The 71,005-nt window shown below is 37.1% G+C and overlaps 7 protein-coding genes across 7 annotated transcripts; 3 read left to right on the plus strand and 4 right to left on the minus strand.

Moving 5' to 3' along the window:
* Positions 1–6,023: 6,023 nt before the first annotated feature.
* LOC109215775 (pollen-specific leucine-rich repeat extensin-like protein 3) lies at positions 6,024–8,963 on the minus strand. Its single transcript, XM_019379885.1, has one exon. It carries the CDS (start codon positions 8,114–8,116, stop codon positions 6,383–6,385), a length of 1,734 nt encoding a protein of 577 aa, XP_019235430.1. The 5' UTR covers positions 8,117–8,963; the 3' UTR covers positions 6,024–6,382.
* Positions 8,964–9,053: 90 nt separating this feature from the next.
* LOC109215777 (transmembrane protein 147) lies at positions 9,054–15,963 on the minus strand. Its single transcript, XM_019379886.1, has 7 exons — positions 15,708–15,963; positions 14,404–14,473; positions 14,093–14,152; positions 12,951–13,065; positions 11,848–11,963; positions 11,499–11,623; positions 9,054–9,522 (listed from the first exon to the last, which is right to left on the minus strand). The coding sequence occupies exons 1-7, from the start codon at positions 15,782–15,784 to the stop codon at positions 9,399–9,401; spliced, it is 687 nt and encodes a 228-aa protein (XP_019235431.1). The 5' UTR covers positions 15,785–15,963; the 3' UTR covers positions 9,054–9,398.
* A 1,354-nt stretch (positions 15,964–17,317) lies between these two features.
* Positions 17,318–20,586, plus strand: LOC109215771 (cytochrome P450 82C4-like). Its single transcript, XM_019379881.1, has 3 exons — positions 17,318–17,835; positions 18,773–19,199; positions 19,834–20,586. The coding sequence occupies exons 1-3, from the start codon at positions 17,318–17,320 to the stop codon at positions 20,461–20,463; spliced, it is 1,575 nt and encodes a 524-aa protein (XP_019235426.1). The 3' UTR covers positions 20,464–20,586.
* Positions 20,587–21,270: 684 nt separating this feature from the next.
* LOC109215778 (myosin heavy chain kinase B-like) lies at positions 21,271–23,674 on the minus strand. Its single transcript, XM_019379887.1, has 2 exons — positions 23,130–23,674; positions 21,271–22,296 (listed from the first exon to the last, which is right to left on the minus strand). The coding sequence occupies exons 1-2, from the start codon at positions 23,529–23,531 to the stop codon at positions 21,472–21,474; spliced, it is 1,227 nt and encodes a 408-aa protein (XP_019235432.1). The 5' UTR covers positions 23,532–23,674; the 3' UTR covers positions 21,271–21,471.
* Positions 23,675–32,977: 9,303 nt separating this feature from the next.
* On the plus strand, positions 32,978–33,898 carry LOC109215772. The gene is made up of 2 exons (XM_019379882.1): positions 32,978–33,148; positions 33,275–33,898. Exons 1-2 carry the CDS (start codon positions 32,978–32,980, stop codon positions 33,896–33,898), a joined length of 795 nt encoding a protein of 264 aa, XP_019235427.1.
* A 556-nt stretch (positions 33,899–34,454) lies between these two features.
* LOC109215773 lies at positions 34,455–36,444 on the plus strand. The gene is made up of 7 exons (XM_019379883.1): positions 34,455–34,669; positions 34,882–35,006; positions 35,070–35,221; positions 35,334–35,409; positions 35,502–35,995; positions 36,106–36,182; positions 36,267–36,444. Exons 1-7 carry the CDS (start codon positions 34,455–34,457, stop codon positions 36,442–36,444), a joined length of 1,317 nt encoding a protein of 438 aa, XP_019235428.1.
* An 11,028-nt stretch (positions 36,445–47,472) lies between these two features.
* On the minus strand, positions 47,473–69,499 carry LOC109215774 (exocyst complex component SEC3A). Its single transcript, XM_019379884.1, has 25 exons — positions 69,174–69,499; positions 67,603–67,673; positions 66,617–66,697; positions 66,467–66,534; positions 66,271–66,373; positions 65,212–65,360; positions 64,143–64,260; positions 63,667–63,771; positions 60,291–60,392; positions 60,065–60,202; positions 58,631–58,759; positions 58,459–58,539; positions 58,297–58,371; positions 55,446–55,619; positions 55,189–55,342; positions 55,046–55,110; positions 53,470–53,640; positions 53,299–53,378; positions 52,378–52,459; positions 51,913–52,010; positions 51,717–51,825; positions 51,522–51,590; positions 48,611–48,676; positions 48,411–48,500; positions 47,473–47,887 (listed from the first exon to the last, which is right to left on the minus strand). The coding sequence occupies exons 1-25, from the start codon at positions 69,349–69,351 to the stop codon at positions 47,777–47,779; spliced, it is 2,667 nt and encodes an 888-aa protein (XP_019235429.1). The 5' UTR covers positions 69,352–69,499; the 3' UTR covers positions 47,473–47,776.
* Positions 69,500–71,005: the final 1,506 nt, after the last annotated feature.

Below are 71,005 nucleotides of genomic sequence, written 5' to 3' on the forward strand. Positions count from 1 at the left end.
AAAAAGTGTAAGAGATTCTGAAAAAGAAATATTCATTCCATTCGAAGGAATGCTTTTATCCTGTATATACCATGATTGAGCTATAATGGCTTCACTTGACTACGGAAGATGAAAAGCTTGACAGAAGGAATACGGAAGATGAAAAGCGTGAAATAACAGATGTGGGTGTTTAAAGATACGGCGTTTTACTAATCCCTTAAAAGGTGGGATATAATTACTAATCCCTTAAAAGGTGGGATATTTTTAATGGCATATAATGATATTAAAGATTTAAGAAGTAAATAATATTTTATAAAGTAGGTATACAAAGTAAAATAAATAATTTAAAAGTATATGGAGTTAAGTGGTATTTTTAATGGGTAGACCACGTAGATTTCCCTTTTCTTTTGTCTTGAATAGTTGAACTGCTGGGCTTCTTTCCTCTCTAGAGCCGTCCTGCCATAAAGGGAAAAATAGCATGGGCTAGTAAGTTTTCGGACTGATTATTCAAAAATAGTCAGCGTTTGTAAAGTTATTAAAAAATAGCCATCATTTTACTGCAACACAAAAAGTTCCAGCATAATATACTGGAAATCAGTGCACCTGTGCATAAACTTCCAGCATATTATGCCGGAACTCCAACACGCGGAAAGTTCCAGTATAATATACTGGAGTATTATACAAGAACTCCAGTATATTATACTGGAGTGTTTTTCCGGATTTTGAATAGTTTTTTCGTTCAGAGTTATCTTTACATGAAAAGTGGTTAAATTTCGATTACTTTTGAAATTGTGGCTATTTTTGAATGACCACTTATAAATCTGACTATTTTTTAATTTCTCCCGCCATAAAGGGCGTACGTTGTATACTTAAAACTTTACTTCTTATTTCACATTAATATTCATTTCGTACTATCTTCAAGTCATATCAACCTATTAAATATAGGTGTATACACCCAAAGACGGATTTATGTGAAGGGGGTGGGGTACATGCACCCATGCTCCCCTCCCTAGGTTATATATAAAATATTATTTTTTCAATTATGCGGTTAAATATATTTGTTGCCATCCATGCTCAAATAATTGGTTTGGTGCATTGGTGGCTAAGTGCTCCTCTTATCTCCTTTTTGTCCTTAAGATCAGGGGTCCGATCCCCATACAATTCTTTTTGATTAATTACAATAATTAATATATAAATTCTCAATTTCTCACACCCTTTTCAATTACCAACATATCCCTATGCCCTTTCTTTCTTTTCAATTAACAAGCAAATACATTTTTTTTTACATTTTTACAAAAATTCCCTTTTCCCTAGTTCTTTTTTATTTTCTTCTCTTAATCATTCTTTTGAGTACAAAAACTTTGAAATCCCTAAAAGCAAAGTACTCATGACTCGTCTCTCTCGGCTCTGAGGCTCTCAGTGGATTCAAAGCAGGAAAACCCCTGCTCAATATTAAGCGCGCTTTTAAAAACTTTTCTGAATAATTGTTTAGTTTGCTATATAGAGCGTGATATATTTAAAAATATAACTAATGATGTTATTATTGACCGTTTTCAATAAAAACTCGTCGAGGACAATTTTAAAGTGAATGATATTTTTTGCGAATATAGTATTAATATAGTTTGCTCGTCAACTTGCCGTTATCACAAAATTTTATATAATGGAACCAAATATCTATTTTAAAGATAATAGTGCACCCATGGTATTAAAATCCTGGATACGCCTCTGTATACACCCGCACACACCTTGTGTTTAGGAGAATATATTTACGCAGTTAAAAGGAATTTTTCTTTTTCTTTTTGCAAAATTGTGTTGCCAACAGAATCTACTTCTATTACCCTACATCTTGGGAACATCGTATATCGTTGTTGTATAACATCTCAAGGTCATGATGGCATGGTCATGGAAGCAGATCCAGGATTTATAATTGATAAGTCTGTTCATTAAACTTCTTAGCACTCAATTTATATACTGTACGTTTATAATCACGAGTTCAAATATATTATTTGCTGAGATTTTAATGAATTTTAATTTCAAAGACATAATCAGTTTCCGTTGAACCTGTTTCCTAAAGGGCACATCCGCCACTGCATGGAAGGCACTGTAAAGAATAGCAAAAGAAGAGTATTTTTCAGAGATCTTCTGCTAGCACAAGATCGTTAACTAAGACTGAAGGATTCAACTAAAGAAGAGGAAGCTTGAAAAGAGAAGAGAGATTTTTGAAAGTAGAACTTTGTTATTGAAGAATACTTTCTTGAATTTGACTTCATTACAAATCAACAACACACCTCCTATTTATACTTGTCTATGGATGATTCTAGTTAAGATTCTAGATAATGTACAAGGAAGATTCTAGTTAACCTTATCTTCTAACAACACTCTAGAATATCTAGATGTGTCTACTAGATAACCTTATCTTCCCACAATATTCTAGAACATCTAGATGTGTCTATTAAATACATATCAAGGATACTACACTAGGACATTATAGAGAAATCTATGTTTTTCCAAAAAAATCAACTTTACTTTATTTTTCACACTCCCCCTTAAAGTGATTTTTTGGAAGCTATCCCACGCTTGTCGCGGAAGAACTCAACCGATTCTTTAGGACGTGTCTTGATGAAGATCTCAACACTATTTTTCTTGCTCCTCTTTCTTCCCTAATGACTCGAGGTTCTTCAATTGGTCCTACAAAGAAACATGAGTATGTGTTGACGAAATTTTCATCTCTGAAGCGAGTTGGATTGAGAATAGTTCTTTTAGGCCTTCCTAAAACACTTGAATCATCTCCTTGTTGAGTTTCATATCGTTGAGTTCTCGGGCGCCCCCTTTATCTTAGCTCCTCGACAATTGTATTATCTAAATAAGTACTCGTGATGGGCAGATTTGATGCTTCAGGGTTCAAGGGTTTATAACCTGCCCTTCTTTTTCAACTCCATAATACAAAGAGACTTCATCGAATATGACATCTCTTGAAACAACAAAGAGATTAGTTTTAGGATCCATGTACTTCCATCCTTTTTTTCTTTCGTCATATCCGATAAAGATGCATTTTCTTTCCTTGGCATCCAACTTGCTTTGTTGAGAATCTGGAATGCGAACATAACTAATAGAGCCAAAAACCCTGAGGTGTTTCACGCTAGACTTTTCTCCAAACATTAATTCATAGGGAGACTTCATATTGTTTGGAGAAAGCGGCATCATGTTAATCACGTACGCTGCATATTTCATTCCTTCAGCCCACAAGGCTCTAGGTAAATTCTTGGCATGAAGCCATCTCTTACATGTCTCAGTTAAGTGTCGGATCTTCCTTTCAGCCACTCCATTTTGTTGTGCGGTATCAGCGCATGTCAGCTCTCTTTTAATGCCATGCTGACGATAAAAGGAAAGGAACTCATTTGACGTGAACTCACCGTCATTATCAGTTCGCAGTCGCCTTATTCTGGAATCGAGTTCACCTTCAACTGTTTCTTTGAACTCCACAAACTTACTGAAAACTTCTGACTTGTGCTTCACAAAATAAACCCAAGTGAATCTAGTAAAATCATCAATGAAAATTAGCATATAATAATAGCCTGAGGATGAAAGAGTTCTCGTTGGCCCCATCAAGTCACTGTGAATAAGGTCTAGTGGGGCACCTTGACAAGGATCTGTTAAATGGAAGACGATGTGCCTTTCCATATTGACATCATTCACAAACCTCTCCTCCGCCAAAAATTTTTGAGTTAGGCAATTCTTTTACTAGATTCAATTTTACCATGACTTTTAATTTATCCATGCTAAGATTTCCAAGTCTAGCATGCCAAAGATGTGTCTTATCATTGCTACTCATCTTCTCAATATATGAATTAGAGACAGATAAAACATATAAATTGTTAACTCTCTTACCGGAGTAAATAATATCTGCCTCGAGCACCTTAATATTTCGGAGAAACTTCACATCATGTGGGCCAAATAGCAAATAATTTTCAGCATCTACAGGATTTGCAACTGAAAATAAATTTTTCTTCATACCTGGAACATGATAGACACTGTTAAGAGTGATAGAGTCTTCTTGCTTCTCGTTGACTACAACAATTCCTTCCTTCTCCACTTGATGGACTGTATTATCTGTTGTCACAATGACATCATGTCCATTGTATTCGCAAAAGGTAGAGAATTTGGATTGATCTCCAGTGAGATGTTTCCCACATCCTGTATCCATGATCCATTCTCTTTCAAAATTTTTGGAAGCCATGGCATTTATTGCACGAGTCTCCGTTGCGAAGCACTTTTCCTAGTCTTCTTCTTTTTCTTTTTCTTTTTCTTCAGCAGCTTTCTTGGTTTGAGCCATATTGCTTTGGCTCAACAATATCTTTTTATGTGCCCGACTTTTCCACAACAATAACATTTTAAAAGTTTTTTACCGTTACTGGAAGACTCTCCCTTCTTTCCTGGCGAGCTTGAACCACTTGAGGATCAAAAGTGCATGATATCTCTTGATTTCCCTTTAAAGTTCCTCTTATCAGCGACAAGAGCATTTCCTTACCCTTCTTTGATAGATACACCAGCCATCTGTTTGGCTAGTAGCTCTTGTGACGACAACAAATTCTCAAATTCTTCCAAAGATGGTTGTTGAACCCATCCTTGTATCGTTGTAACAAATGAAATATATTCTGGCTTTAAACCACGAATAATAATTCTTCTTATTCGTGCTTCAAAGATAGCCTCGTCCGGATTCAATAGAGAAATTTCGGAACATAGATTTTTAACCTTCAAAAAATACTCGGCGATAGAGAGATTACCTTGAGTGGTGTTAGCTTACTCATTTTTCAAAATCTGTAGTCGAGCTTCATCCTTCTTGTTGAACAACCGAGCGAATGTCCTCCATATTTCATGAGCTGATTTATACCTTATAATATGATCAAATAAATTAGGAGAGATAGACCTCTTTAGGTTAAACTCCGTCTTAGCATTAATCTGCTTCCACTTCTTACGTGCATTGCTATTTCCCGGTGTGTCAGCAGGAGGACTTGTGTTACTCTCATTGACAACTTCCCACAAATCCTCACCAACAAGATATGACTTCATACAAGTCTTCCATACCTTGTAGTTGGACTGGTTCAATAACTCCATCCCCAGTCCATTATCACGACCACACAAATCCATTTAGAGAAACTAGTTGACTCAACCACTAACCCGACCTTGCAAATATATCTAGAAGCCAATATGGCTCTGATACCATGTAAAGAATAGCAGAAGAAGAGTACTTTCCAGAGACCTTCTGCCAGCCCAAGATCGTTAACTGAGACTGGAGGATTCAACTAAAGAAGGGGAAGCTTGAAAAGAGAAGAGAGACTTATGAAAGTAGAACTTTGTTATTTGAAGAAGACTTTCTTGAAGTTGGCTTCATTACAAATCAACAAGACACCTCCTATTTATACTTGTCTATGGATGATTCTAGATAAGATTCTAGATAATGTACAAGGAAGATTCTAGCTAACCTTATCTTCTAACAGCACTCTAGAATATCTAGATGTGTCTACTAGATAACCTTATCTTCCCACAACATTCTAGAACATCTAGATGTGTCTACTAAATACATATCAAGGATACTACACTAGGACATTTTAGAGAAATCTATATTTTTCCAAAAAAAAAAAAATCAACTTTACTTTATTTTTCTCACAGGCACAATTAATCATTTTGAATATGATAGAAAAAGTGATCGATACATCAAGTTTATACTGCATTTTCTTATAAACATGTGATTTCCACGGCCATATTTTCTTTTCATCGCAAAGTACCATGCATGTTTGTGTTAGCTTCCACTATTCTTTAGGTAAGTATTTGTTACTTTTGCCTATAAGGTTATGAGCTGACTGCATGAAAAGTACACCATATATATGAAGTATATAATTTAATTTGTCATAGAAAATTCATTATCTTTTAGATTTTAGTACCCGATAGTAGAGAAATTCTTTACACAGTCAATCAGTCATTTAAATGTAATCTGACACAGATCAATAATATTTCGCCAAAAATATTTAAAAAGAAAAATGAACTTCATGCTCAATTCATTGTTATTTTATATTTTTCTGAAGGGTCTCGACTATGCACTTTACACTTACCAGTGCTATTTATTCTTAAATTCTTGAGAAAACATGACTGTTTGTTTGCGTTTTTGTTATAGAAACAATAGACAAAACTGTCAAACATACAAAACTAACTCTTACAACAATTCCATATACACTCCTTCGAAAATGATATCCAATCAGTTAAAAGGAAAAAAGACAAAACATCATTGTATACTTGATAGCTGATACTCTTAACAACAAGAAATATATACGATGATGCAGTTCTACGTGTACTAAACACGCTACTAATTAATTACAGAGGTGAAAAGAGACAGAGTTTCCACTGTTTAATATCCAGGGAAGATAGGAGGAGGTGGTGATGCATAAATTGAACCAATGTTTGGTGGAAGGACAACATTTTCAAAAGGTGGAGGTGAAGACAACCTAGGAGGAGGTGGTGGTGGAGAGCGGACGGGTGGTGGTGGAGGAGGAGAATGAACCGGTGGTGGTGGTGGAGAGTGGACGGGTGGTGGTGTAGAATGAATTGGTGGCGGCGGTGGGGAGTGGACTAGCGGTGGTGGTGGGGAGTGCACAGGTGGCGGTGGAGAGCGAACAGGTGGAGGAGGAGAGTGAACAGGTGGTGGTGACGAATGTACCGGAGGCGGTGGTGAAAAGACTTGTGGTGATGGAGAGGAAGCAAGAGGAGGAGGAGGAGGAGAAGGAACAGGTGGCGGCGGAGACGATTTCAAAGGTGGTGGAGGAGGAGAAGCCTTCTTTTGGGTTGGTGGTGGAGTATAAACTTGAGGCTTTGGAGATGTTTTAGGGGTAGGTGGAGGATGATTAGGCTTTGGTTTTGGTGGCAATGGCTTCTTTTCCTTTTCCTTATGAGGAGGAGATTTTGATGATGATGCTCCACATTTAGCTTTACTACAATCAATAGGTTTGCTCACAATAGGTTGACATTGTTTTTGAGACTTTTGTTTTGGTCTATCAGGAAAACAATTATTAGTATCATCAAAAAACACATCTTTCCTCACATTTGGTTCACAACCTTTAGCCTCACCATTGAAGTAATTGAACGAAAACGTGAAATTCTTCAAATTTGGAAGACGACACAGATTCTCAGGTACGAATCCAGTTAAGGTATTGTGTGAAAGATCCAATTGTTCAACATGTGAAAGATCATTAAGAGTCTTTGGTAAGATCCCAGAAAATGAATTCCCAGCAACATCAAACACTGTTACATTCTTTAACAACCCTACTTCAACAGGCAAACATCCACCTAAATCATTGTTCATGAATACAATTTCGTCCAAGTTTGACATTTTTCCAATGCTATTTGGAATACAACCATGGAATTTGTTATTAGCAAATACAATAACAGAAGCTGAAGAATTTCCAATAGTCCCAGGTATGGTGGAGACGAATCGATTGTCATTCAAGAATAAAGCATCAAGATCTTTGTCAAACAATTGTGGAGGTAACTCTCCCTCAAAGTTATTAAACCTTAAATCCAAGTATTTAAGGTTAGGCATGTTTAGAACAACCTTAGGAAAAGGTCCAACAAGACGATTATTACTGAGATCTAACTCATGCATCAATCTAAGCCTGGAGAAACTCTCTGGAATAATTCCACAAAATCTATTGGAATTGAGATGGAACAGAGCTGCATCTGTCAATAATCCTAATTCTACAGGTAGATAGCCTGCTATATCTGCATGATTCAGATCAATGCCAGCAACAACAGTGACATTAGGGTCATCTAAAGCTGGCGAACAAAACACGCCCTTGTACTTACAAACATCTGGACCTTTCCAATTGTTGGTGAATTTATAAGGGTCAGAATATACAGCTTCTTTCCATGCCTTTAATGCAATGTAGGCACGTCTAAGCCTGGAATTCGGGAATGTGTACTTTACATGGACCTCAAATTCATAGTTATCAGGTAATACACCACTTTCAGGAAGTGTTGAGAGTTGTCGTCGTGCAAGAAGTGATACTTCATGGTCAGAGAGTCCAGCAGAGAATGAAAACAGAATAGAAGAGAACAACAAAATGAAAAAACGTCGATAGACCTGCATTTTTGGAGGAGAATTTTAGAGTGACAAGCTGCCTCGGATGAACCCCAAGGCTGCCCTATGGAAGATGGTTTGCAAAAAAGGACAGCTTCTAAAACAAGAAGAAAATTATGAAAGATAAAAAATCTTCATCATATGAGAAATGACGATTGATTGTTTTTTTTTTTTTTTGGGTGGGAGATGGGGTTGCAGATTATGGTCAAATTATGTCAATGCAGTGTTTTGAATTGAGTCATTAAAACACTTACTTGCATGAAGAAAAGGAGTGTATTTAGGGAACAAATGAGAGGCCAATGGTGATGAAGACTACAATGCATTTGACCAGAAAATAATAGACTAAGCAAAGATAAACCTTAAATTGCTCTAGACCGTTGGTTGACACCTCAAAGTAATAACAACAAAAACTGAATGGATTATTTTACCAAGAAGTTTGGATGTTTACTTTAGATTAACATGATTTTCTTGGGCTATTAGTACTAATTAATGTAAATGTATATTATGGAATAAGAATGTACGATCAAATATTAATACTCCTAACATTTTTATACCCTGCGTCTACAATGATTAATGTAAGATAATACATTTGGTATTGAAATTTTACTATTTTTTTGGTCTCTGAGGAGTTAAGCTTTGTAATTTGTTTATAATGCCTATATCTTTAAATGTATTTGGTATTAACATAATAATTTTTTGGTTACCAATGGAATTTTTAATTTCTTTCTTTTTCCTGTAATTAATGAGTCCTAAAGTTTTCATATAACGTTGTCTATTAACCATCTACTTCACCTTTGTAGCTATCACTAACCAAGTTATTAGTCAGTAGCATGGTGCTAAAATCTAATTAACAGCAGCAGATTGCCGTAGCACATAGCTTTGCATGCCACAAAATACTACAAACAAACATTTAGATGAATTGATAATTCTATCCAAACAAGAGCACTTTTGTGCAGGAACAGTCGTGGATTACTAGTGGAGCTCAGAAATGTATTAAACATTCAGACATGTAAATGTCAAAGATTCAGTATACTCTAATCTTCATAACCAATACATGTCAAAATTGCTAACCAACGAATTTCCTCCGTGTCATTTTTTCCCGCAAGACATTCTAATGTCAAGAAGCTTGACTTGCAGAGTAAATGGTAAAGGGCATAAAGTTATTCAACGAAAAGCTTTAGTCCAAATACCCACAAAATTTCTTGAAAAAGAATGTTATCTGGATAGAACATACTCATCACTGAAGAAACCGCATGCCAACTTCGACGAGGAAAAGCCATTTAGTAATCCCTCAGTTAGACGGTCTCTGGCATGCAACAAACAACTGCCAACTGATAAAAGCAATCAGCAATGAGCTGAATAGTTCAAAGCCTACCACTTTTGGAAGGTGCCAACCCAAGCCTCGCCTCAGATAACTGCAAACGCCACAGCAGTAGCTTAGCAGGTCTATTTTTTGAATCAGAAATGAAAAAGATGACTATAACACAAGCAGTCATTTTATCCGAAAAGAGGTTATTGCTTCCAGATCAGGTTCTTGTCTTACAAATTAATGCTGGATAAATTATTGCTAATTTTAGCAATGCAACTGCACTCCCTGTCCAACCCATTTAATGTCATTTGGCTTCTTGAGCATAAAAAATTATTTTCACAAACGGAAAAGGCCTAAAAATGCCACTCAACTTTCAGAAATGGTCCATCCATGCCATCCGTTAAAAAATTGCTATTTTCATGCCACTGCCGTTACAGAAATGGCCCATCTATGCCATTACTTGACTAACGGCTGAATTTTTTTTTTTTAAATATTTATAAGACCCACATTTCCACGTGTCCTGTCATTATTGGTCCGATTTAACCCATGCCCTACATAATTTTAACCTTGGTTAGGCCTATCTACTCAAACCTAACCCGGTTAAAACATACCCAAATCATTAACCCGGTTAAAACATAACCAATTTTCTGAAAGGGAGAAGAAACGCGTGTAAATGGAAGTGCCCGCTTTATAAGCTAATTGTTGATAGAGAATACTCTTGCAAAGTGCTAGAAATGGAAGTTGGTGTAAATCAAATGCAGGTAAAGGAAGGGTATCTATTAAGGAGCAAAGAAGTGGGTCCGCTAAGAGCAGATGGCAAAGGGCATTTTTGATTTCTCCATTAGATAATGGTTTGATTTGATTACTTGAGGCAAAACCCTTGTTAATTGTGATGCGCTCCTCCGACGATTTTTGGTGATTGTCCCTTTGCCGTTTGATGTGACTACGGTTCAAGATTTAGGCAGAGTTTTGGTTATGTCTATCTTATCCACCATATATTGCGAGGAATCAATGGGTTTTTGATTGGTGGATTGGGGGGAGGAGTGGAAGAGAGTTTACGGATTTTCTGGGGGCGAATGGGGACTTTAGAAAGGTTTGAGGGATTTGGGGGAATATCGACGGGAGGGTTTGTTGATAAAGCGGTGGAATTAGAATTGGGTTGAGATAGGGATGGAATTTGGGTTTCGGTTATTGATTGTGGTTGGGTATGTTGTAACCGGGTTGGGTTCGGGTAGATAGGCCTAACCAAGGTTAAAATTATGTAGGGCATGGGTTAAATCGGACCAATAATGACAGGACAAGTGGAAATGTGGGTCTTATAAATATTTAAAAAAAAAAAAAAATTCAGTCGTTAGTCAAGTAATGGCATAGATGGGCCATTTCTGTAACGGCAGTGGCATGGAAATAGCAATTTTGTAACGGATGGCATGGATAGACCATTTCTGAAAGTTGAATGGCAGTTTTAGGCCTTTTCCGTTTCACAAATAACTTCGGCATTTTCTGATGTGTACTAAAATTAAAATGGCCTCAATTTTACAATTTATGTGCAAAGGGCCCCATAGAGAGAAGGACTATCCGAATTGCAAGCAACTCAATACGATGGTGGGACATCCATATGTAAAAGAGAGAAAAAAAGAGTTAACAAGCCGTTCATTTCAGAAATTGGCCCATTTGGACTGTTAAATCAATTAAGTGGGATGCAAAGACTGATGTTCTTAGCACGATATAAATTTTGAAAAAGGTTCTGCTAGAGCACTTACTAGATACTGGAGAATATTAAAGTTTATACGGCCCAAAAAGAAAACATGAAATTTGCCAAACTAGAGTTGGTTCGTATTATTAGACAGAGACAACTTAAGTAGATATAAAAGGTCTTTTTTGTAGTAAAAAGGTCTATGCACTTTGCTAACTGATATGCCCCTTATTTCCAGCCATAGCCACTATCATTGTACATAAGAAAATATTTTAGAACTAATGCATCTTTCCAAGCAGTAGAAGCATTTGTACTGCTTCATTCATCTGAAGCAGCTACTTAAGATTTGGATTCATTCTGAATAAATGTACTTTAATAAGAAAACTGACCTGGTTATGGATGGCATTGTTGCCACAATCCCAGCACATGCATATATGATGGGGATCAATGTCTTGGGTTTGTTTTTCCGAAGCCACATTAGAGAACCCAATGCAGCTAGTGATATACTGAAAACCTGAAGTAAGAAGTAAGACCAAAAGTTAAAGTCGAAAAGAAGAAACGATAGGAAGGACGTGATAAACTTCATTATGACTCCCATATTATCTAATGATATATGAAGACAAAATTCTCTCTTCTCTCTTCCTTCTTTCATTTGTTTTTTTTTTTTTTTTTTTTGTGTGTGTGTGTGGGAGAAGGAGGGGCTGCACTGCAAAGGCTAATCAGTTAACGAGAAAGTACCAAATTCGCATTTGCTTCAAGGCCTTGCAAGATGTAGTCCCATGTGAACTCCAATCCTCTAGCACCCACCCAAAGAGGAGCCAATCTATGCAGAACAGAATCAGCAAAAGCCCACCCTGTGAACAAAAACAAAACAATAACGCTAAGTGAGAAAATTACAGCAATTTCAAAAGCACATATATTCGTTCTTTTTTCTTTTAGATACATAAATTTGTTTCAATTGCTACTCCTTGGTTTAATCTAACCAAAAATAAATAAGAATTAAAAATTAAAGGGTCAGAATGGAGGTAGATCCTAAGCCTCTCATTCAGCATTTTCTTTTAATCAAAACCAGTGTACCACAATAAGATCACCATGATGGGACTAAGACAATTATGTCCAACAAACAAGAAAAATACTATTGCCACGCTTCCCCTTCTTAAGTTGCCATACTGTTGATTGGAGCTCCCATTCTCAGTTATAGGACTCCTTTGACCACTTACGTCATCAATTTTAGTAAAATTTGAAATGATGAAATATGACTTTACCTCTTCAAGTTTGTGTTTTGACACGTTCGCCACAAGTAATGATCTGTCAATGATTAAAGAAACTAGTCCAATTTCTATTCATACTCAGATACTTTGTGTAGCAACCCACTTCAAATTCACAATCCACAACCTTGCTGAACACTCATGACATGGTTTTCTGACTCACTGGCAAAACATGTAAGGAAGCTGTTCGGGTGGACACTGTTAATCCTTACAAGACAAGATACCCATCTCCCCAAGGTCTCAGGCTAAAGAACTTGTGTCTTGGAACAAAATCTTCTCATGTAGCTCATTCAACCACAAAGCTTCAAGCACCCAAACCATTACAGAAGAAGTTAACATAGATAAGGTGGTAAATTCAGCCGATGAAACCTATTATCATTTATGTGCCTTCCATTTTATAAATACTCTTTTACCTTCTGAAGAATCCAGTGAACCAATTTAAAAAGATATTCACCAAATCGCATAGACCAGCATTTTGACATAAAGCTGACTTGTCAGACTAAATAGGTGTAATCACCCAGTAATCAAAATCTGACTGTTATTTCAATTCAGGCAAAAGTAAATCATACGCACCAAGTCCAACAGCTTGAAACTTATGATTCTGCGAAATATTTCTGTGCGTCAACTGTGTCAAAGCAAAATATAGGCCCGCAACATCTATAAACCCGAATACAGCCTTCAACAATTCCTACAAAAGGGAAAGGAGTGTTTCGAGATCAGCTATTAGAAAATGTTTTCTGAATAAAATACTAACAGAAAACCATCACTACTTTGACCATCAGCTATAAAAACCCGAATATTTAACTTTTTTGGTAGACATCAGCTATTCTTGCCAGGAAAAAGAAATGACACCAAAGATCAGCCTCCATAGAAAAGCTTTTAGTGTGTGGAACACATACTTTGACCATTTGATTCATCATTTATCCAAGTTTCTCTAACACAGTAAAAGATTAAATTTTCCTTTCATTAGTTTCAACTGAACCAGCCATAATGCATTGATTTCCCCATTTATTTCGGTTATTCCTTGTGCTCAGCACGAATCCAAATTCCTAGGGAGAGAAACCAAAAGAAACATTCCTCCTACCATGTTGAAACAATGAAAAGAGAAAATTGGAAGGGGTGGCGTTGTGGGTTCTAATTGTGTGTTTCTAACCAAGTTCCAATTTCTCAGGTCGTCCAACTTTGCTAGATGGATAAATCAAATGGTTGGGAAAAAGGATGGTTGAAGAAAAAGAAGACTCAGAAGTACTTCAAGCCCAGTCTATAAGCAAACCTACACTTAAACAAGTCTTGAAATATGGGTCGTCTATAGACAGTTAAATTCAATTGTGTTTAACCCAAACAAAAAGATCTATATTTATTAGTAGCTGTTGAAGAACCAAACCAAAAGCCATGGGTTCCTATTAATCATAATCAAAATGGAAAAATAGACGCGATCAGATAGTTTATAAGCTGCAGGTTTCTCATTCAGACAGGAAGCTTTCGCCACGCCCTGCTGCCAAGATGAGTTTAAGGGAAAAATAAAAAAAACAATAAAAGGGGACTGGGGTGTGATAAAGGCCAGCAATCCTATTTTAATGAAGCTATGACTATCTATTATAGAAGAAACATTAAATATACAAATTGATCCTGACAGCAATACGAGTAAAACGGCCAAAATAAGATGATACCCGTTATGATAATGGAAACATATTAAAAGGGGGATAATACATTACCTGATATGGATCAAAACTGTCGCTGTCGGATACATTAAGAAATGTTGCTAGACAAACTAGCTGAAAAGAAAAGAAGCAAAATGAGCTCAATGGGGATACCAAAAGGAATAAAATAAACAAAAATAGCTTGATCCAGCAAACTAAGTTCATATTCTTTGACATTGTTTCTGGTAAAATTGGTACTTAGAGCTTAAAACTCAATTCATCTCTCAGTTTCTCATTTCATGTTCTTGATGGAGAGAGCTAATTCCATTTAGTAAAAATAGGTAATGAATCCATAGTCAAGGCATAATTGAGCAGTAGTTATTGACCTTTACTAGTGCGGTAACAAGGTAAACAACAGCAGCTCTTATTGAAGTCCACAGCGTGTCATACTCGGACCTGCATAGAAACACCTTAGTTTCAACCTCTGTTTAAAATTTCCTTTTCAAAAAAAAATGTTCTGTTCAAAATCATGGTATTGGTTTAAAGAGGCCTCCCTTCCATGTCATGGAATGTGTCACAATTGAAAATCAAGGTGAGAAGATGATGACCTAATTCTAAAATTATAGAATCAATAGATAAAGGAACATAGCAACTCACCCAAGAAGGACAGATTAATATCATACGTAACAACAGTACAATTTGATTAATTTTGAAAGTAGACCATGAAAGTGATGGAGTAGAAAGAATACTATTAAGTATCACATTTAAATATCAAAGTCTAAACACCGCCACACCAGCAAACAAGAAACAAAAAATTATGGATACCCTGATGCAATTGCCATCACTCTTGCACATCTTTAGAAAAATAAGAGAAAGGAAAGGAACAAATGCCCAAAAGAAAGGCCATGATCCCCTGCTTTGGTTCTTACTTCTTATTAGCAAAAGATGGTAGTAAGATTAAACAGAAAAAGATCTAAAAAGGCCTAGCTGCATAAGTAAAGTGTATCTAGATATATATGCTCGATCCAACATTAGTCAGATAAACAGAAAATATCAATCTTAAGAGACAAAATAACCCAAAGCACCTCCCTAGTCCTTTTTTGATAACCATGGTGTTCGGGTCAGCTTGCGCGCATCTGGACTAATTCCACGGGATACCTGACACCTCCCTAGTCCTTTATCCCACATAGTATGAAAATTTTCTTATCTAGTGTATGCATCAAACTAATAAATGCATCAATTTTGCATCAACGTTTGCCACTTGACCATGGTTAAAATACACTTAAAACTTCAAATACTATTAAAAAACACTTAATCATTGATAACAAGGACTCATGAAGAAAAAGAACGAATGTTAAGCCATAACCAATAACAATGTTTAATCATATAACCTGTAAAAATAACATTTTTTTAATAATTTAAATAAAAAATACCCATAAACGTAACTTTTTAAACTGTTTAACATTAACTCCTAGAATTAAAAATACTAAATTCAGTGCATATCAAGCTGCCAGTAAATCATATACAGTTTAGTAAATTGCATATAATAACACTAAACATGAGACCCCAAAAGAAATTACTCAACCAAAAACATAAGAAATCCCAACCGAATTTTCATATACGCAGATCGAAATCATTCTTGAAAAAATAACTAAGTTTAGGCTATTTAAGAAGAAGAAGAAGAACGTACAAAGGGGTAGCAGAGTAATAGACAGCATGAGGTCCGAAAGTTAGGATTGCACAGTTGAAGAAGTGGAACATCGTCATCTTCTTCTTTCTTCTGACAAGTAGAGTAGAGTAGAGGAGATCTCAATTCTCAAACCAAGTTGCTCTTCTTTTATGACAAGTCTTCCAGCTTCAGATGAATCTGCTTAACTGGCCTTTTCGATCCACCTTGTTGGGCCACTTCTCTTTGGATATGGGCCTTGCACGGATTACGTCGGCTTTGAAATCAAATTAGAAGAAAGAGATCCAAATAGCCATCAACCCCACAGCTTAAGCTGAAAATAATCGGTGGAGAGGTATAATGTATCCACATGTATTATATATGTATAATTATACATAATTAATATATAAATTATGTATATGACTAGAAAAAGTAAATAATGATAATGACGGGCAATTTGTGTAAAAATCTCAAGTTTCATAACTAGCAGTCTAGAAAGAAGTGCTTGCGCCCAGCACTTTCTGATATTACATCCCGTTAGGCGTTAGCCAAACTAATTTACAACAGCTAGGCAAATATGTCTTAAACAATACGACAAAATCACACTTAAACACTTTTGAGAAAAATAATTTTTAAAATAAATTTATTTAAAAGCTCGATCAAACAAACCGATAGTTTATTAAATATTTAACACAGATAAACAGTACTCAGTACTCACTTTTGATATTTAAAGGATCAAAAGTACTCAATAATATATTTAAGAGATTATTTTGAACCTACACCAAACATAAGGGACTATTTTTATCATTTTCACTTCTTTTAGGAGTACGTAAATTTGCACCAAAAGTTAGTTGTTTAAGGGTGTGTTTGGTACGACGGAAAATCTTTTTTAAATAATATTTTTTAATTTTTTCATATTTGCTTGGCTTAAATATTTTGAAAAAATATTTTTCTCATGAATTTTTTTTTTTTCTCGTGAACTCATTTTCCTCCAAATAGATGAAAAAGACTTCCCAACCAAAAAGAGGGAAAATATTTTTCTAAATGTTTTTCAGCCTTCCCACCTTATTCCCCACCCCACCCTCCACCTCCCCACACCAACCCCGGCCCCCCACCCTACACCCGCCACCCCCACCCCTGCCCCCACCACCCCTGCCCTCGCCACCGTCACCCCCATCTCTAGACCTCGACCTACTGCCTTCCCCGCCCTTATCCATTTCGTCTCCCATAGTGTTTGCTATATTTTCCAAAAAAAAAAATAAAGAAATTGCTACCTAACCAAACACCAAAAAATAAGAAAATTATTTATTTTTCAAGAAAATATTTTTTAGAAAAATATTTTTCGAGGAGAACATTTTTCTTCATATCAAACGCGCCCTAAAAATGGTTAAGTTCAGTGTGCATTTATACATATATATATACTCCATAATAATTCTATAGAAAGTCAATGAACCTGAAGTCAATGTAGCAGACAAACATGTAGCATGCCGTTAATGTGTAGAGAATGCTCCATGCAATATAACTCATCCAAAGTTGTTGAAACAAACCTATAAATTCATTTGAAAGTTCCCTCACAACTTAACACATATCCTTTCTTTCATTCCCCAATTAGTCTTTCACAAAGATATCAATACATGGACACCTATTTCTTGTTACCACTCCTTGGAGTATTCATTTTCTTATATTTTGTTTTCAAAAATAAAAACTCTACATGTAAAAAACATGCTCCTGAACCAGCTGGTGCATGGCCAATTATAGGCCATCTTCACTTACTAGGCGGCGCAGAACAACTTCTGTATCGGACACTCGGAGCCATGGCTGACAATTATGGTCCAGCATTTAACCTAAGATTAGGCAGTCGTCGAGCTTTTGTGGTGAGCAGTTGGGAAATGGCAAAAGAATGTTTTACTTTAAATGACAAAGCTTTGGCTAGCCGTCCTACAACTGTTGCTGCTAAACACATGGGTTATGGTTATGCAGTATTTGGGTTTGCACCTTATAGCACTTTCTGGCGTGAGATGAGAAAAATTGCTATGTATGAACTTCTTTCGAATCGGAGACTTGATACTCTTAAGCATGTTCAAGTATCAGAAGTGGAGATGGGGATCCAAGAGCTGTACAAATTGTGGGTCAACAACAACTCTGGCCACAGGTAAAATTTGAATCATGCTACAATTTATCTACAATTTCTGCAATATGTCTTCTTCTTCTTCGAGTTTCAATCTGAATTTCAGTCAAAATCAAGTCTAATTTTCACCAAAACCCCTCAAAATTGAGATATAAACTCCAAAACATATTCCCAATTATTTTCAACAACACCCAATCAAAATAAATAATAATTTTTGAAAACCCAAATTTGAATTCAAAGCTTCAAAGCTTTTTAATGGCTGTCAATAGTGGAATTGGTGCTTTCTTGTCTCTTTGAAGGTTTGTTCTTCTTCATTGAGAAAATTTAAAGCTGAAGGTAAATGTGTGTATGAACTTTGAAGATTTGACTTCAATTTTGATGAACTTTGTTGTTCTTCATTGATGAACTTCAACTGGAGTAAAATGGGGAACCAACTTTGTTGAAGGGTTTCTTCAATTTTCTGTGAATTTAGAGGGAGAATTTGGTTTCAGAAGATGGAAAATGGTAAAAAAAAAAAAACGTGGGTATGGGTAAAACGTGGGTGGGACTGAGGGGTTAGGAGAGAGAAACGTGCAGATTCCTTTAATTAAGGAGTAAAAAATGTACAATTAATTATACCCGTAATTAATTATGGTATAGAATTGGTAATTTGATATACTAAGTGTAATTAAGTCAAACCTTAAACATTAAGGGTAATAAGGTTTCTTATGTGGCATAGGAATGTAAAAATCTCAATATTTTATTCACAATTCAACGTAGAAATCAATATATTGACACAATATTCTTTGCGTTATATGGCCTTTTTGACGAAAACTGATAAAAATAATACAGGAAATTAGTAAATTAACATAAAAGATGTTTATATACAATTTTCTTCTATTCAATTGCTCCTAGGATAATTTCCTCTAATTCAACTTTACATTTATGTTAATAAAATAATTGACATGACCTCTAACTGCAGGCCGGTGCTTGTGGAACTCAAAAGGTGGTTTGAGGATTTAACTTTGAACGTAATTGTTAGAATGGTTGCTGGAAAGCGTTATTTTGGTGCAGGAGCAACATGTGATGATAATGAAGCTAGACGTTGTCAAAAGGCAATAAATCAATTCTTTCATTTGATTGGAATTTTTGTACCATCTGATGCTTTTCCAATTCTTGGGTGGTTTGATATAAAAGGGCATGAAAAGGCTATGAAAAGAACAGCTAAAGAGCTTGATTCTATACTTGAAGGCTGGCTACAAGAACACCGTGACAAGACAAAATTTAGTCATGAGGCTAAGAATGAAGGTGCACAAGATTTCATTGATGTTATGTTATCACTTCAAGAAGAAGGGAGACTCTCTAATTTTCAATATGATGCTGATACAAGTATCAAGTCCACTTGCTTGGTATGCTCTTAAATCTTCTGTGTCATTTTTGTTTCCGCCTGCTTAAAGTTGGTTCTTCGAGAAGCAGATATATATAGTGTAATAACCTCATCTAAAAGTTTAGATTATACTTTCTCCATTTTATTTTATGCTTCATAATTGATTAGACATGAAATTTAAGAATATAAAGAGAACTTTTGAATCTTGTCTTAAACTACAAGTGTTTATAGTATATCAAAAATTACTTTTTGAATCTTGTACATCTCAAACATGCCATGTCAATTAATATAAGGGAGAATGTCATTAGGAATAAAATGAGAGTGTTGAATTAAAAACTTATTAAATATAGAAAAATAACTTTTTTTTTCCTGATGAAACAAACTAAAAAAGAAAATAAAACACATGAATTGAAATAGATGGAGTGTCAAATATGAACTTTTTTAAGTCTTTATATTAATAAATAAATTTTTGCATAAAATTTGTTAACTTATTAATTTTTCAAGTTATTTGGTTTTACTGATATAGGCAAATACCCTTAATTAAATTTGAAATATGATGTGATTTGATAGTATAAATATTTTTAAGATAATGTCATTTTTTTAAAAGTCAAAACCATTTACAATTTGTTGTATACTTAATATTCTTTTTGGTCTAGGCGCTTATTCTTGGAGGCAGCGACACAACAGCAGGAACACTAACATGGGCAATTTCATTACTCCTAAACAATCCTGAAATATTGAGAAAAGCACAAGAAGAAATAGATCTTCATGTTGGTAAAGACAGACAAATTGACGAATCCGACATACAAAACTTAGCCTATATTCAAGCCATTATTAAAGAAACATTACGTTTATACCCTGCTGGTCCTCTATTAGGACCTAGAGAAGCCATGGATGAATGTGAAGTTGGTGGCTATAAAATTACCCCTGGAACTCGTTTAATAGTAAATGTATGGAAAATACAAAGAGATCCAAGAATTTGGGAAGATCCTGATTCTTTTAAACCAGACAGATTTTTTATGAGTAATTCAAATGTTGATGTAAAAGGCCAAGATTTTGAGCTCATTCCGTTTGGTTCTGGTAGACGATCTTGTCCTGGTGTATCTTTGGCGCTACAAGTTCTTCATTTGACATTGGCACGTTTTCTTCAGGCTTTCGAGTTTTCTAAGCCTGTAGACGATCAACTTATTGACTTGACGGAGAGCCCTGGTTTAACTATACCTAAAGCAACACCATTGGATGTTCTCATTATTCCGCGCCTCAGTGCCAATCTTTATGGCTGTTGATGCATCCATCGTATTTGCCTAATTTCCTTCATTAACAACAGATACAAGCAGAAAAATTTTATTTTGTTGCCTCACGCAACTGACACTAGTTGTATGAGAATCTTTTTTTGTCTCACAATTGTGTGGGTCCCAGAATTTTGTGGACCAGATTTGTAAGATATGGGTCCACAAATATGTGAGATAAAAAGAGGTCTCACACATCTAGTGTAACTTGTGTGAGACACAAAATAAAATCACTATGGATCTGTTCCAGTTGGCTCATTAGTTCATCCTTTTTACTTAATAAAATACAACTTTGTGCTTCTTTTTACATGAATAAAATATTGGAGATGTCATTTCTCAACATTGTTGTCGCCTATGACTCTTGGATAATGTTTGCAATTTCTTTATTTTTTCAACTTTATTCTGGATCATTTAGACAATTTATCATTAAAATATGTTAAGCTGTCAAACTAGTGCAACTCTCTTCCTTAATTCGAACTTGAAACAGAGTTCAATTAGAGGCCGTTTGGACATAAGAAATTTTCTTTCTATTTTCCAAAAGATTTTCACCTTTTTCCGAAATCAGCGTTTGTTCATACAATTTCCAATTTTCACTTGAAGATGCATTTTGGAAAATTTGAAAAACTCCGAAAACCTATTTTTCAAAATTCACTCACAAAACTTCAAAAGCAACCCAAAATTACATTCATGTCTAAACATAACTCAAAATTTCAAATACTATTTTCACTTGAAATTTTTTTTTTTACCCTTTTTTGGAATTTTACAATTCCTATGTCCAAACGCCCACTTAGTGTGCAACATATGAAAGGAAAAGTAAGCGCTTTATTCATCCATTATTAACCAAAATTAATTTTATATAGAAATCAATGGCCAACAAATTTACAAACCATTTAATTATATATCTCTTACCATTACATAATAACCCCCATCTTTAGTATTCTTCTCTCTTTGCAAGGAGTGTAACAGAAAACATAACAACACTTAAAAAGAATTAGGAATTAAATCCTATTGGACATGATCCTCATGTCCATTATGCATAATAGGTGCCATTTCTGAAACACTCCAAACCTTCACAGATTTATCAAGACTCCCACTATAAAGCACCCATTTTTGGTCATTTCTTGTTGACTCTTTATCCTCTTCCACTGCCAAACATTTCACTGGTCCATTATGACCTGTCAACACAGACAAACATGTATGAACTGACCCTTCTTTTCTCCAAACACATATTGTTTTATCTGCTGATCCACTAAAAACAAGATTTCCTGCTGATTCAAGACACAAAACAGCCAACTTATGACCTTTGAGTACACCCCCATGTGTCAATTTCTTCTCTTTTTCCCAAAAATTCACAACTCCATCTGATGATCCACAGTATACAACTGTACCAGACTTGTTAACTGTTAGTGCAGTCACAGCACATTCTTGATTCAAAAGGGTATTTACCAAAACATGTTTTATAATTTTTCCTGAAAATTCCCTTTGCCAAACTTTGACAGTTCCATCAGCTGACCCTGTGTAAACTATGCCATCAACACTAGCAACTACAGAATTCACTGCATCTTCATGTGCTTTGACAGATTCAAGACATTTTGAATTGTCAGCTTTCCAAACCTTAAATGTTCTGTCCCATGAAGCAGAGTAAAGAAGGCCATGGTTATGGTCCATGCTTAAACAAGAAATGGCATCCCAATGCTTTATCCAAATGGAAGCTCTGTTATGTTTGGCTGACATGAAGTAGTTGCTTGGCCTAATTGAAGCCTTGAAAATGTCAAAGAATGTTGGCAATGTTCCAGCAGGTTTATAACTGCTAGGATTGTTAGGTTGTACCTGTTGAGATGTAACACAATTAAGTAAATGATCATTTTAACTTGATGTAAGATAACATATCTCATTATCCAGGTTACTAATTCCACTTATTATAAGCGGTTAGTTAAAGTTATCTTTTAAATGGTCCTCATAATGTAAATAATCTTCTAAATTGTTAACGTGTAGAAATTAAACTCCTTAAGTAGACAAAAATGTGTCCTCTTCAAATACTTAAGCTTTTTAGATGAGGTGGTTACGTTCCTGTTCAATTCTCAACACCACCACCACCAACAACAATAACATACACAATATAGAGCCCGTTTGGATTGGCTTGTTTTAAGTGTTTTTAAGCTAAAATAGCTTTTAATCTATTTTGTAGTGTTTGGATAAAGTAAAAAAGTGCTTTTAAGCACTCGTTTTTAAGCTAAAATGACGAAAACAAGCCAAAAGCAAAAAGTTAGAATTCCTAACTTATGACTTAAAAGCTATTTTGACTTAAAAGTCACTTAAAACAAGCCCATCCAAACAGGCTCATAGTCCCACAAGTAGGTTCTGGGAAAAGTAGTTTGTAAGTAGACATTACCCCTACCTTATGTTGATAGAGAGGCCGTTTCCGACAAACCCTCGATTCAAAAAAATATGTAAATAGAAGAAACCACTAAAAAGAAGTCGTAACCACAACCAAAAAATAAGATAACCGGATCAAAATCTTTTTTTTACGTGCTTGGACCGTTAAAAAAATCAGGTGAAGGGGCCTGTTAAAATATTCTAACACAATTAAATAGATAAAAATTTATTCTCTCTAATAGCTAAAACTTTTAGATAAGAGGTGGTCATACAATTCAATATTTTACCTTCCAAACTCGAACTTTTCCATCTTGATGACCAGTGAAAATCTTATCACCTGAAATAATAATGGCTTTAACAAGACCACTATTGGATTTGAAAGCCGAGAATTCCTTCATATCCTTCCATACACGTATATTTTTGCTGTCGGAACCCGTGTAAAGAAGACCATTTTTAGTAGCCAAAGAATATATATGGCCTTCTTCACGAACAAGTGAACCAATAAGGCAAATTTTGGAGTTATTGTTGGAAACATCCTCGTCAAATTTGTCCAAATTGGGATTGTTAAGATGACAACTTTGGTTCCAAGGGGACATTTTCATAGGAGAACCTTCACAACTGAGACGATCATAAGCAGAGAACTTTTTTTTCCGTACGCTGAAATCTTCATCATTTATAGCAGAAGACATGTTAGGATCAAACTGTTTTTTTTTTTTTGACGAATTTAAAAAGCAAAAGTCTAGTCTTAATTATTAGAGAATATAATTATGGTGGATGGCCTTTTTTGGTTGTAGCTAGTATATCATTCTAGTTCTTCCACCATAAAGAAAAATGAATAAAATTTTCAAGTTAAAATGAGAAGAAAGAAGGAAAAAAGAGAAGATGATCGAGCAAAGCGGAGAAGAAAAGAAAATGATCGAAAGCAAATGAAGCAATGGAGAGAATGGAAGGGAGTTTTTGTAGGGAATATGAAACGATGGGAGGCGGGAGAGGAGAGAATGGTTTTCACTTGTATAATATCGGAATGGGAAAGTAGGGACAGATAATACCATACTATAAAAAATAAAAATTAGTAAATATATTCACACACAATGCTATATTAACAAACAATAGTATATTTTTCCGTATCATAGTATATAATTTTTATTTTCTATATAGTATGATAGTGAAAAAATATTTACACACAATAGTATATTTTTATTCTGCCACGGTGTAAAAATTTGTCTAGGGTAATTATATGAATGAAAAAATAATGAGCAATTACATTTTGACACATATAGATGTTTAACCAAAAAATGAATTTTTAGTCAAAGCTAAAATTTAGAAGAACTCGGGTTACTGATAATCAAGAAAATGAATAAAAAGAAGTAATTCTGGATAGCAAAATGGTAATCAAGAGAAACAAATAAATCAATGTCTATTTCAATAGTCTTTCGTGTCCTTACAACTGATCATATATCTCCTTTTTATAGGTACCTTTGAGAATATACGTTTTGCTCGAATCATAATGAGGCTATTATGAGTAATTAAAGATATTGAATGCTACGTTACACAATCATTACATTCAAAATATATTCTCTAACGTATTCAGCATTTAATGCTCATAAATGCCGTATCTGCACTCTTTTCTATTGTCAGATTCATTCCTTCTGATTTTCGGATATAAATGACTTACATAGGTACGGGCGCCGTGTTACTTGTCTGATGTCCCGTGCCTTTTCCTCTTTCTTTGCTCATATCTGTTGTAACTCCTGACTCGTGGCTAATTGCGATTCTTTGACCATTTGACTAATCCACGTGTCTTGACACGTCACCTTTATATATAAATATAATTTTCCCCAATACATATAGTCCCCCCCCCCCCCACTTTCCATTTATTCATCAGTTGAATATTTGGGAAGTGGATTTCAAAAAGAGAATTTTTGTCACCATTAATGCTCTGACAAAATTGACGCTTCAATTGTCACTTCCATTTAATACGTTACACACATGTCACCCTCTTATTGGTTTTACAATTTTGCAGCACTTTCTTAGGCTTTCTTTTCGGCTTTCCTGTTCACGAAGTGTCAGTTATCATTATTATGGCCCTTCCTTCATTGTACTTTTTCCTTTTGCCGGTTACCCATCAGTATAAATATAACTTCTTTACTTGTCTTTTACCACATAAAGCGTATCGAACACTTTAATTCTTCAAATCTCTATTCATTTCTTCTTCACTTCAGTCTTCTTCGTCATGACTTCACCAAACCCTAACCCTAGGAGAACCCCTATTTTAGATAACTTCCCCAACGCCCCCATTAGGCATAGAAGAGGGGGCAGACTCCGTAGCTTGGGATCTGCTCGCGGTGGTAGCTCATCCACGCCTTCTCCTAGTTCTGGTCCCTCTTCGAGAACTAGAGGTTCCCTTTCTCAAAGGTCTTCTTCTAGGAACAAAGAACCTTCTGAGCCCTTACGAGAGCCTCTAGTTGAAGAGATAGCTCCAACAAAACTATTTTTTCACCATGATAGGGAATCTCTTAGGAACCAAGTCGCTACTTTAGATCATGCCGATGCTTTCCCTACTCAGATTACAGAAATATTAGCTCATATAGTTCGTAAGGACTGTCACTGGAGTAGTGATTTTCCAATTATCATTCCCAATCCAAATCAGAGGATCACTTCCTACATGATTGGATTCTCCTTTGTTTATACATACCCTTTCACTTTAGGGTTTAGACCAGCCATTGACCTAGTCATTCTAGATTTTTGCCCTTTTTTCAAGGTTTGTTTGGGTCAAATTGGTCCAATTGTTTGGAGGGCTGTCGCCTGCTTGAGGCACCTCGCCAACATGGCAGATGTTGGCTTTACTTTCCCCCACCTAATTCACCTCTACTCCCCTAGGCTTTTCCGCAATGGCATTTTTACCCCTAGCAGCCAGGAGCAAGAGGGTTTTAGTGAGCCCCGAAGATGATAAAGACCATGGATGGTATGCTCGGTTTGTTGCTGCCCCCACTGCTGGTTTAGTGGGTGAAGATAACGTTCCCTTCCCTGAGAAGTGGAACTTTGCACGTAAGTGTTATATCTTTCTCGTGCCTTTTTCTTTCAAGCTTATTAGTTTCTCTAATGACGCTTCTTTTCTTTTCTCAGCAACCATGGGTGTTGTGGAGAATGTGCCCAACTTCCATGGTTGGGTAGAAAAATTATTGAGGACCGCTCCAATGGAGGGTAGGTCATGGAAAAACCTTTCCAACCGTTACGGTTGGAAAGTAAAGACTCATGGTAAGAGTTTCTATTTTATCTTTCACGTATATAAATATTTTCTCTTATTGTTATAACTTTTATCCTTCTTTTTATCAGGATTTGCTATTCGAGGGGTTACTGCTGAGGCAGTTGCGGCCTCTCGTGACTCTTTGGGTACTCGTACCTCTTCAGCCCGAGAAATAGTCTTGGGTTCTTCTTCTGCAAAAAGAAAAGCTACTGAAGAAGAAGACTCAGAAAAAGAGGATGAAGGAGGCTCCCTAGTGACGAGACCACGAGCTAGAAGACGTGTCGTATCTGACGACGAAGCTGAAATCTCACCTCGTCTTCCTCTCTCCGAGCCTGATGATACCCGCGTTATTATTCCTGATGATGACGTCACTTCACATCATACTCGTGAGTCCATTAACCAGCTTTTTATCAGTGGTTTTGATAGTGGCAACTTAGGGCCTGTTTTAGATGAACTTCCTTTATCTTCCTTTTCAACTCCTGCACCTGTGATTCTTTCTTTACCTGCCTCAACTATCTCTGTTCCTCTCTCTACTATTTTTACTCCTTCCATCGCTCCTCCCTTAACAATTCCCCCACCTATCGTTCACCATACGGAGGTGGGTTCTTCGAGTAGAAGTACTGCTATGAGGAGCGTTACTATTGAAGTCCCTGCTGATAGTAGCCTCTTGAGAAAGTCAGGTCAAGCTGACGTTTGGCTCGAGCCTTTAATTGGCCCAATCGAGAAAGCAAAACAAGAGAGCCATAGCAGCTTGACTTTAGAGAATGACATAGTGCATGCCTCTTTGAAGGTATTTTCTTTTTTTCTCTTCTTTACTTTGTAAAAATTTTTACCCTCAAGATTCTTATTTCCCTTCCTTTTTCCTTAGGCCAATCTTATTGGCACTGAGCTGATGAATAGAATCTCCCTCTTGGAGAAGGTAGCACGTGATTCTCAGTTGGAAGCAAACAATTGGAAGGAACAGTTTGACAGTGCTCAAATTAACATGGAGGATTTACAAGAGAGCAGGAGTACCTTGGAACAGCAAGTGCGAGCATTAACTTCGGAGCAAGCGGTGATCAAGGCTTCCTTGAGCCAAGCTGAGAAAAGAAAAAGAACGCCTTGAATCCTCCTTTTCGGAACAGCTATCTAAGGGTAGCGAGGAGAATAGGGCGTTGAAGGCTCTGTTGAATCAAAAAGAAGTTTATGCTGAGGAGCTTGTGCAAAACTTAACCCAANACGATATACCATTGATGTCTTCACCCCACTTATAACGTTGACAGTTACGTTTTGGGGGAAGGGGGTTTTGGAGGCTCCTGTCTGTTCTTCATATAAGCTTGTTTGCCTTTCTCACTGAACAACTCAGTAAGATACCCTTTTTTTAATAAGTGATCAACTTCGCTCTGTAAAAATCTGCAATCTGCCGTTTTATGTTCGTGGTCGTTATGAAACTCGCACCAATGATCAGGATTGCGCCTATTTGGATTCGATCTCATCTCCTTTGGCCATCGAACCTTATCTCCCATGCTTCTCAATACAGCTACGAGCTCGGAGGTGCTGACATTGAAGTTGTAACCACTGAACCTTGCTTTTAAATTTCGATCATCATCTCGCGACTCATGGTTATTTCTCTCGTTTCTAAATCTTGATGAAGAACCTGATTCTCTATTTCTAGATTTATGATCGTACCTTTGGTGATCTTGCTTTGACCGCGAGTCCTTTCCCACGGGTCCCATATAAGGCTCGTACCTGTTTTTACCGGATCTTTTTTCGTACTCTGAACGTCTCGAACTTACCTTTTCTTCTTTTTGAAATCGTGGAACGGTATCTTCCTCAATCCTCAGCTTCGTGCTATACCTGTTATAAACATCATTCCACGTTGTAGCGGGGAATTCTCGAAGGCTTTCCTTGAGTTTCCTCGTAGCTTCCGANCCTTTTCAACTCCCGCACCTGTGATTCTTTCTTTACCTGCCTCAACTGTCTCTGTTCCTCCCTCTACTATTTTTACTCCTTCCACCACTCCTCCCTTAACAATTCCCCCACCTATCGTTCACCATACGGAGGTGGGTTCTTCGAGTAGAAGTACTGCTATGAGGAGCGTTACTATTGAAGTCCCTGCTGATAGTAGCCTCTTGAGAAAGTCAGGTCAAGCTGACGTTTGGCTCGAGCCTTTAATTGGCCCAATCGAGAAAGCAAAACTAAAGAGCCATAGCAGCCTGACTTTAATGAATGACATAGTGCATGCCACTTTGAAGGTATTTTCTTTCTTTCTCTTCTTTACTTTGTAAAAAATTTTACCCTCAAGATTCTTATTTCCCTTCCTTTTTCCTTAGGCCAATCTTATTGGCACTGAGCTGATGAACAGAATCTCCATCTTGGAGAAGGTAGCACGTGATTCTCAGTTGGAAGCAAACAATTGGAAGGAACAGTTTGACAGTGCTCAAATTAACATGGAGGATTTACAAGAGAGCAGGAGTACCTTGGAACAGCAAGTGCGAGCATTAACTTCGGAGCAAGCGGTGATCAAGGCTTCCTTGAGCCAAGCTGAGAAAGAAAAAGAACGCCTTGAATCCTCCTTTTCAGAGCAGCTATCTAAGGCTAGCGAGGAGAACAGGGCGTTGAAGGCTCTGTTGAATCAAAAAGAAGTTTATGCTGAGGAGCTTGTGCAAAACTTAACCCAAGCACAAGAAGACCTTAGAGTCTCTGCTGATAAGATACGTGCTTTAGAGAGCTCTCATGCTTCCCTTCAAGCTTCTTGTAATTCCGCCTTGGCCGAAAATGAAGAGCTCAAGAATGAAGTTGCTGCTTGGGAAAAGGATTATGAGATCCTTGAAGAAAAATTTGATGTTGAGATAAGTTGGGCTTTTTTGAATTCACGTCGTGATACCCTAATTGAAGCTGGGCAAGAAAACTTCGACCTGGAGTCAGAATTAGCTAAGGTTAATGAGACCATTGAACAAGCTCAGCAAACAAAGGACTTTCCTTCTCCCGTGATTGAAGCTCCCGTGGTTGAAGCTCATACGGGTATCACATCTTCTTCAATCCCAATCGAACCTACTGCCACAAGCCAAGTTGAAACCATATCTGCCGATGCTCTTGCTCAACTTCAGTTCCCACATCTTCTTAGAAATATTTATCTTGAATTCCTTTTTTTTTGCAGGTACCACTTTGGAAAGTTGTGCTAGAAACCCTTGGCTTCATTTGAGGGTTTATTTTAGAAAAATTGTAATCAAACCCTTAGCTTCATTTGAGGGTTGGTTTTTGGAACGCAAGTCCCCAACTTTATGGGGCAGTTTGTATAAACAATTTCATAGTTTTATGACTAAGTTCGTACTTAGTCTTAAGTATTTAAGAAGTTTTTTGTGTTATTACCTTAGACTTCTGTTTATTCTATTCCTGCCTTTACTCTTAAGGACTTATAGAATGATTTGCATTTTTGTTTTTTGAAAATGCTTTTGTTAATCTCATGACTAAATAATTTAAACATGAGTTTTATAAAAGAGGGCCCTTTTATATTTCAAAACTTAATGAAGAAGAAGTCTCAACTTCATGATGGTGTTATCATACGATAAAAGAAATAGGAACACACATGTTTCTTTGTAATAACTTTGACAAGTTTTTATTTTTGAACCTTGACAAGCTTTTGAATAATACTTTACATGTATTTAAAGTACATCTATAACTTTCTCGTAACTGTTTTTCTTGTAACAGATTTTTAGGAAAAAATAATAAACACGAGGTTTTTCTGTATAACCCGTTTTAGTACATAGCTTTTACCCTAACTACAATAAGGTTTTCTTTAGCCTTGGCTCNAAATAGATTATCAGATTCCCGGTAACGGAACCAATTTGTTTAACCAAAAAATGGATTTTTAGTCAAAGCTAAAATTTAGAAGAACTCGGGTTACTGATAATCAAGAAAATGAATAAAAAGAAGTAATTCTGGATAGCAAGATGGTAATCAAGAGAAACAAATAAATCAATGTCTATTTCAATAGTCTTTCATGTCCTTACAACTGATCATATATCTCCTTTTTATAGGTACCTTTGAGAATATACGTTTTGCTCAAATCATAATGAGGCTATTATGAGTAATTAAGACATTGAATGCTACGTTACACAATCATTACATTCAAAATATATTCTCTAACGTATTCAGCATTTAATGCTCATTAAATGCCGTATCTGCACTCTTTTCTATTGTCAGATTCATTCCTTCTGATTCTCGGATATAAATGACTTAAATAGGTACGGGCGCCGTGTTACTTGTCTGATGTCCCGTGCCTCTTCCTCTTTCTTTGCTCGTATATGTTGTAACTCCTGACTCGTGGCTAATTGCGATTCTTTGACCATTTGACTAATCCACGTGTCTTGACACGTCACCTTTATATATAAATATAATTTTCCCCAATACAATAGATAGATGGCCGTCATTACTACGAGGCCAAAGAGATATTTAATTTGGATGGTAAGACCGTAGGGGTGTCAATGAATATTTAAAAATCGACCATACTGATCGAATTATACCGTATCGAACCGATTTTTAGGTTTCTTTTAATAAAATTGTAGAGTTTTACAAAATTTATAATCGTACTAATAATTAGGGTAGATTTTTTATTTTCTGAAAATAAACCAAAAAAATACCGAACCGTACCGAATAAATTTACATGTAGAAAATATATTTATATATTAAGTTTAAAAATAATAAAGCATTAATTTTTTTTGGCATTGGAATTATAAAAGTGGTTAAAAGCCAGCGAGTAATTAAACTCAAAATCCTAATTCCCAAAACTATTATGCTACTCCTATTGAAACTAAATTTGGATTATCATCTTGTGGTTGTTTCTTTAATTCTAGTAGAAACTTGTGAATTGTTGTAGCTACCAATTCACCCTACTATCTTTGCGATGCTTGGGAAATCCATGTTTAGATTAGAGTAGAATTAAAGAGAGCTTGTTTTTGAACCCGTGGCTCGGGAAAAGATTTCGCGGTTAGCATAGGAATATACCTAACAATCTTGCTTAGTTGAATGACGTATTATATTCGTTCATGATAGATTCAATATCATAGGAATATAGGGTTGATATATTATGGATAGACGGATAGTATTGTGGGAACATGCTATTTATATAAATGATCCGGTCAACTAGCAACCATAGATAATTCGGATTAACGAGTGTGATTATTGAACTTAATAGGATTGTTAAACCAACCACAACCCTAGAATTTGCATCTCCTCTAAATTAAAGTCTCATCATATCCATTCGCATTCTTGTCAAATTAGTTGTTACTTGTTTAATTTTCGCAATAGTAGATTAATAGAAAAACATCACTCTTGATTATATTGGACAATTAATTGATTTTAGTTTGCTTAGTTAACGATTAATCTAAGTCTCTGTGGGTTCGACATCCGACTTTCGAGTCACTTTATTACTTAACAACCACGTATACTTGCGTGCGTGTTTGGTCCCAATAAGTTTTTGGTGCCCTTGGCGGGGACTTATTTATTGATTGTTTATTTTTAAGTTTTTATTCATTATTCGTTCAAGTTTTAATTTTTAGTTTGCTTTATTTGTGATAACGCGGGCTCTTCTCTTGAATGCGGAGGAGTAGCAGTGCAAACAATCTCCTTCCCCTTGATCCTGAAATCAAATGAACACTTCACAGATTGGGGAGGGAAGTCGAAGCTAGAACTAGAATCGAAAGAGAGTTGGACATCGTTGTTCAACCACAGCCAATAGAGATGGCAGGTAATGAAGAGCGTCCGGTGATAGAAGCTGCAAGGCCCAATCTTGATAATTTGACTCAGGCTATTGTGTAGCCTGATATCACGGGTCACTTTGAACTCAAACAGTACATGGTACAGCTGATTCAGTCCATAGGGCAGTACGTGGGTCTATCTCATGAAGATACGCAGAGGCACATTCAGAACTTCCTAGAAATTACAGACACTTACAATTATCCGAACGTTTCCAAGGACTATGTCAGGCTGACATTGTTTCCCTTTTCATTGCTGGGAAGCTAAGGAATGGTTGCAAAAGGAACTCGCGAACTCAATGCATAATTGGGATGATCTAGCAAGGAAATTCTTAATCAAGTTTTTTCCCACTAAAAAGACAAAGTCCCTAGGAGTCAGATTCTTAGTTTTCAACAACGAGATGGCGAGACACTTCGACAATCTTGGGAAAGATACAAGAAGCTACTCAGAGACTGCCCACATCATTGTCAAACTGATGAGGTGTTGGATCACACTTTCGTTGATGGGTTGGACGAGGCATCAAAGATAAATCTTGACTCAGTATGTGGGGTAAGTTGCATGGCAAGACCGTATAGTGAGTTCCAGATCCTGCTAAACAATTTTACTGCTAATGATAATAATTTGCAAAGAGATGGGGAACGACGAAGAGCACTTAAACAAAAGGCAACAAGTGTAATTAAGCTTGATGATCTCTCAGCCATGAGGGCAGATATAGCGAGATTAGCAAACCAGATGAATAAAATGACAATGCACTAAGCACAACAGATGCAGCATGTGCAACAGATGTCTACTTACTGCGAGTTATGTGGTGAAGGTACACGATTGACATATGCCCCGTGAATCCTGAATCCATCTACTTTGTGGGGCAATAAGCTAGAGGGCCGACGAATCAAAATGCTCAATATGGTAACACATACAATCCGAACTGGAGGAATCATCATAACCTCTTTGGGGTGGAAATCAGAATATCAGACCTCAAGCTAATTACAATCAACCACCTAAACCTCCACAGCAAGCAGAAGAGAGTTTGACTGACATGATGAAAAAGCTCTTGATAGAAAATCTGAAGGTTATAACTGAGAATCAACAAGCTAGGCTGATAATCAACAATTGCGCACAGAGTTCAGAAATCTAGAGAGGCGGTTTGGGAAAATGGCTAACAATCAGAATACTAGACGTGCTAGAGCTCTCGCAAGTGATACAGAGAAAAATCCTCAAGTCAATGTAGTGACGTTGAGAAATGGGAAAGGGTTGGTAAAAGTGTCTAAGAAGAAAAATGAGCAGTCTGGGCTTGAAGAACAAAAAGTGCCAAAACCTGTAGAGGTAGATGAGAGAAACAAAACAGAGTCTGAGTATATATCAGAGAGGGTGCCGCCCCCTTTCGCTCAAATATTGAGAAAGGATAATGATGACCACTTGTTTCACAAATTTGTAGATATGCTAAATTAGATGCACTTGAACATCCCTTTGGTGGACATGCTCCGAGAGGTACCAAAAGATGCAAAATATATTAAGGATATAGTGGAAAATAAGAGGAGGTTAACTGAGTTTGAGACCGTCGCACTTACTAAGGAGTGCACTTCCAGGTTTCAACATAAGCTTCCACAAAAGCTTAAGGATCCGAGTAGTTTTACCATCCTCGTGAGGATTGATGAAATTGATGTGGGTAGAGCCTTGTGTGATTTGGGTGCAAGTTTCAATCTGATGCCGTTGTCAGTGTTCAAACAATTAGGCTTAGGATCTTCGAGACCCACCACGGTGATGCTACAGTTAGCTGATAGATCTTATGGTTATCTTGAGGGGGTAATTCAGGACGTCTTGTTGCAGATTGGGAAGTTTATTTTCCTTGTAGATCTTATCATCCTTGACTATGAGGATGATGAGTTAGTTCATATCATCTTAGGACGACCTCTTTTGGCCACTGGAGATGCAATTATCAAAGTCCAAGAAGGTGAGATGATCTTGAGGGTGGACAATGAAGAAGCAGACTGCAATGTATGTCGATCTATTCAGTTGCCTCGTCATTGTGAGGACCTGGCCATGATTTCTGTGGTGGAGATAAATGAACCATAAAGCCAAGTGTATTTAAAGAAGATGCACTAGAAAAGGCATTGATGTTGTTCAATCATGTGGAACTTGAAGAAGAGGTTGAGTAGATGTTGCAAATTCTTGATGCATCTTGTGAATAGATAAGGGAAGGATCCCAGTTTGAGCTTCATTATGCATATTTGGGAAGTTCTAACACTTTACCTATGATTGTTTCTTCTCATTTGTCTAAATTGCTGGAAGAAAAGCTCTTAAGGGTGCTGAGGGAGCACAAGCATGCCATTGGTTAGACAATGTCTGACATAAAGGGTATTAGACCTGCTTCTGCATGCACAAAATACTCATGGAAAAGGGACACAAGCCTAGCATGGAACATCAACACCGCCTAAATCCAATCATGAAAGAGTCGGTAAGAAAAGAAGTGATTAAGTGGCTCGACGCAGGTATAGTATTTCCTATCTCTGACAGTAAGTGGGTAACCCCTGTTCAATGTGTACAAAAGGGGGGAGGGGTATGACTGTTGTAGTGAATGAAACAAAATGAATTAATCCCAACTAGGACTGTGACCGGTTGGCGAATATGCATGGATTATGGGAAGTTGACTAATGCTACACGAAAAGATCACTTCCCTTTCCTATTCATTGATCAAATGCTTGACACGTTAGCCGGACAGGAATACTATTGTTTCCTTGACGGCTATTTAGGGTATAATCAGATTGCTATTGCCCCTGAAGATCAAGAAAAGACCACTTTTACATGCCCTTATGGAATTTATGCCTTTAAGAGAATGCCATTCGGGTTGTGTAACGCACCTGCGACTTTTCAAAGGTGTATGATGGTTATTTTCACCAATATGGTGAAACGGTTTGTGGAGGTCTTTATGGATGATTTTTTTTGTGTTTGGTTCTTTTTTTGATGAATTCTTAATCAATCTTCCTAAAGTTCTTGCTAGGTGTGAGGAGACAAATCTGGTACTGAATTGGGAAAAATGCCATTTATGGCACGTGAAGGTATATGCTGGGGCACAAGGTGTCCAAAGAAGGACTGGAAGTTGACAAAGCTAAGGTGGAAGCAAATGAAAAGTTTCCACCACCAATCTCAGTGAAAGGATTTAGGAGTTTTCTGAGACATGCAGGTTTTTATCGTTGATTTATAAAGGATTTCTCAAAAATTTCCTCTCCTTTATGCATGGTGTTAGAGAAGGATTTGCCGTTCAAGTTTGACGATGCTTGTCTGAAAGCATTCGAGGAGCTGAAAAAGAAGTTAGTGAGTGCACTAACCATAGTGGCTCCTGACTGGAACAAACCATTTGAGCAGATGTGCGGCGCTAGTGATGGTGCAATTGGGGCCGTATTAGGCCAAAGGAGGAGCAAAATATTTCACTCCATTTACTACGCAAGCAAGACTCTCACTCCTGCTCAAATAAATTATACTGTGACATAAAAGGAGTTGATTGCTGTAGTGTGGGCGTTCGATAAATATTGGGCCTATTTGGTTGGCAGCAAAGTCATCGTCTACACAGACCATGCAGCCATCAGGTATTTGTTTGAAAAGAAAGATGCTAAACCAAGGCTAATTCGTTGGGTTTTACTCTTGCAGGAATTTGACTTGGAGATCTGAGACCGTAAAGGAACAGAGAATCAAGTGGCTGATCACTTGTCCAGGTTAGAAACTCGAAATCATGTAGTTGAGGTAGATGTCATCAAGGAAACCTTCCCAGATGAGCAATTGTTGGCCGTTACTACTAGGGAGGTGCCATGGTATGCATATTTTGTAAACTATCTAGCAAGTGGAGAAATGCCGCCTGATCTTGAACCTCATGTTAAAAAGAAGTTCTTGCGAGATGTGAGGTCATATGTGCGGGATGAGCCATTTCTGTTCAAATCTTGTATTAATCAATTAATGAGAAGATGTGTTCCCGAATCTAAAATAAATGCTATCTTACATGACTGTCATGCATCGCCTTATGGTGGTCATCATGCGGGTGACAAAACGGCAGCAAAGGTTTTGCAATCAGGTTTCTATTGGCCTAGCTTGTTCAAAGATGCCCATGAGTTTGTAAGGAGGTGTGATAAATGCCAGAGAACAGGAACAAATACGAAAGGCATGAGATGCCATTGCATGGTATTATGGAGGTTGAAATCTTTGATATGTGGGAAATTAATTTTATGGGTCCGTTTCCCTCGTCCAGTGGGTGTAAGTACATTTTGGTGGCCGATGACTATGTGCCGAAGTGGGTGGAGGCCATTGCTCTTCCTACCAATGATGCCAAGGTGGTGGTCAAATTTGTGAAAAAGCATATCTTTACAAGGTTCGACACCCCGAGAGTGATGATAAGTGATGGGGGTACCTATTTCTGTAATAAGCTATTGGATAATGTCTAAGAAAAATACAGGGTCAGACATAAGGTTACAACCGCTTACCATCCTCGGACTAGTGGACAAGTTGAAGTGTCAAATAGAGAGATAAAGCAGATTCTGGAGAAGACGGTTAGTGCAAGTAGGAAAGATTTAGCTGCAAAGCTTGATGATTCTCTATGGGCATACCGGACCGCCTACAAAACTCTAATCTGAACCTCCCCTTACAAGCTGGTTTATGGGAAGACATGCCATTTTACCGGTAGAACTTGAGCACAAGGCCTATTGGGCGATAAAAAAGCTGAACTTTGATGCAGATTTAGCGGGTGGAAAACGGTTGATGCAATTGAACGAGCTTGATGAGTTTTGCTTGCACGCGTATGAGAATGCCAAGTTATATAAAGAAAAGACCAAGCGCTGGCATGATAATCATATCCATCATCACGAGTTCGAACCGGGCCAATTCGTTCTTTTGTTCAATTCGAGGTTGAGACTCTTTCCTGGGAAGCTCAAATCGAGATGGTAGGCCCCGTTTGAGGTAGTGAGAGTCACTCCACATGGTGCAATTGAGTTGTGCATTTTAGGTGGCGAGAGAACGTTCTTAGTGAACACACAAAGAGTAAAGCATTATTATGGAGGTGACTTTGATCGTCAGAAGTCAAAGGTGTTACTCGCCAATGATTAGACAAGATTCTGCGTCGTGCCGCGACGTTAAATCAGGCGCTTGTTGGGAGGCAACCCAGCTTTACTGCTTTCTTTTAGTTTTGATTTTTCTTCTTATTGTATTATTTTTGTTGTGTGGTTTTATTTTGTAGGATTTTGAGAATAGGAAGCAAAGCTATAGGAAGTGTACAAAAGTGAGCTAGATGGTTGGAGCTAAGTGTGGGGTGCGCGCGCAAAAGACCATGCCTGGGGGAAGTCTGAGTACCTCGTGAGCCGCTATTGCTTCGGCCTTTGGCCTTCCAGGGAGTTTCTTGTCCATCCTCATTATTATTTTGCTTTATTTGTGCATTGGGGACACTGCACTCCTTTAAGTGTGGGTTGGGAGAATTTCTCTAGATAATTAGTAGTAGTGTGTAAGAAAAATATTAATTTTTATTTTTATTTTCGTATATGTGTAGTATAGCTCCTAAAAAAAATACGTGCAGAAAAATTGGACTTTTTCCGACGATGGATCTCATTCAACAGGTTTTTTGAGGGATTTAAGTCGAAAGGAAAAAAGAAAACAAGATTTTCTTTTGTTAGGTAGTGTAATAATTTCCCCTTGGTTTTTCTTTGTGCTGCGATTCTTTTCCAAGGGTATTGTTTGAAACGGGTGTAGTTAGTTTTTTTAGGAGCAGGAGCCATTGTGCTATGATTTGAATTGAAGCAATATCTCTTAATTTTGTTATGCCTTGAGAATAGTGTGTACTTTGGTTGTGACGCTTAGGCTCAATTTTTGACTCTTGTATAAGTACCTTAAATTGTATGATCTTAACTTTTCTTAACTGCTGGACTAGAGTGTCTTGATGATTCCAATTCTGAATAAGTTATGTGCCATGTGTGTGTAAGGTTTTTTGTTAACTGTGCATAGCATTTGATGTCTAGAACTTACCTCATGTGTTTGCAAAGCAAAATAGTAGTTTTGTTCAGTCTTGGAAGTGATATAGGCGCTTCTTTATTGAACCAGTTATATGTTTTACCCGCCTAATTGTTATGTATCGTAGTTAACCCCTTTAAGCCTGTAATCCTGTTTCTTTGGCAACCACATTACAAGCCTTATCCATTTATTTGAATTAACCATCTATTTGAATATTTTCACCTCTCATGAGCACTTGAATTGTAATGAACTTTGTAAAAGTTAGAGTATGGGGTGGTTGGTTTGGCTTTTGAGTGGAACTAACGAAATAAGGAGAAAGGTTCAATGTTTCAAAAAAGTAAGAGCTACTTGAATTGGAAAAGAAAAAGAAAAAAAATTAAATTTAGATAGTTGTATTGCTGTGCAAATATTCCTCGATAGTGGTGACTCTTGATGTAATTGTGCTTAAAGAAGTATGGAGTTAATAAATATTGATGTTAAGGTGGAGTTATGGTTTGACATAAGTGTCGGGTTTCAAATGTTAAAGTGTATGTATTAAAGTGTTTAGCGAGGTTTAGTCACTATTATATCTAAATGTATCCTGCCCGTCCTGCATCCTACATTACAACCAAGTAAAGTTCTACTTGATCCTAGTCAGAATGAGCTATATTAGTAGAGTAGTACACTACAGGCAAGCCTATGGTGCATCTTTTGTGGCATATGAATGTTATTTCTGAGAGTGAGTGAATTCTGTCTATCTTGAGTTCCTAATTGTTCTTAAAGGTTATTGTGTGTGGAACTACTCTCTTTTGTTGGGTGATGGCACTTGATTCATGAAGGAAAGGTAATATCATTGACCTCTATGTTAGAGTAAGTGAGTGAGTTGTGAATAATGTGTCGTACTTGTGAATCAAATCTTGAGGTGAAGATGTTACACTCTTGTACTTAGTCTATTTTAAATATTCTTAGTGTGATGAGTTAGGAGAATTGGTTAAAAAGGTCATGTCTATATAAAGTGTAGTTTGATTGCTCGAGGACGAGCAATGCTTTAAGTGTGGGGTGTTGATGATAGTCTATAATTACGTATTTTAGTCGCTTATCGCACTTTAATTTACTACACTTTAATTGAGTTTGAGCTTTAATCGCTGGTGTTTTGCACTAATTGCGTATTTTATGCCTTGTAGGAGCGAATCCGAGCTATGTAGATGTTATGAAATGAATTTGAGCTATTTGGAGCTTTGAAGTCTAAGCAAAAGCCCAAGGGATTAAGCCGGGATCGCGTTCGGGGGTCGAGAACCACGTCCGGATATCAAAAAGTCAAGAAAAATTCGGACTCTGAGAAAACAATACACGCGCGGCGCGTGGGGCGGCACGTGGGCGCCTTGCCTGTGCAAATCCTGCTGTTATCAATTTTACACGCTCTCTGACAAACCCCACTACCACACCACGTGGCGCGCCGCCCTGTGCGGCGCACCTGTGCAAATTTTATAGAGCTGGAATCCTATTTCTCGCAGGAAAAGGTGTTTCGTCTGGACCCGACCCTACTTAGTATAAATACATGTAAAAACGCTATTTTGAGGACTTTTGATACATCTTAGACCTTGGGAGACTATTTCGGAAGGAGAAGATGTTTGAAACATTCTAAGGAGGAGAAAATAATCGAGTTCTTCGTTCCTTCATCTTTTTTTTTTTTTGTAATTTGTTTATGTAAAATACTTGGAAAATTGTTGCTAGGAACATGAGTGGCTAAGCACTCTAATTTCTAGGGTTGTAGTTGACATGATTATTAACGTTTATTAATTACATCTCTGTTAATTCCGATTATCATCTTGTGGTTGTTTCTTTAATTCTAGTTTTAACTTGTGAATTGTTGTAGCTACCAATTCACCATACTATCTATGTTATGCTTCGGAAAGCCATGTTTACATTAGAGTAGAATTAAAGTGAGCTTATTTCTGAATCTGTGGCTCAGGAAAAGATTTCGCGGTTAGGATAGGAATATACCTAACAATTTTGCTTAGTTGAATGCCGTATTACATTCGTTCATGATAGATTCAATACCATATGGATATAGGGTTGATATATTATGGATAAACAGATAGTATTGTGGAAATATGCTATTTATATAAACGACCCGGTCAACTAGCAACCATAGATAATTCGGATTAACGAGTGTAATTATTGAACTTAATAGGGTTGTTAAACCAACCACAACCCTGAAATCTGCATCTCCTCTGAATTAAAGTCTCATCATACCCATTTGCATTCTTGTCAAATTAGTTGTTACTTGTTTAATTTTCGCAATAGTAGATTAACAGAAAAACATCACTCTTGGTTATCTTGGACAATTGATTGATTTTAGTTTGCTTAATTAACGATCAATATATGTCTCTATGGGTTCGACATCCGACTTTCGAGTCACTTTATTACTTGACGACCACATATACTTGTGTGTGTGTTTGGTCCCAACATGATTTATATTTTCTTTATCTTACCTTAGTTTCTTTTATGCTGTTGTAGAATAGTTGATGGATCTAATACTCTGGCCATTTTTTATGGTTTCTTAATTCATCACCCTTTAAACAGTAAAATTATCTAGAGATATTTGCGAAATTCTGTAAAAGTATGTATGTTATTGCATTCTACTTCCACTAGTGAGTTTTTCCTGACATTTAGAAAAAATACCGAAAATTAAACGAACCATACCAATACCGAGAGAAACCGACATGATTGGGATGCTTTCGGAAAGTCTAATTTTGATTATACATAATAAAATACCGAAAATTGATATGGTACAAATTTTATAAAATAACTAGCCGCACCGAATCACCCCCAGTAACAGCCCACATTTGGTTCAAATAAAATGATCTCCTATATGAACCGTTACAATTTAAATAAGAAAAATTGATCTTGCATAGATCTTTTATATTTATTATCAATTTCTTGTGTTATATTCTGTTGATCTTTTATAAAAAAAAATTATATAACAAAAATAATATTTGTAATGTCTCATAAAATTGACCTTCTAATGTTTGTTTGTTTGAGAAATATTCCTTTACCAAAAATTGTAGAAATGCGCATTTGTGTCATTGTGTTGGGTACTGCATTCTAGTCTACATTTTAGTGGTACGTACTCCTGTTATTGTTTTTATGGTCATTTCTTTTAACTTGATATAAACATAATACTATTATTTCATATTTAAATAAATTTAATTGAAACTTTTTATCGCACTTTTAATAATGCACTTTTATAATTATGATATGTCACAACATGTTAAGACAACGAGGTCTAGTAATAATTTTTAGTATGTGCCAAAAGTTGATTTAATTTTTAGACTTCACGCCAAATTAACGTTGTATAAAATGAAATCAAGAGAGTACCACTCCATCACTAGCTTGTCACGTCACGTCATTCTTTTGCGATTCTAAGCTCTGTATTTGTGACACGAGAGTACCTAGATTCACTGTAAATTATAAACGTCATATAATTAACCAAGCAAGTCTTTCTCTTCTCTGGAAAATTTCTAAGTAGCATACACCAATACAAATTCTCCAAAAAAAGGCAAAAGAATCAAACTAAAACTGAACCATTTCGTATGCCTACCCACTTGAATTTTCTGGCAATTCACGGAAGGTACTTATTTACCCGTAAAACGGTACATTTGAATTTATACGTAATTTTTAGACAAATAAATTAATTTGATCCTGAAATAATAAGATAATTGAAGAAATATACGATACTTAGCCTTGAGATGGAGACGAAATAGCAGAAACGGTGGTTCCAGGAGTAGGCTTCCGAGCACAACGACAATGAAAACAAAAAGCAAGAAGATAAAATTGTTTTAAGCTTTGGATAGAGTATAGCATAAGTTTGCCAGAAAACTCATATCCTCTACAATGTAACTGAGCTCACTATTTATAGCTACGTCTAGGGAAGGAGATCCTAGTATTATGCCTTTCTTTAATGTCAATTATGAGGGTCATTGATGAAGATGTAACAGTAAATATAAATGTCAAATTCCTTGTAATAGTCAATCATACTTAATGCTGTGGAATATTCTCCATTGAATGCATCTTTAATCGTACCGGGTGAAGAGTATTTATTGCATCCTTATGCGCGTTACTCACTCCGGTGACAGACGGGACAAATGCCTTTGGTTCTGGTTATCCCCCATCTTAGGTTCCACGTGTCCTTCTTTTGAGCGGTCACGTAGCATTGCATATTTTACCCTATACAGGTAGTCCCCCTGCTTTCCGGTAACATAACTTTGTGCACGGGGAAGTTGGTAGAAACATTCTTTTAGCGGGAAGTACCAACACTTCTAGTTCAATTCCAACCATCAAACACCACCCACAACCTGTCTACGGAGCTTTTAAGTACAACAAAAGAGTAGTATGGAAGTGCCGACAACAAGGCCCCTGCTATAACTCAAAACACAAAGTACAACATCAAGTGACATCATGCCCGAAATAGAGTAGGGCTCACCAAAACCTGCTGAAAAGGAAGCAACTGCTAACGAGGACTAAAGTTGCCCGCTGATGAACTACCTGCATCCATTAAAGATGCAGCGCCCCCGACAAAAGGGACGTTAGTACATGTGAAATAATACTAGTATGTAAAGCTAAATGTCCTCTTTCAAAATAGAATGCCAATATAAAAAAGAAAAAAACCATAGAAACAGCAAGTCACAATCAACAATATCCAAATGCCCAGTTAAAATATAACAATTTTCAAAATACAAAAATAAAATATATTTTTGGTTGGGAGATCATTAGCACTGATATATCATCGTATTTTCAGCATGGAGTGCGATCTCCGCCCGATCGACTAGGCCATATCTCCACGAACAATGTGGATTGACAGGTGATACGAAAGAAAGGTGTTACCAAGAGTAGGAACCGCCATGCGCGCAACATGGTATCCGATCTCCACCCGATCGGCTAGGCCGCCTTCCCACATATATCGTGTGGGTCGACTTCATCTTTTCAATTCACAGCTATCATCAATCTCATCCCAATAAAGGGAAATAGTCACAATCACATCAATATTTCATTCTCATCCCAAATAAGGGGAATAATCACAATCCACTCCTACACTGGCACGTTTAGTTTCGGGTGTGGGCCTTACGACTCACCCTTCCTCGATTTGCTAATGGTACTCCCAAAAATATCTTTTTATTTGTGCACACAAAGACACATAAATACAAGAACATTCACCTCATAGCCTTTCACACTATATATAGTTTTATTACTACTTTCAACCACACTCGTATGATTCTCCATTCAAGGCACGGTGGCCGTAATTCATATTCCACACTTTCATTTCTTTACTTTCTAGGATCATCATTTCAGCATCAACATATAGAATATTCTGGAATCATAACTTCAAATTCATTAGTAATGAAAAGTTTAAACACAAAAGGTTTTCCCCCAAAGAATTGGGCAAACTGACCAACAATAGAAACACACATTAAAATCATAAACGAGCAATACATCATTTATTCTTCAAATACTCTTTTCCAAAAAGGGCAATGCACAATGTCGACACATGAGCATGTAATAACTTTAATCACATTGGATATATTGATAAAGGAGAGCATGGTAATTTACGATTTAATCACGACTTCAAATCAATGCACTAGTTACAACAACCATGGCCACACTTTATATCGCACTCTTGCTTCTTCTACTTCCGAACTTAGTCATAGTTTATCAACAATAAGGACACTTGGAAATCGAGATTTGATATGTATATGAACAATAAGAGTCTTAACACATTGAGTTTTCTTTCATAATTTGGCAAAATAACTTGCAATAAAAACATAATTGAAATCATAATATTCCGACTTATTTGTCACGTTTGAATACATTCGAAGGAGAACACAATATGTTAGGAGCATTCAGTACACATTTCTAGTATATATCTTTCAACACAAGGTTATTCGAAATAGTCGAATTCATAAAGGATGACTCGGAACATGGGATTAGGAACTTGTGCCAACCACACTTGAAACTTACGGGCATAGGCGAATCCAGACTTTAAAATTTATGGGTTCCTATAACGATCTCAAGTTATCAACAGGGTTCACGATCAAATATTTATAGATATTTGATAAAAAATTTAATACATATATAAGTATTGTGCAAAAGCTACTGGGTTCTCGGGAACCCGCACATTACCCTCTACATCCGCCATTACTTACGGGGACATCATGGAATTCGATTCTAAAATAGAAGCTTAGCCAACATATTTGTTTGAGCTTTCCTTAAGTTACTACAACGTCCCAACATGTCTAGCAATAACAATCCAGATAGATGGTAATCTAGTGATTGGCTTCCTTGATTCTTGAAGATTGGTGCAAGAATGGGTGATTAGAATGCTAGATTTCCTCCTTCTCTCTCTAAAATACTCTTACCTCTCTCTAAAATCATCAGCAATTCGCTTCAAAATGAGCCCCTAAGGTTATTTACCAAAATGAGGTTAGGTTATAAAAATAAAAAAAAGGACCCTCCGAACTCAGGTCTGTGGTCGCAGAATAGGTATGCTGCCCGCAAAATAGACCGCGAAGTGATGCCAAAAATTGGAATAGTCTGGACCGGTCTGCGACAGGTATGTGGTCCGCAGATCACTTATGCGGCCGCAGAATGGACCACAGAATCGCTCAACGAAATTCCTCATGCTAACTATGTGACAGAAGTGCGGACCGCGGATAGATGTGCGATCGCATAAATGACCGCACGTCGCCCTTCAAAATCCAACTAATTTTCTACCCAACTCCGCAATGGATATGCGGCCTGCGGAGTGGTTCTGCGGTCGTGAACTTGACCGCAGAACTGCCTTCTTCTGCCAAAAATTTCCGTCAACTCCTCAGTGCATTCTTCAACCCAAAAAGTTTGTACTGCGCCGTACACATAAGTCGACCTCGGCACCACAAAAACCTGAATTCCTTGGCGAAATTTTACGGGGCCTTACAAGACCGAGGCGCGGGTTCGACCGAACCCAGTAACTTTTTTGCAAACTTTGTATTTGTCTTAAAAAATTTATTTTAATATGTACAAATTATTAATTTAGAACGCAGTAACTTAAAAGTGCTAGAATTCGAAACTCATTAGTTTAAATCCTAGCTCCGCCTCTACCACCAATGTCACACTTTTTTTCTCTTTTTCGTTAGGTTAACCATCCGCTGTGTTCAAAACTTGTCCGATACGCTTTGTAAAAAAACTTATATGGTGATTTTAGCGCTCTCCATAAAAGAGGACTCGGTCCCAACTCTCGAACCCTACCCGATATCGAGCGAAAAAGTCTCTACTTTAATTTCTACCAACACCCTCTCTGGTCAAGGTCACGTTTCCTCTTCCATGTGCAGGCAGATAAATTAGTGCGATTATAGATGGGAGCAGGTGACAAACTCTAGGTTATTAGATTGTCAAGTCATCATTCATGGTTGCAAATGCAATAATTCAACTAGTTTCTGCTTAAAGTACCTGTCCTTTGCAGCTTGTTCTGCATTATTGCCTTTGTGTTTCACCTTAATAGGAAATTGTGTGATTCTACATTTCCTCATGTGGCAGCTAGCTCGTTATGTAGAGGGAGTCCGGAACCCAATTGTTATTTTTTAGACTTAAAGTACATTAATAAGTGTAAAAAAAAAAAAAGTTACCTTATATAACGTCCAAATACAAGACGCTATACCTTAACGGTAACTTTTGCCGTTAAGGTATAGCGTTTTGTATTTGCACGCTATATATACTCTCGATTTGACTGACAGCTATAGTGTTTTGATTTTTCACGCTATATATATGACGTATAAAAAAAGAGACGCTATATGCGCAACATCACATCGCTCTGATGTTCAATTCCAAAGACCAAAAGGTTTATGGAAGGATCTGTTAATACAGAGCGATGTTCACTGCTACCCCATTTCATCCTATAGTATCATTTTTTAGCCATAAGTAATTTTTGTCGATGTTCATATTAAATTATACTACTGATTTATCATGGTCAAATACCAAACAAACAGTAACGTAAAATTAATTATAATTGAGAACTTAAAGTCATAGAAAGGAAGTATTACTTATTTATTGATTTGATATAAAAATTGAGTGTAAGAGAAATTTTATATTTGAGCCTAGCTCGTAATTTTTGTACATTTGTGTACGTGTCAAACAATCATCAGAACAGTTAACCAGACCGTTGAACTTGAGGACTCCAACAAATTATAAGGAAACCTCATCATTTGAATGTTTATTCCATTTTTGGTGAATGGAATCTTACACCTTTCTGTGTGGCTAAAACCTATTGATGTAAACACTCCTGCGCCGAAATATGTAGGTGTAATAATTCTTTCCATTTAGAAGTCAAACTTCTATCTTCATCCATTGATTCTTTACGTATAAAATTAAGGTGTACGGGAAATGTATTATTGTTAAGAATATTGACAAGAGAGAGAATGATTTTAATTTACTTTTTGGATTTAAGGAAACATTTCATGATTGAAATACTTACCATTTTATTTCACATGATATTCGTAATTATACTTGAAAAAACTGACAAACTATATTGTATGTTGTTCCATCATCTATGGTGAAATCTACAAGTATGATTAGGCACAGATTTTTGTCATAATTTGGTCCTTGTAACGTTTCTTCAAAGGCGCTTATTTTCCAGACCTGTTGCTGAAAACTAGTGATCTTTGTAAATAAAGATCTAAATCCCTTTTCCTTTTGTAGTAATTTGCTTCATTGTTTAGTTTTTGGCCTTGGTTCAAATTCACTGGTTCAGTCTTTAATCCTTATACTGTTACTTCAGAAAGCTAGTTATCACAGGGAAGGTTCTAAAAAAATTACTGTTGTACTGATGTTTAATAGTAGTATAAGAAAGAAAATTACCTTCTGATGAAATAAAATGAAAGGCTGGTACTAACATCAAACTGTTAAAATGATTCCAAAGTAGTGGCAGGAGAGTTAGAAAACCTAGAGGATATTTGATGACTAGGGCAATGTTACAACGTTTTGATGTTCTCTTTCTTTTGGCCTCCCAAAACTAATTGTTTTATCCTCATTACAATCACTTAGAATGAACTGAAGTAGAATAAAACAATAATCAATCACAGTAGATTTACCAGCAGTAATATTACTGTCTTTCTTACAAAGACAAGAATAGCTTTTCCATAACATTGAGCGTCAAATCAAATCACTGAGAGAAGATGGACTCTGAGAAGATCATCCCCTACCTTTGCTAATGGTTAGTTAAACCACCAACAATCACCCGTTTTTTCGCCATACCTGTTAGATGTTGCTAACATCCATATATAAAAGGGTTCGGGGCACCTCCGGGGGACGTTCGATTCTGATTATAAAATTTTATTCTAACTTTCCTGCCGCTTAATCATCTGCTAGCCTTGATACCTCGAAGAGTTCTGTACTCTAAGGAGATCAGAGACGATTCTGAATACCAATTTCTTTTACACAATTTGCATAATACTCGATTTTAATTCTTTCTGCTATTTCAGTATTTTCGATTTATATTCGACAAACACTGCAAGTTCCCTTTCCTTGTGGTTGGACTTTTAGCATCCGCATTAACCATGATGACTGACACGGTCATCACAAATTTCACTTTTTAGTTTCTGGGGGAGGAAAGGGAAAGGATTCAAGGGATAACTAACTAGTGAGAAACAAGAAGCTTTAATATCTAATGGATGAATTGACATGTAGTGTAAAACATTTCTTCCTTACACAGTAAAACAGGAATAAAGATTGGATATGCCACACAGTAGGACGAAACAAAAAACATTACACAACAAAGCTGGTAAGGACAATACACGAAAATGCTTTAATCTAGTCTGTTATCATGTCACTCATAGGATCTGTAAATTAATCAAATTAGGAAGGAGGAAAAAGAAGAAAATTGCAGAAGACATACTTTACAACCCTTTCCCTAACTAAAACTAGAAAACAAACTCACAATTACTAGAACAAAATGCCTCTTTACATGGATGCCAAAAGATCTCGCATTTCTGAGACAGATGGGATGGTCTCGCTGGGGTAAATCTTGGCTACAAGCTGAGCAAAACTGTCATACTTGTCCAAGAACTCCTTCTGCAAAAATATGAATGTTGTAGGTAAATTTGCTACACAGAAAATGAACCAAGGAAACATAGAGATCAACTGAGGAAGTGATCAATACAAGCCTAGGGTAACATTTTAAAGCAACTCTAAACATGGAAGCAAGATTTTACTATTACAGGACAATGCAGTTGAAAAGAAACTTAAGATGTCTCTATTCTACCAGACGGCCATTAATCATGATTTCTGTTTATATAATCATCAGAGAAGCTCCTACTTTCAAAATGGCACCATTCTATCCTTTTCCAGCTCACAGTCCATCTCATCATATAGCAAGGACAAAGTTCTTTTATAAGAGAATTCAGAAAATCCAACGGCCAGAGGATTCCCCTGGATTGGCTACTCAAATTCTCACAAAAATCAAATCAATAGGAAAAACTAAATCCAACCTCCAAACATCAAATTGACACACTGATGGAAGGAAGTATTTCAGGTGAAGAATTTTTCATTTGGATTTCCAAGTGATCAATTTCAATACGCAGTCTGCTAGATATACCTTGCATTTATCCCATAACGAAGGCAGCAACTCCTCTGAGGTTAAGTTCTTCTGCAATCTCTTATACATTGCACTTATGGACTTATCCACCTATAGAAGCAAAGTTTGAACATTCATCGAAGACCCCGAAATATACAAGATTGACACCTTTTTTTGGTTTAAAAAAGTAGAAGATGAATTGAGGCAATTGACAGACTTACCCCAGATAAACTGGATTTTACCACCTTCCTAAGATCCATCTTTGACAGCCCAAGTTGGAATGGAATCTAAAATATTTAAAATGACATAAATCATTAGCAGCTGATGATGTATTGATGCAGTCAGGTAAGCAGCATTTGCATTTAAGGTTGATCAGAACCTCGAGCAACTTCAAATGATAGAACAAAAATAAATTTTATTTGTTACTTCAAAAAAAAAAAAAGAAATAACCCAGCTACCAATAAGGCTAAGAAAATGTCAGCTCAAAGTCAGCAATGCAAACCTAAAGTTCCATCTGCTGACTAATACCACAAAGAAGGATTGACTAACATCAATGTATACACTAGTTACTGGTAATTACTTTATTCATGTAAGTACTTAAAGGCATGATGCAGAGAAAGTAAACCAAAAATGAGGCAACAACTAGCAAATTGTCTCCCTCATCCATGGTTAGAGTGACAGCAGATAATATTTAAAATGGATTATGATACATCCATTTAGGAGGACGGTGTCTATTTCAGACAACTAGTTTGGGTTCATGCCGGGGCGTTCTACCACGGAAGCTATCCACCTTATTAAGAGGTTAGTGGAACGGTACAGGGTTACAAAGAAGGATTTGCACATGGCGTTTATTGATCTGGGAAAAGTGTATGACAAGGTTCCTAGGGAGGTTCTATGGAGATGCTTGGAGGCAAAAGGTGCGCCGGTTGCTTACATTAGGGTGATTAAGGACATGTATGATGGAGCTACGACTCGGGTTAGGACAGTAGGAGGCTACTCGGAGCATTTTCCGGTTGTTATGGGGTTGCACCAAGAGTCTGCGCTCAGCCCATTCCTATTTGCCCTGGTGATGGATGCACTGACACACCATATTCAAGGGGAGGTACATTGGTGTATGTTATTTGCTGACGATATAGTTCTGATTGATGAGACGCGAAGCGGCGTCAACGAGAAGCTGGAGGTTTGGAGACAGGCCCTTGAGTCCAAGGGTTTCAAGTTGAGCAGGACTAAGACGAAATACCTAGAGTGCAAGTTCAGCGTCGAGCCGACAGAAACGGGATTGGACATGAGGCTTGACTCTCAGGTCATACCCAAGAGGGGCTGTTTCAAGTACCTTAGGTCGGTTATACAGGGGAATGAGATCGACGAGGATGTCACAGACCGTGTAGAGGTGGGGTGGATGAAGTGGAGGTTAGCGTCTGGAGTCTTGTGTGACGAGATAGTGCCACCGATACTCAAAGGTAAGTTTTACAGAGCGGTGGTTAGACCGGCCACGTTGTATGGGGCTGAGTGTTGGCCAGTTAAGAACTCACATATCCAGAAGATGAAAGTAGCAGAGATGAGGATGTTGAGGTGGATGTGCGGGCACATTAAGATGGATAAGATTAGGAATGAAGATATTCGGGAGAAGGTGGGCGTGGCCCCATGGATGACAAGCTGCGGGAAGAAAGGCTCATATGGTTCGGGCACGTTCAGAGGAGAAGCCCAAATGCCCCGGTGAGGAGGTGTGAGCGACTTTGGTGGGTACGAGGAGAGGTAGAGGGCGGCCTAAGAAGTATTGGGGAGAGGTGATCAGGCAGGACATGGCATGGCTCAGATTACCAAGGATATGGCCTTAGACAGGAAGTTGTGGAGGTCGAGCATTGAGGTTGTAGGTTAGGAGATAGTTGTGCATATTTTTACGGCGCTCCAGAGTGAGGCTAGTCTGCTAGGATTTAGTCTTAGACTGCTAGTGGTTAGCGTTGAGTTCTCACAACTCTTTCGTTCCTCTTAGTGCTGGGCCTTATCTACTAGTTATTGTTTCGCTTTCCATCTATTTCTTGGTTCTTGTTATATATATATATATATATATTATTTACTGATGGTACTGATGTATTGCCTTTTTTCGTCTTCATGAGCCGAGGGTCTTTCGAACAGCCTCTCTACCCCTCAGAGTAGGGGTAAGGTATGCATACACACTACCCTCCCTAGACCCCACTAGTGGGATTCCACTAGGACGTTATTGTTGTTGTTGGATTATGATACATCCCTAGGTACGTACCACTTAGGCGCCTCTAAACATACACAGTAACAACAATCATGCTTCAATCCCAAGCTAGCTGGGGTTGGCTACGTGAATGTCAAAGACAACTATTTAGCATTAGAAGGGAATTGCCCGAAAATTGTTAAAGAGGATTCACATCCAACTAATTTAGGGCTGAGGCATAATTAAATTTTTCTATTTATAAGTAGATGAGGCATAATTAATCGATGTTGACTGAAAAACTGAATTCTTAATACCAATTCAATATAGAGTTTACTTAAATTTGCCAACTAAGGTAAGTCACTCATTCTAAATTAATCTCTATCTCAATTTTTCTCCATTTTTTCAAAAATAAACAAGAACATTATGGTGAAAACGTAAGCATACAGAATTGGTAATCACAGCAGGACATCAGTCATTCTTTATATCAACTTCGTACTTAATAAAGATACTAGTGAGACACCGGTAGCTTCAGAACCTCAAGATCTGTACCAGAAAATTTTGTTGGTTTAAATTACAGTTATCATGATTAATTAAAGGAACCCATTGGAATAGTAGGACTGAATTGAGTAGTAGACTACACTGTTCCGTTCAGAAGTCCAAGAGATTTCAGATATTCAATTTAGCTTTTTTTATCATATATTTAGTTCAATAGCTATTAAAAAAAAGTCAGTACAAAGCGACATGTATTGAGTAGTAGACTACACTGTTCCGTTCATACTTGATAAGAAATCATGTAGTGGCTCAAATTCGTGTTGACTTAATATCGGTGCAGGAAACTAAATAACAAGCCGGTGTCCTCATACAAGGCAAATTATGACACTCTTAAGTGGAGGGAAGAAAACAAATGCTGTAACCTGAGGAGAAAATTAGAAAAGCAGTAATCTAACCTCTTCAGGTGGGATTGTGTACATCAAATCCTCGATTCTTTTAACGAACTGAAAAAGTCGCTCAAATTGCTGTGGAGAAGCATAGGTTTTAAGGTATATCATCAGAAAGACTTGGACCTATAGAAATAGTAGTAACAGCAACAAGCAGAGAAGAAAACACTACAAAAACAAGAAGCAAGAAATAGGATAGCTTACATAGATTATAATCACGTTGATGTGGCGCGTGCGAGCTTGTTCATAAGATTCACTGGCTTCATGATAGAACTTCGCTAATGTCGGCACCATATTGGCCAGGTCATAAAGACTGCACAACTCCTTCCAGTCAGTACTCAAACAGATTTTATGGAATAGAAAATGTAATAGATTCTGAAAAGCAACATCAGAGTAATACCTATTCTGAAATGCTGCATAGTTTTCTAAAAGCATAATGTCTTCATATTTTGGGTCTGCTTTAGCAATTTTATCCAAAGTAAGGAACATTGTACTGACCTGCCAAACAATTTCCAAGACAGCCACACCACACAATATTACTTACATAAGGAAATATATATTATCTGACCACGACAGACTGTAAAAATTAAAATCATCACATAGAGAAGACAAAAAATTAAATATGTATTTCCTAATTTCTTTTTTGCTTTTTTCCCCCAATTCCCACTTTAGCAATATCTGATTTTCTGATACAGCATATTAAAAAATGGAATTATCAACGGCTATACTAAAACCACAAAAAAGGGCAAACAAAAGCAATCAACTTCATATTAAGTCAAAATTAGAGTCTTCAACTGATAACACATATTAATAGCATCAACTGATATCACATATCAAGAAACGGGTGGGAGATGAAAGCACTCACAAATTTTGTGTACGCCTGGTCAACCAAATCCCTTGATTGTCCTTGGATGTACTGCTCCATACGGGTTGCAAGTGTGGCAAATCTATAATACCAAATGGATTATTGATTATCTACGCCAAAAGGATCAACTGAGAGTACTCTGAAAGCAAAATTAAGTAGCAAATCTGATTTTGAAGTGAATTACAAGAAAATGCTCACAGCCCTACAGTTATCGATGGCGTTAATCAAAGACTTGTTAGAGAAAGCTCATAGCAAAAGGTGAGAAAGAAGGTAATCAATCATGAGGAGGAGGTAATACAGAGATGGAAAGAGTGGAACTGCACCAGTAAAAGGAAAGAAAGCTCAAAAAAATACTAACTGAAACTTGAGGTAGTGAAAATCAAGCTGGAATATCCAATATAGAATTGACATTGTCTAACTTTACTTGAAAGTTGGAGGGATTGATTTTTTTTTTTTAGGTAACATAAGTTGGAGTCATCAATTTCTTCATTAAAAGTAGTAAATTTCATGGTAATAACTAAAGTATGAAAATTGTGAAATCGATCTCTCTTTTTCCTTCCAAACTGGAGAAAAAAGATCTTCCCAAGAGAAACAAAACCATACCATTGCCAGGTTAAAGAAGATCAATCTTCAGAGACGAAAATACGACACAAGAGCCTATATTCTAGCATGTCTAAATGTGTTGGACTAATCAGACCACATTAAAGTAGGAGGATAAGATTAAAAAGTTGCAATACCACGAGAATGCGTTGTCCATCTGACACCAAATTTACATGTTAACCAATAATTTTACACCCTAAGTATGTCAAGCACTATTCAGATGCCCCCTAAGTCGAACCATCTAACTACACATTTGACAGCAAACCCGTTCTACTGATAACGCAAGTATATAAAAGTAAGGACATATGGAACCCAGTCAACCTTGGTATATATGACAAGACTCCCAACTGTCGAACATTTCGCTCATTTCTTTCAATTTGATGACATGCTTCATCAACAAACTGCAATGCAAGCAACAGAAAGCAGAGTAAAAATCATCACTTATGAGCTCCACAAGCATATATCACGACAAACAGGAATACAGTAGCTCACCCGACTAAACTGCATTGAAATCCTAGATTCCAAGTCATCAAGCAAGATGCGTACAAATCCTGCAGCATCAGCCTTCTGACCTGAAATATAACGTTCTGTTATTCCATGCATTGATATGCAGCGCAAAGGATCAATCTTGTATGCCCAATCCACCACCGCATAGAAGTCTTCCTAAAACACGTAAAAACAGGAGAGTTTCGTCAGAAGTATCTAAAAGATTCTGCAACCATCCAACCAACAATTATGACCGTTAAGAACCATATTGTAACAATCAAACCCCGTAACCACAAAGAAAATTAACGACAGAAGAGAGAAATAATAACTACTATAGAGAAAACAAAGCTATAAGCACCATGAAGAATAGGTAAAACTTGCTGGCAAACATCCAGCACTAGCGCCTCATGACAAGGACAAATAAAACATGTCCAGAAAACAAGAACTTGGATTATCAAGGGCTGGTTCTACAGAACACAACAAGAGATGGTGGTGCATCGTAAAGGTCTGCCATTTTATACATAAGAGCAGAATAACAAGGAGGAATGTTATGAAGCTGTTCGCTGGACAATGCAAAACCAATTTTCTTGTCCCAACTGAGTAGCGGAAAATGAGGATGTTGAGATGGATGTATGGGCATACTAGGAGACATAGGATCAAGAACAAAGATATTCGGGACAAGGTGGGAGTGACTTCCGTGGTGGACAAGATGAGGGAAGTGAAGCTGAGATACAGGAGATGCACAGATGCCTAGTGAGGAGCTGTGAGAGGTTGGTAGAGGTAGGCCGAAGAAGTATGAAGGAGAGGTGATTAGACAGGACATAGCACATCTTCATCTTACCGAGGACATGACCCTAGATAGAAGGATGAGGTCGAGGATTAAGATAGAAGGTTAGTAGGTAGTCGAGTTTGGGACACCGTATTTGTTCCTTATTTTCAATATCAGTATTATTATTATCATTCTCGTATTATCTTATCCCTCGATTTTTATTACTACCTGTTATTTCTTTTGCTTCGTTTATCTTATTGCTTTGTTGTTGTTACTGTTCTTATCTTCATTATTCTCAACATGGCTTTTTCACTACTTTTTTCTTTTTCAAACCTGCTTTGAACTGCTTTTCTTTATCCGAGGGTATATCAGAACAGTCTCTCTACCTCCACCTCCACAAGGTAGGTGTAAGGTCTTTGTACACACTACTTCCCAGACTCCACCTGTGGGAATACATCACCTGTGGGAATACACTGTATATGTTGTTGTTGACTGAGTAAAATATTGATTCAATCACAATGAGTACGGTTGTAGCAGGGAATTGTTGATAATGTACACATTGTACTCGATAAACAATTAAGCATGATGCTATGACCATTGAACATGTAAATAACACATAGCTCACCAAAGAAGAATAAAAGAAATTAAAAACACTTACGACTATTGATCTGTTTTTCCATTCAGCATCTCAATCTGATACTAACAAAATATTAACTGAATCCCCCCAGGGCCATATTTTTGCTTCAAGTTAACGTATTAGCATTATTATTATCAAACAGCAAGGCTATTGTAAGGATGAAATGTAAGAATTACTTGTATTCCATCGAGTAAATCATGAAGGGATTCGTTCAGAGCCTCGAGCTCACCAGTGTTTTTACCTGCAAAATACCAAGAGCGGGTCCTTGATTGACCATAAATCAGGCTAGGTAAGAGAAGAAACAAGGACAAAGAGCTACCAGCTTTGTTTTCAGTCTCATCAATATCCATAATGCCCAAATCATCATAATTTGCATCATCCTCATCATGTGCACTTTTGCTCCCATTAGCAAGTCCTCCTGGTGGAACGAGTGCAGGAACTTCAAAGCACATGAAGTGAGCAAAAAAAGAACTCTGCATTTAGGAAAAAAGAAACAAAGGACTTGATATTGGAAGTGAGAGCAACATTAACCAAATATATACATTTATTCCAAAGAAAAAAGAAAGTCGAGAGCACCTCATCCACAAGTAGAGGGATAAATATTGTCAGCATTTTAGAATATGCATCCGAAACTGTTGAAGTGTCTGCACTATTCACACTTTGATTCGAACCCATCGAACCTTCAAGCCATACAGTTGGATTTCTTGATGCCTTTGTGCTGGCACGGAGCTCGTTTGCAAACTCACGAGCCTGCAAGTATGGCACACATAAAGAACCATTACTTTAAACTTGAAATGTTCTTCATAAAGGATTTGCTATGACCCCGAAACTATTTCCATTTTTATTTGGTCCAAGGAGAATCGCGAGGCATGGACAATAAATAGGAATATTTAATCAGAATCAAAACGTGATTAAGAGGGTCCACTAATACCAATAAAAACCAACACAACAAGCATTCTGAACCACCTATATTTATTAGCGAAAGTGGCTTACAAGATTCAACTCTCAATACATTCTCCTTTGAGCGATTTCATCTTGCATATCTCAAGTTTTCTCTTTCCAGTTCCAACTGAGTTTTAATTCATGCAAATTGTAAGTCTTTCTTTGTATAGAAAGAACCAATTATTAAGAATAATTGTGAATACCTTGTAATTAAAGTTGTAGATGAGAAAATTATTGTACATATCAATTGGAATCAACTAGGATGATTAAATACCAATTAGGAAGACTAGATGCGTATAATTATGAGTCTTTCCTATTCTAGGACGTTATGACGTTATTTATTTCCTGACACTAGAGAGAATAATCAAATCGAATTTCACATAATTATCTTTTTTATCTCCTATTTCTACATGGTATTAGAGCTAAAAGGATTCTGAGTCCCTTCTCTGATATTAAAATATTGAGTCAGGATGTATTGCTACTAGCTTCGTTAATCCCATCCTTTGGCTTGAAAGAATTCGCACGCAATCACCAGCTTTCCCAAAATAAGGGGAGATTTTCTACTTACTGCTCAGAAACATTAACCAGTTAACAGATATGCTCACAAAATTACCTAGACGTTTAAGGATTGATTAAATTTGCAACAAACTAGGAGCATATGATATCTCACTTCGGGCTTGAATAGGGTCATTGAGAATATTTGTGAATATCTCGTAAATAACGTTGTAGATTAGAAAAGTACCATACACATCAATTAAGACGAGTGCATATATTAGGATGATTGTATGCCTGTAATATGATCCTTTCCTAAGCTAGGACGTGTAAACGTTATTTAAAACCCCCAACAACTTGAGGGAGATAACCAAGCTATATTTTACATCATTCTCTTCTTCTTTTTTCCCTTTTTACAATTTAAAAATTTGCAAATTGTAAGTGTTTTAGACAGTGTGTCCGAGTGGGAGTAGAATTTTTGATATATAGAGTGGGCTGTGATTCCTTTTTTTATCCTTATAGGTTAACTGAAATTCCTTGGGAGACAGGTATTAGGGCCATCCAGAGTCGCCACACGAAAGGAAAAAAAAAATGGACAGCCGTCAGTGCATAATGTAAAAATGTTTTTCAAATCTTTACAAGTTAGGTCAGTCCAGACAATTAACCCTGTTTCACCCTTGATTTCTGATCCCTAGCAGCAAAAGAGAAACTGCTAGCAGAATCCATAATCTTAGTACTGGCTGCCTAATGCAAAGATTATGACCCCACAACATGCACGAAAATCTTTTGGTCCACCACGCAATGTCCTTGGTAGCTTTTGAGCTACGTCTCTTTTGAGCATGTTTATAGATCTAAGAGTAATCCAGAAATTCGCTATTTTCAGCAAATTTCATGACTTTTTCGAGAGGAATATGAGGAAATGATCTCCTACGCTCACTTACAATTTGAATAGAAGAAAATGACCCTATAAAGATCTCCTATATTTTATTTATAGATCTCATGTGCTATTTTTTACTGTTCTTGTGAAAAGGGTCCCTGAAATAACATTTGTAATGGACTACAAAACCAAATCTCCCAAACACTGTAGTCCAATTGTCTTTAGTTCCTTGGCACTGAAATCTTCTTCCATCAAAATGCACTTGGTCGAAGTTCTCTAAACTTGGGCTCCAAGTTACTTGCTCGTGAAGTAATTCGTTTTCTCCAAAATTACTCCTATGGGTCGTTTGGTTACCGGGATTAGGATACTAATCCTGATATAGAATTTTGGATTGCTTTTATCCCATGTTTTTGGAACCAAACGACCACCTAGAGTCCAAAGTCAATATTCCTTACTCATCCTATTTGTTTGTATTAAGTGTTATGAGTCATATTGTCAATCACTGTCTTTGAGTTGCTTGTGTCGTATTGATCCCTTGAGAAGTGTTGGATTCCCCTCTTCCCATCTTTTCTGTTCCCTTTCTGTTTCTCAGAGTTATATGATTTAAAATGTTAGCGGGTGCTTTGGTTAAATGGCAGGTAGAATGGTGGCCAAATCCCTTTCTGTTCTTTTTCTTCTCCACTGGTTTCCTACTGCTGCCACTTAACTCTTTCTGCAGCTTGTTACTGCTTACAGAAAACACCCCGCAATTCGGTTTCTCTCTTTTAAGATAGTATGTCTGCACCTCTTTTACAATTTAGCCGGGGAAACCGTCTGGCTGTGATCGTTGGTTGCATGTAGATTAAACTTGTCCAAATGCAGGTTTCCTCAGCAACCCGTTGCTGCAATGGACATTGAGGGTTTGAGATGAAGAAAACAGGTTTTCAAATAGTTTAGAAGTGCACAAATGGGTTTACACTGGGTTTGTTGTTGTTGTTGTTAGAAGTGCACAAATGCTGTAGTGAACACATAAGTGAATCTAAGGCCTATGAGACATACTCAGCAAAGAGAAGGAAGTAAAAGGGGTTATCGAAAGACATGAAAAGACAATTGGATAGATATAAATAACTTTCTGACCTCCCGGCGCAAAAGCAAATTAAGGGATGTGCAATAAGCTTTTCTTAGAGGGCCCAAGCAATTCTTGTCAAGACTCTGTAAATAAAGGATGGCGGAAAAAAAAACCATCAGAAACTATTGAAACAAACAATAGCAAGTTACAAGAAGTTGAATCAGTCTGACCTTCAAATGCTGCAAAAGACGAGCATATGTCCTGCACTTGTATCTCAGATCAGCATGGTCAGGCCTCTTCAATTGTCCACGCTGTTTAATTCATGTTATCAGCTGTCTATAGTAAATACTTACAAAAGAAAGATGAATATAAGTAGAAATAAAAGTGAGAGCATAAGAACACCTGAGAAAAATAACTCTTGTCACTTATCATAAAATCCACCAAACTGGTAAAATAGTTTCTCAAGAACTCAGATGCTCTTCGAACAAATGTTGTTTTTAACTTATCAAGCTCAGATCGTTTCTCCTTTACCTACAACAGATTCAAGAACATTTCCACAAGTAAAAGTGAGTGCAAACTTTTACACACAAGTTAGCGAGAACAACCACCACCTATCTGAAAATAGTTTATCTGAAAGGCAGGACAACCTTGTTTCACTTCAATTAGCAAACAAGCACATAAGATGTGACAATAGGATTTCCATACTACCCACCCATTTATAGTAATAGATTATAAGCCCCAAACAACAAGTAAGATGTTGCTCTATAAAAACTAGCTGGTTTTGTTGAAAAGGAAAAAGGAAGAATTTCCTATCCATTTCATAAAGCCAAGGTTCATCAGGGCCAGTCAAGTGACATTATTCAATTTAATGATACCATGTCAATTTTGCACTAATTTAACAATTTTTTATTTCCCCAAGCACCTGAGAAACAATAGTTATCCAATATTTTATCTGGCCTATCTATGAGCCCGTTTGGATTGACTTAAAAAAAGTAGCTTTTAAGCACAAGTGCTTAAAAGCACTTTTTAAGTGCTGGAGCTGGTTTTATAAATAAGCAGTTATGTGTTTGGATAAAAGTGCTGGAGCTGAAAAAAAGCTGTTGAAATGTTTGGTAAACAAGTGCTGGTAAGCACTTTTTCTATTAAATAACTGAAATATCCTTAAAGTTGTTAACACTATAAAGAAATTTATTACTATAATATTTTATTTTAAACTTATTAATATAAATATGAAATAATTAATATTTGAACTGATCACCTAAAATAAGACTCAATCTGAATTGTATGATTATTGATAGAAAAAAAATAGTATGAAATGGAAAGAAAACAATTGGGAAATACTTTAGATAATCCCAGCTAGATGAGTGGCAGTGGACAAAAAAAAAAACCCAAAATGTGAATCAAATCAAGTGTTACCAACCGGAGAAGAACCAGAAAGAAAAAGAGCAAAATGAAGAAATACAAGGGAGGAAGTCGCAGGAATAGAGAACGGGAAAGAATAAAGTTAAATTGGGATTTTGTTGTGAAGGACATTTTTGGAATAATAAATATTATTAGGGATAAGAGGGTAAAATACTTGGTCAAAGATAGTTGGCTTTTAAGCTAAAAAGAAAAAAGTTGGGATCAGCCAACTTGTAGCTTTTGGCTTTTTTTAAGCCAGTTTTAACTTTTTTTAAGCTGCTTTCTTTTTTGCCAAACACTCCCAATATCTAAAAATGGCTTAAAAGCTGAAACAGGCTCTATGTTAACCTTTTCTCCCCTGTATGACGAAGCACATCACAGTAAGAAGAAATAACTAAACTAATCGGAAAGAAAGAAATGAGAAAGTGGACATACAGCTCTCATGTTTGCATAGCTAGGATCCAACTTAGGCGCTTCAAGACCACGTAAAGCATTAGTTAACCACTCACATGCCTCAATGTTTTGAAGCATTCTTGCCTCGTCAAATGAGCCACCGGTTAAAGATGTTGCATACTACAAACAAGAATGATGAAGTAAGACTATTAAATTATTTAAGGGCGCCCACCAACAAGCTTGGAGAGAGAGAGAGAGAGAGAGAGACCTCAGAGGGTATACGCAATCTCTCAAGAAGCTTATCAAGTTCCTCAATCAATGCCTTGTTGTTAACTGACTGCATTTCCAGCTTGTTGTTGCGGCTCTCTATCTGCATAAACAAAGGATCAGCAGTGCACTAGTAAAGGAGGTTATACATTCAAATAACAGACTGTCAACATTCCAATTAACTGAATCCCACAAACACAAATAAATCATCCTTTTTCCCTGAAGCATATATACACAAAGATCAGACTGCTATATTACCAAACTTGGTTCAAGTCGGGAAAAAGATGATACCATCTAGGTTTATTCATTGGACATTGGAAAGAAACAAACTAGAGTATTGCATATCAGATAGATGCACTAAGGATTATGCCAAAAAATTAATATTCACATTCAGGCGATTCACAAGTTAGGATCAAACATAGGCAGATTGTAACGACCCGGCCGGTCGTTTTTGGAATTTACGCCCCGATCCCCCATTAACTGCTTCCCCTAAGTTCATTTCTGCTATTTTGGTTTGCCGGGACGTTCGGTGTTGGGATTCGGAGTGTTTTGGGACACTTAGTCCCTAAATGAGAGCTTAAGAATTGAAAAATGGTCCGTAATCGGAACAGTGTGAAGAAGACCTCGGAATGAAAATCCGATGGTTCCGTTAGCTCCGTTAGGCGATTTCGGGGTTGGGAGCGTGTTTGGAATGTATTTTGGACGCTCGTAGCTCATTTAGGCTTGAAATGCCGAAGTTTGAATTTTTGAAGTTTCCGGTCCGATAGTGAGTTTTTGATCCGAGGGTCGGATTGGAATTCCGGAAGTTGCAGTAGCTCCGTCATGTCATTTGGGATGTGTATGCAAAATTTCAGGTCATTCGGGCGAGGTTTGGTTTGGTTTTTGATCGAAAGTGTGTTTTGTTGGAATTTGAAGTTCTTAGGCTTGAATCTTTGATTTAATCGGACTTCCGGTGTTGTTTTAGGTGTTTTAAGGATTGGTACAAGTTTGAATAAGGTATTAGGTGGTATTGGTGCTTTTGGTTGAGGTCCCGGGGGCCTCGGGATGATTTCGGGTGGTTAACGGGGAGATTTTTGAAGTGTTGCAGCAGCTGGTTCTTTTCATCTTCTGGTATTTTCGCTTCTGCGGCTTGGGAACCGCAGAACCGCATAAGCGGCTGGATCATCGCAGAAGCGGTTTGGGGCAGAGTTTCCAGGCGTCGCAGATGCGGAGGAAATTCCGCAGGAGCGGCCTCGCATCTGCGAGAAAATAGCTGCAGATGCGGCCGTTTGGCTTTTAGTTGGAACCGCAGAAGCGGTGGATAATCCGCATAAGCGGAACCGCATAAGGGTTGACTGGCCCGCAGAAGCGGATGTGGTTGTTTAGTGAGAGCCGCAGAAGCAGCTCATTTTCCGCATATGCGGGACCGCAGAAGCGGTCCCTTGTCCGCAGAAGCGGAAATCCCTGGGCAGAAATAGAAATTTCGAGGGTTTGAGTTCATAAGTTACAAAAAATCAATAGAGAGCTCGGTTTAAGGCGATTCTGAGTGGGAGTTGAAGTGCAGATCACTGGGTAACGTTTCTTTGGTGCCTTCTTGTTATATTTCATCATTATATAGTTAAATCCACCATTAGAATTCGAATTCAAGGTCAAAATTTGGAAAAAAATTGGAAGAAACTTCATAGACCTAATTATTGAGTTTTGAGTGGGCAATTGACCTCCGATTTGGGAGATTTTTATATGGTTAGACTCGTGAGAGTATGAGGGTTCTGAAAATGTGAAAATTATTCGATTCCGAGACGTTGGTCTGAGGGGCGTTTTGGTCATTTTACCTATTTTTGCGTCCTAGCTTTAAATTTAATAGTGGGATCAGTTGTTTGCAATATTACTTACGATATGTAATTGAATTGAATAGATTTGGGCCATTTGGAGTCGGATACTCGTGGCAAAAGTGTGATTTCGAGTTGATTTTGGTGCCGATTCGAGGTAAGTGGCTTGTCTAACCTTGTGTGGGGGGCCTTTCCCCTTAGGATATGATATGTGGTAATGGAGTGCCTTGTACGTGAGGTGACGAGCGCGTGCTTGAGCCAATTGTTGAGAAATCCGGGTTTTTTCTTAAGATATTGAGATTGAGTTCCTTTCATATTTGCTTTATTCTACTTGTAGTTATAACCTGTGTTAGATTAGAAAAGCATGTTTAGTTGATTTAACTTGCCTAATTGCTGAAGTTGCCTTAACTGTACTACGTGAAGCATGCTAGGCCAGTACTACCTGTTGCTTGTCTTTTGTACTTCATTTTTGAATATCTTCTGGTTGTGGTTGCGCATTTACATTGGGACTACGGATGTGGGATTCCGGTAGCTCCCCCTTGTTTGTTTACTTTGGGACTACGGGTTCGATTCCCGGTAGATCCCCCTGCACTTTTACTTTGGGACTGCGGGTTAGATTCCTGATAGATCCCCCTGTACCTTGATAGTCGGACTACGGGATGGTATCCCGGGAGATCCTTCGGATATACACATATGATGGACTACGGGACGGTATCCCGGGAGATCCACTGGACAGTTGAGAAAAGGACTACAGGACGGTATCCTGGGAGATCCTCATTGTTACCATTGGTGTTGAGCTGTACTTATTCTGTGGTTGTTCCGTTCTTGTGTATTTGCTATTGCCTTGCTTAATCTGTCTTATATCACTGCTGTATTTATTATTTCTGTTAGATTATCATACTGTTAATTATTGTATTACTATATTTTGTCTCAGTATGGTCCTGACCTTCTTCGTCACTACCCAACCGAGGTTAGGCTTGGCACTTACTGAGTACCGCTGTGGTGTACTCATGCCCTTCCTGCGCGTGTTTTTCATGTGCAGATCATCCAGGTACCTCTACTCAGGCGCCCTATCAGTGAGGCAGGGGGACCACGGAGACTTCGAGGTAGATCTGCTGCGTCCGCAGACCGACGAGTCTCCCTCTTATTCTATCTTTAGTACTTAGTTTTTCCTTCTTTCGGTTGTTAAAAATTCTGGAGTTTGGAACCTTTACTATACACTTCTGTAGCCTGTGTTGCCCGTGAGTTTCCGGGTTTTGGGAATTGTTTTAGACTTGTGATATTGAGTTGTACTTGCCAAGCGGCATTCAGTACAGTTTCTTCTAGATATTTGATTTGATTTTCTCTATTTTTCCGCAATTAATATATTTCCGCAAATGTTAGGCTTACCTGGTCATGGGGACCAGGTGCCGTCATGACATGTTCACGGTTGGTGAACTAGGGTCGTGACACAGATCATACTATCATATAGATACATATTCAAATCAGTGGACTAAGAAAAGCAAAACTTATCTCCTCGACACAAATACTAGATAATATACTACAGAAGTGAAATGCAGAGATTCCTACTGATTCAATGTCTTCTCTCATGTGTCTAAGTTTTAAGTTGAAGATGCCCAACCATTCATCCATATCTTCAACACAGCTAGTGGCAGCTTCAAGCCCCTGCAAGACCTGCAGGACAAATATTTCAGAGGTAGAAACATATAGCTCCCTTTATTCAAAACATGGAATTCTCCCCTAATCCCATGAAGGCAAAAAATTAAGTGTTGAGTGCATGTATAAAAACATACATACAGAAATTTGGAAGATAAGGAAAAAAGCTGAATATAAGGGAATAGCGAGCAAGACAAAGTTTGCTATTAACTGCACTTGGCAGAAGAAAAATTTGACAATGCAACAGCTGCATAGCCTATTTAAGTAAAAGTATATCAATCATTATAAAAACAAAAACAGCAGCAACTCCTGAAAGAAAAAACCAAAAGCTGCTCTGGCACAGGCATCAAAATAATAAGAACTCTTTTACCAAAATATTGACTGGTCACCTCATCAATTAACGGCTCGTTCTCCAAAATGGCATGCACATTTGCAGCTTCCAGAGCTTGAACCTCTCGCTTTAACCGCTCTGAAAATGCCTCAGCTTCACCAATGCCCATGACATAACTGTAGGAAGTTGGAAACCCAAAATCAAGACAGGGACCAAAATGTTACATGGATAAGTCAGGGGCTTGGAAAAGAACGACCACAACAGAACTTACAAGGAAACCTCGAACTAGAGAACAGCCAACAAGAAAAGAAAAAAAAAGTTAAGGTCTACACCTGGGGCAACTGAAATTATCTTTATGAGGGTTTATTTTCAAATTAATATTAACGATTTTTAATTCTAGCAGGGAATTAACATAGTCATTATGGTCTATTGGATACAAAATTAATAATGTTAGTTGCAATTTTGCATCTTACATGTAATATTTCATACTCCCTCCGTTTCAATTTAGATGAGGTAGTTTGACTCGACACGGAGTTTAAGAAAAAAAAGGACTTTTAAAACTTGTGGTATTAAAAGCTTAAAGGGTAAAAGCTTTGTGGGGCCATGCCATTTGTGTGGTTATAAAAGCTTCTCATTAAGGATAAAATGGGTAAAATGAAGAGTTTAAAGTTGAATTATTTCCAAATTTAGAAATGTGTCATTTATTTTGGAACAAACTAAAAAGGAAAGTACCTCATCTAAGTTGAAACAGAGGGAGTATATGTTAAGGTAATGTTTGGTTTTCTTTTAAGGGGTTCTTTCTTTTTAAAAAGAAGATATTTTTATTTTCTTTGAGTTGTGCGCTTGAACAAAGACGCATGCCTTTAACTTCTAGATTATTGCCTAAAGCATCAAAAACCTTGTCTCTTTTTTATGCTTTTCTCTCTTAAAAACACTGCTTCTACCCGAGTCCACGGGAAATAGGGTTTTTTCACTTGTTAACACTCCTTAAGCCCCTAATTACTACTGCACAATCCAATTGTTCTCATAATTGTGCCAATGATGGCTTGTTAATGCAGGCATAAGCACTTTGAGCCAAAGCTTAGATAATCCAATGTCAATACAAGAAAGAAAAAGAGGTCACATACGTGCCTAAAAGAGCCTCCATGTCTTCTTCCTCTGCTTGAGACACAAGTTCCCTTTCAACAGTTACTTTCATCTCACGTTCTTCCACAGCAGCAGTGATAGGCCCATCTTGAAGATTAGTATGTTGTTTGGTAAATGCTGGAGTATTATCCTACATTGGATTTATATAGATCACAATTGCATAAAACTCATCAAGCACCAAGTTTCAGTTTAGTTCCTTTGGGTTGGGGGCTGGGGATCTAGATTCTTATAGCTTGTCGAAAGAAACATGTAAGAGAAACTAGTTGTAAACAAATATGTATTTCAAATTAACAAAGGTTTGTGTTCAGTGTGGATGTAAACATTGTGTATAAATATGCTCTTCCAAGGCTTAATTTTTTGGGATAAGTTAAGCTCTTAGAAGGCTTTTGAGGATAGCCTCTTGTTTTAGGTGCAACCATGAGGTCCCTGTCATAATAGATGATTGGTGTCTTTGGTAGAGAACCATAGTTTTGTGCAGATTCTCTACTTTTTGGTATACATACAACTTATATATGTGAGTGTTCCTATAGCTTATATTTGGGAGTTTTTCCACATATTATCAAAAAAGAAAGACCATATCCTTTTCGAAGACAATCTAACTAAAGAAAAAAGGAAATGTAGGTGAACAATTTAATTCTATTAAAGATGACTATTTGCTTTATCATTATGTGTTGCTTTTAGTATCCATCTTCAGCTACAAGAAAGTAAAAGTGCATATTCAAAAATAGAACAGGACTTATTCTATATCCCTAAGCACAGCCTTAGGAACTTAGTTACATGCCTATCCTAAATCAAAAATCAGTAGATAACACTAAAGAATACAAACTTAAAAGTTTGGAACATTAGGGGCACTGCACTAGTGGCATGACACCAGCCAATACATGATCTAGCAACCATTTAAACTTTGCCAACAAGTTCATGGGCAAGAAAAAATTCATCCTCAATAAGAAACAGAATAAAACAAGTCAACTTTCCAGAGATGGGGGTCATAGATGTGCTATTAAGACGTTCAAAACAAGTTGCAGAACTATTATATGCACCTTTGCCCAAAGAGCCATCTCCACCACATCAATGCCAACGACCTTGGGGAGACGACCCAAAATATCTTTACAGATGTTTAGAATGCAAAGCAATACGCGGTTCCTACAATGCAAGGAAAAAGTCCACGGACAAATGAAAAAAATTCATGTTAGCATAAGAATTCAGATGGATAGACATCAAAAATTTGAAACAAACCTATCGTCAACATTACGCATTGTCCACTGAGGTGGAGCGACACTTTGACTTCTGAGATTATCAAAGCCCTACATGAAAAAATTTGTCCGGATGAGTTCCAAATATCTTTATTGTACAAGTAAGGACAACATAGTTCTTCAATGATATTACCAGCATAAATGTACACCCACTTGGATCATTAGTTACAACCTCCACCTTCGACAGATGCTTAAGCTTGTATAATTTTGCAGGCTACATGTACAAGCATAATACAACTGTCAGCGAAACATGACATTTTCCCGATTTGCTATAAATGAAAATCTATAGTCCAATATGCTGATTTTGGGAGATCCAATTTGGTTCTTTCCGATGTTTAAAAATGCAAAAGCACAAGGTAAGGTGCTAAAATAATGTTCAGCAAGCGAATTACTGAAGGTGCCATGCAGCTACTTCTCCAAATTTCTTAGAATAGTTATATATGTTTACAGTAAAGAAGGAAAAAGGAAAAAAAAAAGGGGGGGGGGGGGGGTGGGGGGGGAGGGGGTAATTAAAAAGAGATGGGAGCGAAAATTCAGCAAACCATATGCTTCAAATCAGGGCATCAATATCAAAAGCCAAAAAGTAAACTGCTCTCCACTAGACAGAGTTTAATTCCCAAACCCTCCCCCAAAAAAAACCCCCCCCCCCAACAAAAAAAAAAACACACACACCAATTGTGGTATTAATCTCAAATGTAAAACAAACAAGAGAACTGAGTCAACAGAGGCGAACGCTGCTACGGAAAGGCATGCCTGAAAGCTAAAGGCAGATTCAAGACAAAAGGTGAAGCATCAGGAGTAGCGTTCAACCCTGGCTGCCTCCAAACATCTTGTTTATGCTTCAGTTTCGCATTCTATAAGATTGATTCTATCTAGGACAATTTAGTAAGCATAAATACTTCTAACCAGTTTCATATATGATCGTAGCTTCATTACACACACTATAAAGGTTGAGTAAAGAAGCTCTCATGTAAGATTTTATTGCTCTATTTTCAACATAATGAAGTCAAAGCTTCATGTCTTTTTCATTGTGATAACCCATAATGAGGTCACAAGTTCTAGAATTAGTGTCTGGACAGAAGGAAAAAGTTTTAGAAAGAATAAATCAGAAGTATTTACCTCAAGAACTCCTCCAGCGGAATATTTTAAGACATGAAGAAAAGCTTTAGTCCGTTGACCTTTTGCTTTTGCTGCACAAACCACACATCATGATAGTTTGAACATACAGAATGAAGCAACTCCAATCAGCAATTTCAGAAAAAGGAAAATTGAAAGTGCATACAACCCCACTCCATTTTATGAGGTAAGCTTATCTGTTAATCATTGGAGGACTTGTCTGACAATATTAACATCAAAAATCTTGGGCAAAGGAAGAGCTTTTCACTCTAAAATTTGAATGTTACTTGAGACTTTTGAAGGTGTATGTCAAAATAAGCGCATCTTTCATTGACAACAACCTCTTATCCGAAAAAAGTAAATAAATAAATAAAATTTCAAGCTTAATTTCCTTGGGTGAATATTGATCATCTCCATCAAATAGTCTGGAATGACCGGGCAGAAATGTGAAAGATATATAATTCCTCCTTTTGTCCAACCCGAAGGATATTAAGGTACCTAATTCTTCCTCTCTTTTTTGAGGTTCCCCTCCACTCATTGGTCCACTTTCTGTCCCAGCCAAATATAGCATAAGGTTCTTTACCCTCTTTTGGTCAATGTGGTATCTAGCAACTAGTACTCTGGCCCTAAGTAAAAAGAACTCATTGCATGGTTCCATTTAATGTACAATAAACTTACTAACAACTCATTCCTCCCTCAACCCTTCCTTTTTTTTTTAATAAGGGTGGTGTTCATGCCAACTTGGACACCTCGACTGACACCTGCTACCTTGCACTCATTCCTCCCTCAATCATAATAATTCCAAACAAATACATCATTGAGGTTTTTTCAGCTCGCTAACTCAAATCACCACCACCATATCTTACATTACTTACCAACAATTCACTCATTAAAATTATCAAAAAAAACTCTCTACCGTATATCTTATCGATGAAGCATACAATAAAAGAAGCTTAGGGTAACATCATTCAGGAAACCAGTGAAACAACTAAATACAATCTCATGATTACTCCTCTCCTACCTCTAAAACCGTTAGCAATCACTACAACACTTAGCTTCGCTAAGCTAGCTAAGGCCTTTGCACATCTCATCCTTGCGCAAGACCTTAAATATCTTCTCCGTATTGTTCCAATTTTATCATATAACCCTAAAGAGGCCTTAGCTAGATTGGGGCTCATTTCTATCTCTCCTTTTTTATGCCGATAATGCTCAGGCCAGCTTGAGTGCACACCGATTAATTCCACTTTGTACCTGCTACCTCGCACCAGCACGGGCATCAGGTAACTCTGCCATCAAGGCTTGGGCGCTGGAAAGAAATCGCGTGTATTTTTTTTTCCTCCGTTTGGATTTGAACTTGAGACCTAAGCTAGCTTATTTGGGCTCATTTCTAGCTCTCGAAGAAACAAAACAAACTTGATTTCATCAAATTGAAACAGATCATGCTGTAACTCAGAGTAAAAATAACGGTATCACCGAGCTTTAATTTACATAAATCAACAAAGTAATGTGTTACTAAATAACTGTCTTAAAACTAGAAGATTCTCTAAATCTGGAAAATAAGATAGATAACATACAGGAAATGGCAAGAACTCTGGGTTTAGCGGTGTGACTACGCCCCAATTTGCCAGTTTTGGCCCAGATCCCTCGGCTCTTAGCGACTCTGATTGTCATCATGATCTTCTCTTTAGTGCTTTCTAAAGCCGCCTCACAAGCTCTCCTCAATTCCTCATCATCCGCACTCGATTTCGCCATTTTTGCTCTGAAGTTGAAGTTACTAAGGAACTCTACAGACAAAGTCCCTGTATTTTAGATTTCCTCTTTCTCTTTCTTTAATTGTTTGGAGCAGTTTTTACAGCTTGAAAAGTTGCAGGGTGGGCGAAGAGGGGGGGGGGGTGTCTTTCCTCCCCTTTTCTTAGGAAGTGTAATAATAGTCCAACCTTTTCTTCTTCACATTTTTTCTTTCTTTTTTTTTCCTTTTATTATACGTAAAGACGGTTTGCGATTTAAACGAGTTAGTAATCATTTGTCAAGAAAGAAAAAAAAAATAATGTTATCTGATTCATCTATATGTCTTTTAGTATTTTGCACACTCTTTAAAAGATATGTATAAAAATTATCTATTTCAATTATTCTTTACTTCTTCTTAAATGTCTTAATTAAACTTCATTCATTAAAATAATAATTTGAAATACTAAGAAAGAATTACAGCCCATGTCACTTGGCCTAATAGCCCAATCGAAAATGACCTACATTTAAAGCTCTTACCCTATTTAGCCTATGTTGTACATAACTTGAAAAAAACTTTTCAGCCTTTAGCCCACTATTAAAGACATACTTTTAGGGATTTTATTATTTTCTTCTTTCTTCATTCCCTTATCTCTCTCACCGCCTCTCACTTCTTTCTTTCTAACCCACATAGATCCTTCATCCTCTCTAAACCTAGCCCCCGTTATTCCCCTCCTCTAACCCCCCCCCCCCCCCCACGCAGTTCTGCCATTAATGGCTCGAAGAAGGCTCGAAGAAATACTCCGTCGTCCATGGTGGCAAGCAGAAGAATGAAGAAGATTTTTGTAAAGAAACATGAAAATACACACAGATCTGAAAATGAATAGCTCTCAAACTTGATTTGCACCAAAAAATAACCACTAATGTTGGAAGATTTTGAAGTTTGAAGTTCTGGTCATTATTATTATGACCTTGAAGTCTCGAATCTGAAATTGGGTTTGGATAAAAATCATAACTATGTTGCAGTTTGTATCAACATTGTATACTAGTGTATAATTGTGTATATAGATATACAAACACCTCTTATACACTATTATACATGTTTATACAAAGTTATACAGTATTGTATAATTGTGTATAAATGTGTATATTTGTGTATAATATTGTATAATTATATATTTTTTCAGTTTATAAGGATGTATATACATTGTTAGTGTGTAAGAGGCTTCTACAGAAGTTTGACACTTCCTTCTCTTCTTCTTTTTCGTGTAATGTGTTGTATGAGCGTTGGAGGGATTCTACAATTCATTTACCAAGTTTTTATTTTTCTTTTATCCTGTTGGATTGCTTCAGCAATTGCACATAAAAGTGTTTGAATTTCTTACCTTCAGATAATATGTATTATTCAGGATTTTTGAGTTGCGTTGTGGCTGATTTGCATTTTTTTATCAAATGCTTAATAATCAAAGGAAATCAACAAAATGAAAACAACCGGTTGTATACAGAGGGAGCAAAATAAGCTGTCTTTCGGGAATTAGCCTATTATTTTTTGGGCTATGGATTTACAAAGTGGTATCTAGGCTATTATGTTGCAAGTCAGATGTGTGAGTTGTATTTATGTGAAATTATCCCAAATACTAATACACTGGATTTTAAATTTTGTTAAAACTTAAATTATTTG

The sequence above is a fragment of the Nicotiana attenuata genome, unplaced genomic scaffold (genome assembly GCF_001879085.1).
Source record: "Nicotiana attenuata strain UT unplaced genomic scaffold, NIATTr2, whole genome shotgun sequence".
In the NCBI taxonomy this organism is placed as follows: domain Eukaryota; kingdom Viridiplantae; phylum Streptophyta; class Magnoliopsida; order Solanales; family Solanaceae; genus Nicotiana; species Nicotiana attenuata.

Bases quoted from the DNA above. Each gene is read 5' to 3' on its own strand.
- LOC109215771 (XM_019379881.1), top strand. From the start codon at position 17,318: ATGGACACCTATTTCTTGTTACCACTCCTTGGAGTATTCATTTTCTTA. The intron at 17,836-18,772 runs GTAAAATTTGAA...CTCTAACTGCAG, and splicing joins AACAACAACTCTGGCCACAG to GCCGGTGCTTGTGGAACTCA. The intron at 19,200-19,833 runs GTATGCTCTTAA...TTTTTGGTCTAG, and splicing joins GTATCAAGTCCACTTGCTTG to GCGCTTATTCTTGGAGGCAG.
- LOC109215774 (XM_019379884.1), bottom strand. From the start codon at position 69,351: ATGGCGAAATCGAGTGCGGATGATGAGGAATTGAGGAGAGCTTGTGAG. The intron at 66,698-67,602 runs GTAAATACTTCT...TTGTACATGTAG, and splicing joins CCGCTGGAGGAGTTCTTGAG to CCTGCAAAATTATACAAGCT. The intron at 53,379-53,469 runs GTGAGCTACTGT...CTTGCATTGCAG, and splicing joins TTTCAATGCAGTTTAGTCGG to TTTGTTGATGAAGCATGTCA.
- LOC109215775 (XM_019379885.1), bottom strand. From the start codon at position 8,116: ATGCAGGTCTATCGACGTTTTTTCATTTTGTTGTTCTCTTCTATTCTG.
- LOC109215778 (XM_019379887.1), bottom strand. From the start codon at position 23,531: ATGTCTTCTGCTATAAATGATGAAGATTTCAGCGTACGGAAAAAAAAG. The intron at 22,297-23,129 runs GTAAAATATTGA...ACATCTCAACAG, and splicing joins GAAAAGTTCGAGTTTGGAAG to GTACAACCTAACAATCCTAG.
- LOC109215772 (XM_019379882.1), top strand. From the start codon at position 32,978: ATGGCTAACAATCAGAATACTAGACGTGCTAGAGCTCTCGCAAGTGAT. The intron at 33,149-33,274 runs GTAGATGAGAGA...ATGCTAAATTAG, and splicing joins AAGTGCCAAAACCTGTAGAG to ATGCACTTGAACATCCCTTT.
- LOC109215773 (XM_019379883.1), top strand. From the start codon at position 34,455: ATGGATTATGGGAAGTTGACTAATGCTACACGAAAAGATCACTTCCCT. The intron at 35,007-35,069 runs GTTTTTATCGTT...GCATGGTGTTAG, and splicing joins GAGTTTTCTGAGACATGCAG to AGAAGGATTTGCCGTTCAAG. The intron at 36,183-36,266 runs GTTCGACACCCC...AGAAAAATACAG, and splicing joins AAAAAGCATATCTTTACAAG to GGTCAGACATAAGGTTACAA.
- LOC109215777 (XM_019379886.1), bottom strand. From the start codon at position 15,784: ATGACGATGTTCCACTTCTTCAACTGTGCAATCCTAACTTTCGGACCT. The intron at 13,066-14,092 runs GTAATGTATTAT...TCCCTTTTGTAG, and splicing joins ACAGTTTTGATCCATATCAG to GAATTGTTGAAGGCTGTATT. The intron at 11,624-11,847 runs GTACTTTCTCGT...TTCTTACTTCAG, and splicing joins TTGAAGCAAATGCGAATTTG to GTTTTCAGTATATCACTAGC.